At 43.6% G+C, this 72089-nt stretch overlaps 1 long non-coding RNA gene across 1 annotated transcript; it reads left to right on the top strand.

The window, feature by feature from the left end:
• Window positions 1-36725: 36725 nt before the first annotated feature.
• On the top strand, window positions 36726-59472 carry LOC132250631 (uncharacterized). The gene is made up of 4 exons (XR_009462225.1): window positions 36726-36790; window positions 54357-54459; window positions 55693-55929; window positions 58343-59472. It is a non-coding gene; the product is annotated as an uncharacterized LOC132250631 (long non-coding RNA).
• The last annotated feature ends 12617 nt before the right edge of the window (window positions 59473-72089 follow it).

The raw sequence follows: 72089 nt of genomic DNA, 5'->3' as shown, positions 1-72089 counted from the left end.
GCTGCATGTCTTGTTGGCTTATTACCCATAGTCCAAAAGATGGACTGAGTGGAATAAACAGGTTCTGGAGCAATATCTCTAATACTTCCTGAATTTCTATCAGGGTGTCTGGGTCTCCCTCCTACCACTGCCAGAATTTGCATAAAAAACCTCAAATCATAGCTCCACACAACATAGTGCTTTTTATGTTAAGTATGAATTCCACCCCTGCTTTTACTCAATCCTGACCATCACCTCAGCAATCCCTGTCACATCAGAGCTAGTAAGCTACCTACAAAATATCCAAGATCACCTTAAAAGCCACCTGAAACAGACCAAGGAGTCCTACAAATGCTCTGCAGACCAGCACCACTATGAAGTATTCGCATTCAGGGTGCAGCATAAGGTGTGACTATTCCCAATATTTTAAAACCAACTGTCAGAGAGCACTTAGGTGCCCTGCTCCTTTTAAAGAAGGGAAACTGCAAGGGAAAGAGCCCAACAGTGAGTGGGGAGCCCCAGCTGCTGGTTACCAGGGCAACCAGAGTGAGCTAGTGATCCACACCTGCCAGTGGTCAGCTGACCGGAAGGGGCAGGGCCTGGCTCACATATAAACCCTGGGGCTGAGGCCAGGATGGCAGTTCCCTGCCAGCAGCTAAGGAGGAAGGAGGTCTCCCAGAGCAACCAAAGGGGAGAGGCCTGACTGCAGGTATAGCCTCTGATCCTGGTGAAGGATGGAGCACCCCTGGTGCGGCTTGAATTTATGTTATAGCCCAGGGGCTTGTGTTTTGTTTGCTGTTTAAGACCACTGGTTTGGGTGAGGTTATTAGGGGAAAGAGGAGGCCTCATAGGGGACCTACCGCAGTGTGGGGAGCCCCAGTGCCAGAGAGGGCGCAGCATTGGGGGTGCACTGAGCCTGGTGCCAGAGAGGGTGCAGCATTTTGCAGGGCTGTGGAGAGCCCAGGCGCCAGGGAGGCACAGTGCAAGACAGGGCTGCAGAGAGCCCAAGGAGGACTGGGGGGCCAAACTGTAACAAGGCCCAGACTGAACAATGTCAGTTCCATCTGTGAGGCTTGGGGCGTGGTAAAGGGGTGGTTTGAGCCATACATGGCCCATAAGGCTAGCGTGCCCTGAAACACCCATTGCAGAATGGGACCCACAAAGGGTCCAGGAGCCCATGGGGTCACAGAGTACAGCAAAACCATGTCCAAGATGACATAAAGGCAGCCTCTCTATATATTTACCATCAAAGAGGTGGCGGGCGAGAATTGAGGGTGCCCATTGGGCCAACTTGGCATGGTAAGGGGGCCTTGGGGAGATCATAGCCATCCTGCAGGACCCCGCACCATGACACCAACCCTCTGCTATACTGGACCACCAATACTGGGGTCCATGCCAAATCATGATACAGATCAACACAGTGGCTTTTTGACTGCAGTTGTCTGCATCCATGAAAACGCATCCTGTCTTCTATATTTTTCTATTAAAACTCTACCTAGAAAAGCCATTCTCAGACTGTTCTACTCCCTCATCCCTATCTGTTCAGTCCAAGGGCGAGAGGATTACATTGTTGAGGAAGTCCTTGCCAGTAAAATGTAAGAGGTAAATTCCTCTATTTTGTTGATTGGAAAGCCTATGGACTAACACACCATTCATTGGAACCAGCTGAGACTATATTCACCTCTGAATTGATTCAAGACATCTTCCACATCCAAAGGCATGGGAGGCAGGGAGGGTGATGGGGGGGAGTGATGTAATGAGGCAAAGTTCAGGCTGTCCTCCCTCATGGAGAGGCCCCACACACTATGGCTGTATAAGCTTAGATCAGACAGCAGAGAACTATCTGGGTAGTAGCGTCTTGCTGCTTGTCTGGCTTTCTTGACAATCCTAAACCTGATTCCATGCTCTGAACATCTGACTTGAACTTTCCTGCCTGTTCCTGTTTAGTTAGGTTCTCGTCTTGGACTTCCCAGGCTGCATTAACTGTTTGCCAGGACTACAGCATTGCCTGGACCATTAGCTTAATATTTTGGACATCTTTATCTTGTCTTACACCCTGGTAACTCACTTAACTAGTGTGCTTCACTCAGATGGACTGCCTATGACCTTGTCACTCCTTGACAAATACTATTACTGTCATACAATTGCTTTCCTGTATTAGTTGTTTATATATTAGAGGGAGATTTTTTTAGAAGTATTCAACAACTATAATTTCTCCCTGCTATTAAAATTTACGGGAAGAGCAAAATTAGGTTGGAATGGGGTTTTACAGAAGTTTACACAAATTCACAGAAGTTTAGGGCTGGAAGGGATCTTGTGAGATTATCGGGCCCAGAACCCTGCTCTGGGCAGGAAAGACTTCTGGGGTCAAGTAAACCCAGCAGGGTGTGCTACCAGTTTCCTTTTTGAAGATCTCCAGGGTAGGTGCCTACACCACCCCTGCTGGGAGTCTATTACAGAGTCTGGTCACATGAACTGTGAAGTTTTTCCTTATACCCAGTCTGAAACCTTGTAGGAATTTATGACTGCTCCTGGTTTTCCCATGGGGTGCTTTGGTGAATAGTTGTTTGCTTAGGCCCTGATGCTTCCCCCTGATATATTTGTAAGCTGCCACCAAATCCCCCCACCAAAATCTTCTCTTTTCTAGGCTGAACATTCCCAGATCTGTTAACCTTTCCTTATATGGCTTTCTCTTCAGGCCTCTAATCATACAAGTGGTTCTTCTCTGGACTCTCTCAAGCTTCTTCACATCCTTCTTGAAGTGTGGCACCCAGAACTGGACAGAGCACTCCAGCTGCAGTCTCACCAACGCTGAGTAGAGTGATAGAATAATTTCCTTAGTTTTGCTTGAGATGCATTGGTTGATGCACGCCAGCATATTATTTGCTCTGCTAAATGTAGCATCACACTCATTGCTCATATCCATTTTATAGTCATTTATGAGCCTCCAGGTCTCTTTTGGACATGGTACTAGATAGTGTAGCACCACTGAGCCTGTAAGTTTGTTGCCTTTTTTTTTCCTCCCCAGATGGAGCACTTTACCCTTCTCAGTGTTGGACAGCATCTGGTTCAACTGGGTTGTTGCTCAGTTCTTTATTTTTCCTGGGGCAAACTTGTCCCCACAAGGAAAAATGTCTATAACAAAACAAGAACTTAAACAACCAACCATACAATGAACAAAGGGTTAACACCTAGAGAGCGAATACAGTGTCTCCCTGCTATGTCCTCAGCACTGCCCTTTTCCTTCTCTCAGCTCCACTCCCTTGAGGAGGCAGGGTATCACTTTTAACTGCCCATGGCTGTACTCCCGCCCCTGAAACATGCACCCCGTTACACAGGCCAAAAATGAACACTTTATAAAATCCCCCTTTATATATAGCAACAGTGCCCAGAGTCCTGGATCAAAATACTTTTATATACTTCTATAACTCAAAAAAATGGAAGTTGCAAAATAATGTGTATTGATCACTTTATTAATTTATTTTCCTAAATAGTAAAAGCCAGATTGTATTTTTTTCATATTTATTTACATGGAAAATATTTTAAATTCAAGTTTCAGAAGTGTCACCGTCCTTGCTTTTTTACTGGATAGCTAGCCAATACTGTTAAACATGAACGCTATAATAAAGCATATTGGGCCAGTCTCAAAGTCACTGTGAAGCAGAATAGATTTTTAGCTTCAGTAAAATAATGCCAGATTTACACAGGTGCTGTGACTCACAAAGTTGTAAATAGCTGACTAAAACTAAAAAAAAAAAAATCTGAGGTAGGCATCTAAGTCACTTAGGCGCTCTTGCAGATTTCTACTAGGCACCTATCCATATATTTAGGTGTGTAAGAAACACTGTAAATCTGGCTTCTTGCCCTTAATTTAGAATTTACTTTTTTGAAGACTTAAGCATTTGAGCTTAACATTCACTTTTTGAAAGCATTTGAGCTAGTAAATTATACTCAAATATTTGCAGAAATGAAATACAAAAATGAAATACAAAAGGGCTGCATACACTATAAAACTGAAGATTATTTTTAAATCCAAATTAACATTGTCAGATTATGTTTCTAGTATGAATTTAGCTCAAATATATTCATTTTTAATTGTAGTTTATTACTTTTTATTCTGTATACACATAAGGAGGAAACTGATAACTTCCAACAATTCCTGATAAGGGTTTAACAAATATGCATATGTATCTTTTATAATTCTGCCATTCATAAAATTACCTCTTTTCTATTATTATAGAACACCTACACTATTTGCAGCCGATTTGTAATTAAAATACTGTTTCAAACCAGTGCTTAATCTAGACATTAAAAACAAATCAATCAAATAAAACCCTTGACTTCCTGTGTTTTTAGCAGTAAACATCATCTTTAGAGCACCATATGGCTCTCCTCTTTTCAGATTTACAAATCAATTATATTTAAATATAAATTGCTGTTTAAGTAGAAATAAAAACATGTAATTAAAAGCGGGCCATATTGTAGGAATGGCACTTCTCAATGAAAATGGCAGTACAAATTCAGAGGTGCAATAAAACAAAAGATTTTTTAATTTCTAATAAGATGTGGTACTGTGCTGAAATATAGTTTTTGATTTTTTTTTTTCTCTCCAGTAAGAACAAGTACAATTGCATATATTTCTGATCAAGATGAAATATAACTGCAATTACTGGTTAAACACAACTTTCAGTTTTAATACCAAAGACAAATGAGGGGAAAAATAAACCTTGAAAAAAATATTTAAATAAGATGTAAACATTCATCAGAAGGGAAAAGTAGATACATTCTTGCTGATACTCTTAATAATTTTCAGCCAAGGTGCCATGGCATCCTGGGGTGACATGGGATGCTTTTAAGGGTGCCACTTAATATTAGGTTACACAGTTAGGTGTACAACCACCTATACCTGATTCACAACATAAACCCAGGCATTTGAACTAGGAATCCATAAAGTAAAAAAAAAATCTGACCTGTTGTGATCTTTCTGAGTTCTTTGCAACAGAAGAATTGCTCTATTATTTTGCCATAGTTAAGAAATGAGTGATAACTAAGAGCTGGCGTTTTCTGAGGGGTGTCTTGAGTCAAAAAAGGTTGAGCACCACTGTCTCAGTTTGTTAAAGCTGCATGACTACATAAGGTTAATGAAGTTCATGGCACTTAGCATGAATGAAATATATTTTATTTCAAGTAGTGTTAGAGTTGTAGCTGTGATGATCCAGGAACTATGTGAAAACCAGGGGTGGATCAAGTGGGGGTGCAGTGGCACAACTGCATGCCCGTTTTGGAGTGCACCATGCTGTCTCTGGGGACTTTTTTAAAGTCTCCAAAGTACATAAGAATCCCCCTCTTCCCCTCCATGCTCATATGCATGCTTTTTCCTCTTCCCTGCCCCCCTCCAAACTGCTGCTGCTTTCCCTGCTGTCCTGAGGATGGGGGAAAGCTTCAAAGCTGCTCCTGCCTCCTCCAGCTGGACTGCATAGTAGTTCAACCAGCTGCTGAGATTTCTCTTCTAATCACTTCTTTTGTAGATTATTTGGGTCCTTCTTTGATTTGCCTATTACTGTGGTATTTGGTATTTGAGCACCTTCCAGAACTTCAGCAAGCATTACATTTCGCACCTATTTCCATCATAACATGACTGTAAATTTTTAATACAATCTAAGATGAGGTAGCTTTTGCCTTGAAAAGTGGGCTCTTTGAGGATCAAGTGTTTCCCTTGACTCAAAAAATGCTTAGTCTTTGAGTTTGTTTCTGATTTTAAATAACATCCTGAATATTTATATTATAACCAGGAACTATGATCATACAACTATAGATATGAGCTAATGAACTGCTAGGATAATTTCCATTTTATTAATTGATAAATGCTTGGTATTTTATCAGCACCTGGCTGATGGTAAATAACTGATCTTAAAAAAAAACAAACCAAAAAACGTCAGACAAGCCGATACTGTTCCAAACTTCACCAGATTTTGGAGTGTTCATGGAGTATCATGCAAAGTTTTTTTTTTTTTTATGTTTGTGCTATGTTCATTTATGTCACTTTTATCTCTGTATGGATTATGTTACACCATCTATATATGTCTTGAAGTTTTTGCATATATTTCGACAGGAAATAAGGAATACCTACTTCAGGAAAAAGTGGGTAAGTGAAACTAAGAGGCTGATCTCTGAAGATACTAGGAGATTTGAAAGTGATTTAAGGCACGGAAACAGATTTTTTTAAAGATGATCTTTAAGAACAAAAGGGCAAGCAGCATTTCAGAGGACCTTCGGTTCACTATACGCAACATTTATTAGTTTCTAAAGGGGAAGTTGTTTCTGTGACAACTAGATGCATCTCAGCTATGAAGTAGTGTCTACAAACTATTTTTTTTTCTTTTTACCAATCAAATCAGTAATGATAATGGAATTGAATAAAACTATTTCAGTCACTGGGTTCTGATGTCTAATAGTTGGTATGTATTCAACTACTTGTTCTTAGTTTGTACCTGCTGCATCCAGGATTCCCAAGATGTCACCTTTCCATGTACTATTCATATCCAAAAGTGATTAGTTTTTGAGAACAGCAAACATTGAATAAATTCAGTCTGGAATACTGATAGGCATATGGCCAGATAATCCTTTTCATTCCTTTGCAATTATTAATGTTCAATGTTTTTATCCAAAAATTCATAACCATTGTTCAAATTGTTGCTCCAGGTGCAAAAAACTCCAATACCTCCTTTTGAACAAATGACTTCTATTTTATGTAGAAAGCTAATTAAATATTTTGGGACAAATCCTCAATGGATGAAAATTGGCATAGTGGAACGTACTTCAGTGGAGCTAGGATAATAAAAACATTGTCTGAGAATCTAGTCCAAATAATCATCCACTTCTAATATTCATTCTTTCTTAGTGTAACGTTAGGAAAATGTTTTACTCATTTCTTTTATTTGAGTTCTCTTTTTAGCACAAAAACATCCAATATGGTCAGCTGGCCTTGGGGCATACTTCAGTCTGGACAAAATATTTATGAATGAATAAACTCCTATTGTATAGCTGAAAGAAATTTCCTCTTGTTTAGTATGATCGTGCCACATCATCTCTGATTTCTTTGTCAGGTGTCAAATATAGGCCTTACTGGAGTATGTATGAATATGAACATTGATCAGTCCATATCACAGCATGAGTCAAATTGTGCTAACTGTAGGCCTCGGGGAACACAGAACTAGGCATATCATATATGGCTGTCATGGAAATGCTGCGAAGGTAGCTTGTTCAGTGCCTTACATGGCCAATAGGTAGCAAATTGACAAGGCTAGCTCAGGACACCCAAACAAATATCAGAGTGACCTGGCAAAAAAGTTTCTTTATCTGGTGGGAAGGTCATACTAATTGGTGAGAAGTAGGATGTGGATGATGTCACCTAAAGATATTCTAGTAATTTATAAGAACTAGGATAAGTATACTGTAAACATGAATCTGGTTTTTTTTGTTTGTTTGTTGTATAAAAAGAGGCCTGGGAAACCTTAATGCTTTATATTTGGCTCAAGGGGTGCATTTATTGCCTATTATGCCTGTACCATACCTGGAAATAACCCAGGAAGCACCATGTATTGGCTGATCACAGATGCTAGTGTCTACACTGGGTTTGTAGGCAAGAAATCTGGCTGAGCGTTGTCACCTAAGAACTGAAACCTCCTCATAACAATGAAGTCATTAGGGGCACTGCATCACAGATTGTATCCTGACAGTCTATCCATTCAAACTTAAGGAGCTTGAAATCACTGGTAACATGTCACGCTCTAAAAACACCAGCAAAGTCGGATAACAACATTGCAGAATCCACCCGGATGGGAGTCCTACAGCAGCCCTTGTAAAATTTACGAAATACTTAGTAGAGATGGGCTCAGATTACCAAAAGAAATTGGAGAACACATTTTTGTAGTCTTGTTAACCTTTGTGAAAACTTGATGGAGATGCTATTTCCAAATTTCTACTCTTCTGGGGAAAAAAAGGGCATCATAGAAATAGTCAATATGCATCACTTGAATTTTCTGTGGAATATCTGCCCATTTGTAATAAAGAGCTGCTTAAATGAAGCTTCAGAGTTAGTGGCTGGCTTTAAAATAATGCCATAAATAAAAGTGCTGAACTTTGGCACAGACAACCTGGTTCTTCTTTGGCTTGAATTTTAAAGCTAAACAGTTCCATTACTTCATTTGAAATTACTCTTCATTTCTACTGGTGTAAGTGGGAAGTAAATCAGGCCCAGGATGTCTAAAATTAAATAGACCAACTTAACTAGTGGGAAAAAAACCTTTTTTGCAAGCTTTCGGGTTTAAGAAACCTTTGTCAGGCTGAGGAAGCATCTGCAGTTGGTGTGTGCTCTTCCTGGATCGAAGAAATAGTAAGGTAGCCAGAGGCTGGTATGCATGCAAGACAAGCAGTCAGTGAAGATGTAAATTGAGGAGTCAGTGGGTGAGAGACAGGCATGGGGGGGGGGAAAGGGGGAGAGAATAAAAGGGGGATCAATTTACATCTTCACTTACTGCCCATCTTGCATGCATACCAGCCTGGCCCCTGGCTTCTTATTTTTCATTCCATCCAGGAAGGGCACACTCCAACTGCAGAGACTTCCTCAGCCTGACAAAGGGTTTTTAAGCCTTAAAGCTGGCTAATTCCCCCCCCCCCCCCCAACTACTTAAGTTGGTCTTATAAAAGATATCAGATTCACCCAAAGAACCTTGTCTGCATATGTCCTTGGATGAAAACGGCTACAATCTACACTCCTGTAAAATTTAAGTATACTTTAATACAAAAGTAAAGATGCCAATATACATGTTATGGAGCAAGAAATAGACGTGTAGAAATGGTAGCAGACTGTGAATGACTGGGGTGTAGTTTATCAAGGATACTACCAGCTTCTAAGCACTTTGTGAAGAAATGGGTGAATTTACAACGTATTTCAATTTCCTAAAGATATATTACACTTGCACAGGTAATAATATTAGCAACCAGTAGCTGTAATTTTGCAATCTGGCTAAGTAATTGGTAGTATCTCTTAAACAGATTTTTTTTCCCCCCAACACTCCAAAGCACTCTGCAAACTATTGGCAAAATCTCTGCTAGAAGACATGGCTTGTATGCCCCTCACTCTTGCCTCAACAGCCTCCAGAGCCAGACTGATCCTCCAGGCTCAGGCTCTGCGTTTATATACCTCTCTGGGCCTGCCCCTGTCTGTCAGGTGCCTCCTTGAGCTGTCCCAGGTGTTTCCTGATTCAGTTTGCTGGTTTAGCCAGGGTGACTTACTGTTTCTGGTCTCTTCTGTGCTCCTACCTTATCTCCCATGCAAGGCTCTAGCCCATGGTGCTACTGGAGCACAGCTAGATTCCTGGTAAGTGCTCCCATCAGGTAACTCCTTGAGTACCTGTTCTCTGGCAGCTCATAATAAGCAGCTTTCTCTTCCAAACACTCTCTCTGCTGCTCCTTCATCCTTAAGGTAACAGGAGTCTTTGGCTCTGCATTACATCAACATGCACATGTTTGAGGATTAACAAAGTGCAGAGAAAAGACTTATGTTGCATAGGGTTATGCTGAATAAAACAAACTGGAACTATTCATAAGCTTAAAGTCAAGTTTGTGTTTAAGCTGTTTTCTGGGTCAGGTTAAGGGTGCTTGACCTTTTACAAAGTCAAAACTTATTATAAGGAAAAATAGTGAAGTTACATGTTGGTGATGGAAGATGAAGGTCAATTTTGTGGGCCAGAAGGCAGGCCTGGAGCAAGAAGAGTTAAAAGATTTGAATTTCCATGGAAGGCATGAAAACATTCAGGTTTGTATGAATGATGGCAGAAAGCACATTTTAGGCCCATAGTCAAGGTTTGTGTCAACATGATTTTATTTCCTGATTAAATGAAATTCAGTTTGGAAAGCTTTTTAATGAAGGTTATGTAAGGAAAATGAAAAGTTACCCATGTGATCTAGGTGACCAATCACAGAGCTGACCTATTAAAATTGTAAATGAACACTGCTGGAGAATATAAAACTCAAAGCTCACAAGGACTCTTGTTTTCATTCTAACAACTCAGAATTAGAAAAATCAAACAGACTTCTTATATATAATTCAAAATACAAGAAACAAATAAATCTGCCAACTTGTTGATTAACTAAATTGTTCATTGTCAATTATTATAGCACCTTGTATAGAAAACCTCAGATCCTGATCCTCCAGAGAGCTATATGCATAGATTATTTTACATACTAAATGAAAAATCCTAATTCCACTGAAGTCAGCAGGAATATTGTCTGTATTTTGATTGATTGACATGGTAAGCTATGTTTATTTGGACGTCTTTTCTCAAGATCAGAGATTATATTTGTAGGAGATTTTAAGGGGATATATATATTTTAGAGATCAAGTTCAATTCGATGTAGCTGGTAAAATGTGAGTTAATAGCCTAACATATAACTTATTTTTTTTTAAATACTTTTTAATAGTCCTCACATTTTAATAATATTATAACCTTATACAATTAGGTGTTGTATACCTCTTGATTTATATTAGTCACAATATCTTCCATACTTATTAAATATCAGTTCATTTCACGTGTTTTACTCGTATATTCAGCTTGCTTCACCTGTGAATTAACAACTGTCTTTCTTCAGAAGAATAAGCAGTTGGAAAAATCAATTGCACAGGTGCAAAATGGCCTCTTCAAATTTAGTATGAATTTTTTTCATGATCAGAAGAAATTAACAAAATGGAGGTTTACAATTATGGAATGGGTTCTAATGGCTGGAGGCACAGTTATGGGATTGTGTATTAGATCCTATTGTGCTTTATCTCCAGTGCAAGGGGAGTTTGAGATCAGGACCCCAAACTCCTCCTTCACTGAATCCCATGGTTGCAAGCCCTACACTTCATGAGGATTGCAGTGGTGGCAGTGTTCTTCCGGCTGCGAGCCCCACAGGAGAAGACATTACTCCTGCTGCAAGCCATGAAGCCAAGGATGCTCATGTGGGCAGGGGAGAGTGTTCTCTCTACTGCAAGCCCCAAAGATGACAATGCTGCTACCACTGTGAGCCTTGTGAGCTGCAGGGCTGGCAGCAGGTGGTGCAGCCCTGTGCCTAGGAGCCCCTCAGGTGATGGGGCTCCCAGCCACAAGGGAGCACTTGGCCACACATTCAATTAATGGTGTGATTAGAATAAGCTACAAAGTTATTACACATTTTTATGGAATACCTTTGTACCTTATTGCTTGTTTTATCACACCATTAATTGGTTGAACAGGTAGCTGGGTGACAACATAAGACTTGATTACCTGGTTAATCACACCTTAAGTATAGCATGTAGAGGGGACCTAATAAGTTGCGATAGAGGTTCAGAACCCATTCTAGACTTCAGGAAATGCAAAGGGGAATTTGCACCTTGTAGTTGTTAACCCACAGAACAAATGGCAGGCAAAATATTTCCCAAGCAGCTATTTATTATGGTTCCACAATTTATTTTTAATCCTATATTTACTCTGTTAATGTTCTTTCACCAGTAAGAGAGAATATTACATTTGTTTATTTTCCAAAAAAGATGGAAATTCAGGGAAAAAATGGCCCCAAATAATGGATACTTGAGTCTTGTTTTGGGGGAAGTGGATTTTGAAATGGAGAGAGATGATGTGAATGTTTAATCTAACTGTTCGTGAAACTACTTTGTAGGCTATGTGTCTTTATATATGTATTTAAATTTTGATATGTTCTTGTGTTTAAATTGTAATTTTTGACCTTTTCTTACTGTTTACCATTGGTATTCAAAGATAAATATGGAAGATAGAGCAGGATTAGTCTGTCAGATCCAGTGATAATTTCTGAGGGAATGAAGCCTAAACTGTAACTTGTCATTCATTAGTAAATGGGTAGCATGAAGCTGTGCTGACCTACCCAGGAGCAGCCCTGGGAAGACAATGTGATGCGGAGAGCTGTGCAATTTTAATTGGAGTTGATTGAAACTTGAAATTTCCACTTCATGGGAATGCTGACATTTTGAATCTTGTCGTCTTTTTGAATTGGCCAAGTTATAGTGAATAAGATGTATTCAACAAATTTCAAGTGTTTTTTGGGGACTTCTAATTTTTATGGAACCTCTTTTCATGACATTTTGCAAACAGCATTATTGCTCTCAATATCTTTATGAATCAAATTGAACAGTTGCACTTTTTCAGGAGGTTAATATTTAATGCCACTTCTGAAGTGGAGGCCAATGCAGATGATGCAAAGCAGGCCCTAAAGTGCCCTTTCTTTGCAGTGAAATGTACCGATTAGACTTTTGTATCACACCAGAATGCTCTTTAAATGTGGTGGAAGGAATACTCCAGCAGTGAAAATTTAACTAATTTGGTGCCAAATTCACAATGCAAATAACGGTACTGCTTTAAAAATGCTACCATTTCCTTTCAACGTTTTTGTCTCAGGTATTTTTTTAATTTGAGTGAAATAAATAGTATGGATTGAAATTTACTGTAAAGATATGTTTTGTCTGAAACAGACTTTTTTGTGAAAACATATAAAAACTTTTAAAATTAAAGAAAAATGATCATTTTAAACAACTTAAAATACCATTTATTTCAGAAGAATACTTAATACCTTTTTGTTCTTGTTTTGGGTTGGTATTTTTTATTTTGGGTTTGAATTGTTCATGATAGATGCATGAACAGTCCAATTAATTAAACACTTAATTAAAAATTCTGATTTTGCAAATGTCACTTTTAATCTTAATACATTGGGTAGGAAATTACAAAATTAAAATCACAATTACAAAAATGGAATGAACAGAACTTTTCAATTTGTTAAAAAATTCCCCTTTTCCCCCTTGTATCTTATTTTGACCAACTCAAGAAGTCATACACGTGGACAATGAGGCTCCTGACACCCATTACATTTAAGACATGATTAACAGATTAATCATGCCTTAAATAGTAACACAGCCACACATTTAAGTCAATTTAAGGCATGATACTGTAGTAAATGAGCCACAAAGCTATTCCACATATCATGTGTAACAACTGTGCGGCTCATTTGTATCATGCCTTAAGGGTGTAGTTACACATTGCAACTAGGAAGTGTAAAAGTTGGGCGGCATTAAAGTTAAATCATTGTCTGAGTAGTCACACATTAAGGGTTAATACCCTCTCTGGTCTGCACTGTTCAGACTTACTCAGGTGTGGTTAAGAGTTGCCAAGTCTGCCCCTCCTTGCTAGCTCTCCAGAAACCACCCCATCTCTCCCCCAATTCCTTGGGTTCACCCCCTATCCTCATCTCCTCCCTGACCCCTGGGTCTCACCCCCATTCTCCAATGGGGCTGTTCCCTGGGTCTCAGCTTCCCGTTCTTCTACAGCTGCTGGTGCTGTCCCCAGGGTGAGGGAAGCTCCTGTGCTGCTCCAGGGGCTGCACACAAGCTATGCTTAGATCAAGGGTGTCAGTGGTGGCAACAGTTGAGTGAGGGACTTCTCCTCCCTGCCTGCAGCTACACTGATGAAGAGCCAGGGGTTGTACTCGGTGATAGGAGGTGGGTTTCCCTCTCCTTGCCTGCTCGTGGATGCTCTGCAGCTGGTGCTGCCCCAAATGTGCTACAGAGTGGGCTCCAGCTCCCCCATGTACCTGGATCCAGCCTGAACAACCATACTGAGCCCCCTTACTGCCTGCTCACCCACCAGCCCTGCTTGGTGGCTTCTCAGCATCTCCCCATCCATCCACTCTTTCCTTAACTCCTCAACCCCTCTTCCACCTCCCCCTCTCCCTTCCCCTAGCCCCATTTCCTTTCATCCTCCCCACTTACCTGGTGCTGCTCAGAGCTTCCTCCTGTCAGTCCAGAGCCTAAGCATCAAGGGGTGCCTGTAGACGTGCCCGGAGGCTGCTCTGAAGCGCTATAATTACGGTGTGTCAGATCAGACTTGATTAATCAAATCTGCTGGACTGCGCTAATTGACACACTTCAGCCAGCCTCCACTCTCATATATCAGCATTCCCACACTTCAAAATGGCAGTAGGGGTGATTTAACAAGCTTTAGTTAAACAAAGCTTAAGTTAACAAGCCTTAGTTAAAGTGCTGTCACCACCATTTTGAAATTCAGGGACACTGATACACGAGACACTGCCCGTGCTTTAATTAGAGCAGCTCTTAGAGCTCTTAGAGCTGCTCTAATTCAAGTCCTGCCCCCACCCCGATCACACCTGAATATGCCCAAGAAGGACAGCTAGTCCATCTGGGAGTAGTGCTTCCTGGGATGCTGGAGGATGACAAGTTGCTGGTATTAATCTCATGGAGCGGACTGAAATTACTGCAAAGTGGGCTACTTAATACCACCTGGAGTTAATCCTCACCTGAAGAGGATTAACTCTGAGATGCTCAAAGGGTACTTAGTTTTGTCTTTTCCTACCTTTAACATGTGGACACTGTCCTTTAAGAGCATTTAACAGGTTGGAAAGGTAACGGGTAACTACATCCTCAATTGAACGTGTTGCAAGTTGGGACTGGCCCATAACAGAACCTGACACTCAGCTGAATGTTAGGATCCAGTGGGGGCAGCCCCTGGGTCTGGCACACAGCTATCCCCTACCCAACCAGGCTGGGGACAGAACAAGTCCCTGGGCCCCAGACCCCCACCCAACTCCTGGAGGTAGAGAGGGGTTGTGGTGAGCCTGACAATGGGTAGTCTCTACAGTCTTGGGTTCACTGCACTGTAGCCCTTTAAAAAAGCATGTCTTTTTCTGGTTCCATGGTTTTCTGACACCTATGGCACCTGGACATTCCCAGATTAAGGAGTCTCTCCCCAGTCCCAAGGTCCCAATGCACCAGGGATGTCACAAAACTGTGTGCAACTGAGCTGCACACACAGCTTTTAAAAGTCCCAGGACAATAGGGCTGCAGGTTCAGGGAGAGTCTCCCTAATCCTGGGGACCCTGTGTTCTGGGACCTGTAAAATCTTGTGTGCCACTCACCTGGGCAGTGCACATGGTTTTATAGGTTACAATGCCTGGGGATGAGTAAAACTTCATGTGCTGCCTAGCTGGGTGATGGGATTTTATAGATCCTGGAACAGAGGACTCTCTTCAGCTGCAGCAGCCTGATCCTGGGGTTCCTTGCCTGGGGATGAGTCTGTTTGTGCCCTGCAGGTGGGGCAAAGAACTGGACAGGTGCCCATTCCAGATCTTGGGTAGGTCCCTGGCTCCAGCTGACAGAGTTGATTGTGGACACCTTGGTTTCAAATCGCTGGTGGAAGGGGAGGCTGGGATTCTGATCCTGATTCCAAAATTGTGTATCCTGCCATGCACATGTGGCATGGCAGGAAGTGCAGTTGCTGAGATTGCAGATTAGATCCCATCATGCCTTAAAATGAACAATTGTCAGGAATCTGAGATTTACCAGAGATTAGCAGAACCACAATGTGGCTTTATTAACTTGCCACTGAACTGACTGATGGTGGATAACATCATACTATTCCATTACACCTTGTACAATACTGTCTAGCTCTAGGGCCTGGACCTGGGTTCTAGGTTCTGCTGTAATACAATAATAAACATTAATGTTTCACAGCTAGGGTGACCATATGTCTCAGTTTATCCAGGACAGTCCCAGATTTCAAAGGCTGGTCCTGGCTGGCTGTTGAGGATTATAATGGGCATCCTAGAAACAGAGTGGCACAGGGTGCAATCTGGCTGGAAGTCAGAGTGGCATGGAATGCCTTGCAGGTGGGCAGGCAGGCACTGGGGCAATATCTAGCAGTGTCCCACAAGTCCTTTATGATTTCCTTATGGTCTGCCTATGACCACCATAAACTCTCAATTCAATGTATGAAAATAAAGGAATATTAAAAGACTATTAACTATTTATCATGTACCCAGAGAAACAACTTTATCTTTGCTAAAGACAGATTTTCAGAAAGGCTTGTACTATGGTGCTTGCTGTAAGTTTTGGGAGTATATGGCAAAGTGCCGAAATGTAATATTGCCCATGTCTGTGGAGGAGATCACCAACCAAAAACCTGGTAGCCAAACTTTTGAATTCTAATGCTTGGAGCTGTCCCCCTGTTAGTATATGTTGGCTGTGCTCTTATATCAAATGGATGATTTGGTAAGTTTGTGGAGTCTCTGTGATTCTTTTGGCTTGGCATTCCCTGCCCCTGATTGTATCCATTCTCTTTTGGATCATCTGTACTTTTATCTCAAAATCAGTTGAGACATTCTGTTTCGTAATGTCCAGGAAGCACAGTCTGAACCCTCTTGAGCCATACAGGGGCTCCTATCTGTGTTCACCTTAGACTTAACTGCTTTTTCTTCTGTGGTTGGTGTAACTGCTTCATATGCATTCTTACATATGGCTCATCTGTACAAATTACAGTTTTTAAAAGTCTTATGGTGCCTTGAAATGCCCAAAAGTGCTTAGTCATTGCTTCTCTGGAAAGTAAAATGGTCCCTTCCTCTGAGTTATTAGCACAATGATCAAATTCCTTTAGCAATTCTCTTGGAGATTGAATCCCAATTTTCATGAGGATATTGAATCATATAAATCCCAATGTCACAGACTGTTTGAGAGGCAAATGCCACAAGTTTTGTCATGTCTCTAAATGGTGATAACTCCTATAAGTCAGAAGGAATATAGAAACTACGCAATAAAACAAACCTTGCTATCTTTGTGGTTACTAGTCATTGTTTTTTAGTTTTAAAAACTACTTGGCCAGCTGGTGGCAAAATGTTATGGGGCAAATGCCATATGATTTACATTTTACCAGCTGGGATCAAGATCATTTACTGATTCACCATAGGTCATCACTCTCATTCCAGTCCCCCTTTGGATTTAACCTAATGAGAACTCATATCTTTTTATTATAGTAAAGGCTAATTCCTGGATAGAATTAAGGTTTAGAACAGATGTTACCAACTCAGAGATCCACCTTAAGACTGAAACATTCTGCATTTCTCTTTATTGCCCCAATTCCGCATTTATGCATTTTGTGGCCAGATTAGGTGTGTAAGTGGTTTTAGGCATCTATGTGTGCCTATTCTACTCTGCTTAACTCCCATAAAAGCATTTAACACAAAATGGGGATATGTCCTCTTCCTCCTCGCACCTTTTTAGGACTCATAAGGGTAATATGATGATGTGTTACAAAATTAGATGTCAGGGCCCTGAACAAAGTAGACTAAAATCATACTGAACTGCATAAATCCACATAGATGCCTAAATGTGGAATAGAATCAGGTTTGTGGTTGACTGCTTTGCTGAATTAAGTTTTTAGCTGCTTTGCCACTGAAGAAAATCTGTGTGCACTGTATAAAATGACCAATGCTATTTTAAAAAATGACCAAGCCTTCCCAAAGCAAGTATTTGAAGTTAAATTATTAATGAAACTTATAATGAAAATTTCCTTGAAGTATATGTGTTTAGGAGTATAAGACAAGAAAGGACTACCTATATCGCTGACCCCTATATCCTTCTGTTGCACATAACTTTGTAATTTAATTCTCTTCATTAGCTGATCAAACTTCATCTAAAATTTAAGGTGACCTAAGGAAAGTTATTTTATATACAAAAGCTTGTCTGTGTCCTGTTGGCACTGGATTTATGACCCAAATACCTTGTTCTGGGCAGACCCAAACCCTCAGACCCCTTGGTTTTTCAGGGCTCCTACAGACCCCTTTGGGCTATGAGCTCCTGGACCCCTTTGGTCTCCAGCTATGTCCCCTGGACTTTGACCCATCTCTGGGTCCTGGCCCTGCTCCTGGGTTAGTGAGACCTTAGCACCTGGCCCTGCTAACACTTACCTCTCCTGGGCTGCAGACCTCTGGCTATCTAGCCTCACTGATACTCGGCCCCTCTTGGGCTGCCAGACCTCTGATCAAGTTTCTCTCTCTCTCGGTTCCATTTTTAACTTCTGAAGCCATGTAGTCCCACTCTCTCCTGGCCCATTCTGGGACACAAGTCACTGACTCTGCCTTTAACACCTTGCAGCCTGTGGGTCCCTGGCTTTTCATGTTGTTACAAACTTGGATGGGCCTTACTCTTTGGCTTCCAACTCTCAGTCCCTTTTTGGAGTCTGTGGGTCTGTTCTTTGAAGTTCTTCCATAGGTCTTTCACTCTCAACTTCTTTTTCCAGCAGATATTTGAAGCCCTCACACTCTTTTCTGGATCTTAACATTTACTTTATGGGTCTCCCTTAACTTTCAGCCTCTTTTTCCCCTTGACAGACCTTTTATAACTTCTGGTGGCAATGCTTTAACCATATCCTCTTTGGGCTGCAGGTTTTACAATCCATCCATTTTTTATCAGTGGCTCCTTTTGGCCTTGCTTTCTGCAAACCAATCCATCAAAGCTCTGTCTCTCTGACAGCAAAGCTACTGTTCTTGCAGCTGGTTTTTACATCACACACAATCTTTCCAGAAACCTTCAGTCCTAAAAAGAACTTTAAAAAATGTGTCTGCAAAAAAACAGGCACCTCTGATAAGACCCATTCTTTTCCTGTGGCTCAGGCTATCTCCTCCTCAGAATAATTTCTCAGAATGCCCCCCCCCCTTTGTTTACACAGCTGTACTCTGATTTTTTGTAAACAGCTTCTTGCCTTAACAAGCTGTTAACACTTTCCCTTCTAGAATCAGCATCACTATTCTAAGGGGGTGAGGAGCAAAGACATTTCTCACCCCTATTACCAATGCACAAATCCTCTGCTCCTGCCTCTTTGCAATTCACACAAACAAGTTAGAACAATGAACCCAAGTGAATGAACAGGTGTCTAATAACTTTCATGCGTAGACCCTGAGATGGTGCAGAGTCACTTGGAAGAACTGGATGCCTTTAAGTCGGCAGGCCCGGATGAGCTCCATCCGAGGGTGCTGAAGGCACTGGCCGACATCATTGCACAGCCACTGGCGGGAATATTTGAATGCTCGTGGCGCACGGGCCAAGTCCCAGAGGACTGGAAAAGGGCCAGTGTGGTCCCCATTTTCAAGAAGGGGAGGAAGGAGGACCTGGGCAACTATAGGCCAGTCAGTCTCTCCTCCATCTTTGGCAAAGTCTTTGAAAAAATTATCAAGGCTCACATATGCGATAGCCTGGCAGGACAAATTATGCTGAGGGGAAACCAGCACGGGTTCGTGGCAGGCAGATTGTGCCTGACCAATCTAGTCTCTTTTTATGACCAGGTCATGAAACCCCTGGACACAGGAGGAGGGGTGGATGTCGTATACTTAGACTTCAGGAAGGCCTTCGATATGGTATCCCACCCCATACTGGTGAACAAGTTAAGAGGCTGTGACTTGGATGACTACACAGTCCGGTGGGTGGCAAATTGGCTAGAGGGTCGCACCCAGAGAGTCGTGGTGGATGGGTCGGCTTCGACCTGGAAGGGTGTGGGCAGTGGGGTCCCGCAGGGCTCGGTCCTTGGACCGATACTCTTTAATGTCTTCATCAGCGACTTGGACGAGGGAGTGAAATGTACTCTGTCCAAGTTTGCAGATGACACAAAGCTATGGGGAGAAGTGGACACACCGGAGGGCAGGGAACAGCTGCAGGCAGACCTGGATAGGTTGGACAAGTGGGCAAAAAACAACAGAATGCAGTTCAACAAGGAGAAATGCAAAGTGCTGCACCTAGGGAGGAAAAATGTCCAGCACACCTACAGCCTAGGGAATGACCTGCTGGATGGCACGGAAGTGGAAAGGGATCTTGGAGTCCTAGCGGACTCCAAGATGAACATGAGTCGGCAGTGTGACGAAGCCATCAGAAAAGCCAATGGCACTTTATTATGCATCAGCAGATGCATGACGAATAGGTCCAAGGAAGTGATACTTCCCCTCTATCGGGTTCTGGTCAGACCGCAGTTGGAGTACTGCGTGCAATTGTGGGCGCCGCAATTCAAGAGGGATGCGGATAACCTGGAGAAGGTCCAGAGAAGGGCCACTTGTATAGTTAAGGGCCTGCAGACCAAGCCCTACGAGGAGAGACTAGAGAAACTGGACCTTTTCAGCCTCTGCAAGAGAAGGTTGAGAGGCGACCTCGTGGCTGCCTATAAGTTCATCACGGGGACACAGAAGGGAATTGGTGAGTATTTATTCACGAAGGCACCCCTGGGGGTTACAAGAAATAATGGCCACAAGCTAGCAGAGAGCAGATTTAGATTGGACATTAGGAAGAACTTCTTCACAGTTCGAGTGGCCAAGGTCTGGAACGGGCTCCCAAGGGAGGTGGTGCTCTCCCCTACCCTGGGGGTCTTCAAGAGGAGGTTAGATAACCATCTAGCTGGGGTCATCTAGACTCAGCACTCTTTCCTGCCTATGCAGGGGGTCGGACTCGATGATCTATTGAGGTCCCTTCCGGCCCTAACATCTATGAATCTATGAAACTTTGCTTATCTTTCATGTGTCCCTTCCTATCTTTCTAGGATGATCAGCTGTCTCCAAAAATCAATTTTATGTGGCACTATGTATTTTCAGGGGCACACAGGATCACAAGGTGCGATAAGAGGTTCTCTTACTTAACACAAACGGACCACAGCCTGTACCCTTGTCCAAACCACAGACCTCAGACACACTCAGATCCTGTTGAAGTTGTGACCCTGTCTTCCTTCAAGTTGCTGCTCCTGCCTTCAATATACCTGTACCTGGTTGGCCTGGACTGCTCTGCCTGATCGGGACAAACAACTGTCCCCTTGGTCAGCAGTGCAACAAACAAACACCTGTGCAAAAGACTCTGACACAAACATGGTTACTTAACTTACAACCCTAGTTGGAACTACAATATGGTTTCACCTCAAACAGGTGTCCACCTGTAGTTCCACAGCCTTGCCCTACTACAAGTCTTGGCTGACCCCTCTACAGAGGTTCACTTTGTATCAACAAATCCCCGATCAGTCAGGTTACTGCCCTTAAGTCCCAGTCCCAGAATAAGAGAAATCAGTGAGGGTACAAGATATTTTGCTTTTTTCTTTTCTTCTTCTTTGAAGAGCTAGTCAAAATTCTAGTTTTTGCCCTGACTCCAAACAGGGACTAATCAAAACATTTCACATGAATAGAAGAAGAAATCACACCAGAGCTGAGCTTCTTTTTTTTTGGGGGGGGGGGGGGGGACCATCCTGCCAGCATGGGTGCATTCAGACAAGCATACACGTGTCTCTTGCCCTGTATCAAACCCCTTTAAGACAGGGCAAGAGGCACATGCAGGAATGAAAAAATGTTCCCCGCGCTGCAAACTTGTAGCGCAGGGATAAAAATGAGACCCCTGGATATTTAGGGGTCTAAAAAAACCGTAGTTTAGAAAAGCGGGGCAGGGTCCTCCACAGAGGCAACCAGAGGCTGGGTCCTCCATGGAGATGCTCAGACTGCCAGAGCATCTCTGTGGTTGGCCCCTCGCCCTGGTGCTGAAATGCGCAGTCTGCCAGACTGCGTGTTTAGCACCAGGGCTCCAGTGGCATAAGTAAGTGGTCAGGGAGGCTGGAGGAGGGGGGAGGAGACCTTGCGGGGAGGGGTCCCCTGTCGGCCCTGCCATGCCCAGGCCTATGCCCTGCCAGCCCTCCCCTGACACCCCAATCACTTTCCTGGCTGACCCACCCCCCTACCCCATAGTTTAAAACAAAACAAACAACCTCCCAGCACTTCCCAGCAGTTTAGCTGGTGTCTGTTTCACTGGGGCCCTGCCCGCACAGCATGGGGCAGGAGGACAGCTCCAGTAGCCTCAGCCTGGACCCTCCTGCCCCCTGCTGCCCTGTGCTGCCCAGGGGGCTCTGCCAGGAGGCCCTGGAGCCCCCCGCCCCCAGCTTCTAGGGTAAGTAGAGGCTTTTTTTTCTGTTTTCTTTTTTTTCCCTTTTAAAGTGATGGTGCCTGGGGTTGGGGGGCAGCCATAGAGGGCCTGGGGGTGTAAGTGGGGGGTGGGGTAAGGCAGGGCAGCCATTGGAGGGGCTGGGGGAGCAGGGGCTGGGGCTGTGTGGGGCATGTGTGGGGGATTGCAGGATGGGGCCAGGTGGGGCAGCAATGGGGGGGCTGGGGTGGGGCATGTGGGCCTTGCCGGGGGATGGTCCCTGTGGGGGGGGGCTGTAGCCCCTGTGAGGGGGCAGCAAAATATGTATTTATGAATTCATGAAACATGTATTTAGAGTTTACTTAATTATTATGATAAGAGACATGCTTTAACACTAGATATATCAATAAAGCATTGCCCAACTGACTTGTCTCTGTCTCGGAGTCTCTCTCTCTCTCTCTCTCTCTCTCTCTCTCTCTCTCTTTATAGAGGTCTTTTGCTTTACTTGTGGAGGAATATGGATTTTGGGGTATTTTAGAGAGTGACTTTGGGATTTTTTTTATCAGGGATTTTTCAGTTTTTCAATAGGGAACACCAGAATTCCTGATAGGGAGGCCAGTGGCAGGACCCTGCTTGCTCAGGGCTGGCAATTTGGACCCGACCTATCTGGCTGTGGCTGAGCTCCTGGCCAAATGGGGCCAGGAGGACATGCTTTGACAGTTCAAAGCAGGCCACCACACCTGGAACATCTTCTGGGCGATAGCTGCCCAGATAGCTGGTCAGGGGGCACATCTGGGCAGTAGTGCTGCACAGAGGCCAACTCTGCAGCCATAGCCCATTGGCAGCTGGCCCAGAGAGGCAGATGCCTCTATTGGCTGTGCAGTCCCGATCTGAGTCTGGCAGGTGCGCAGCAGGTCACAGCCAGGCAGCAGCCCCCACTGCCAGACTGCTGCAGTGGGTAGAAGGTGCAGGGAACTCAGGGCTGCTTCAGCAGTCCAGCTGGCACAAAGGGTAGTGTCCCCAGGTACCAATTGGCCTGGCCCCAGAAGCTCCTGAGAGCGAGTAGCCCTGAGCTACTTGCCAGGGTGGATTTTTATACTGCTGGGGACTGTACAGGTGCTGGCCCTGGGCTCTAGCTCCCCCTGGCTGCAGATCTGGGAGGAGCCAGGCAGGGTTATTTTACCCCAAGTGGCACAATTTGCTACACAACAAAGTCCATGTCCAAGCACGTGCACTGAGGCAAAAAGCCTCGGCTCAAATTTGCACCGCTTCTATTAGAGCTGCTACAAGCCCGCATGCTTGCACGTGTGGACACGCCCCATGAGAGCAAATGCACCTTATTAAAGGATATTACTGCCTCAGTTCCACCAAATTCTATACCTATCCACTGAGAGTTTAACAGCCCTAATATAAAACATAATTTTTTCTCAGCTAATTGTATTTTGTTATGATTTGTACAATTAATACAGAAAGTGTGCTCTGCAGGATTTTCTGAGAAAATGAAGAACAAATGAATATAAAACTTCTTAAAAGCAAGATTGTAAGAAAATAATGTTCAGTATGAGTATTTTTTTAACATATGTGCACTACTTTATTGACTAATAAACTATGATCAGGGGAGGCAGAAAACTTCTTTCATGAAATAATTTCTATTTTGCTTTTATTGTTTCTAAACAAATGTTTTTTTGTACATCAAAAATAACAAGGCAAATGCTTACTTTCTTTTCTTAAACCTTTGAGAAAATTATGAACAAACTGATACAATTTTTAGCAGGATTGCGGGAGTAGAACACACGCGCATCCATTCTCTTGTCTTTTTATGAATGTTTATTAGTTTATTAACTAATAAACTATGATCAGGGACAGAGAACTTTCTTCACATAATAGGTACTATTTTTCTTTTATTTCCAAGTACATCAAAAATAACAAGATGAGAACTTATTTTCTCATGATCAAGCTGCTTACAAAAGAAATGGTAGGTATAAGGCCACAAGTCATAAAGTTAACGTAGCATTAGATTTGTGAAGATATTAAAAAAAAAAAAAATTACCAACGTATAAGAGCCTTCTTACAGGATATTCACAGCTTCTTTTGCTGATAGCCAGACATTCAGAGAACTAAAAACTGAAGTAATTTAAAATCTTTAGATAATTCTTTGCTGGCAGTGATCCTGAAATACGATTTATAACTTACTACTCAGGGGTATTTGCTCTCAGGAGCTTCTCAGGAGCACATGCAAGCGCATGTGCCTGCATGTGTGGACGCTCCCATTGTGGCCACCAGTTCCAAGCAAACATTGTTTATTTCTCATATAATATTCATCTTCGTTACTGTGCTGTGCAGCGGGTCAGACTAAATGATCTCCTCAGGTCCCTTCCAACTCTACCAATTATGAAACTCTGAAACTGTTTTTGCAATTTTTCAGTTGGTCTAATAAAAGGTATCATTTTGGGACCAAGAGTTCTAGATTTTGTATTTCTTGACATCACCTAGGGTATTTGTAGTGAACATTTTGGGCTTAGCCTATCAAGATAGAAGCCCTCTGTACAGAAAGAGTCAAAATTCTCTTAACTCCGATGATACATGGCTAAGTACAGACATCCAAAAAGCTGAAAGTGGAAGCACTGTAAGTATTGCACTTTACTCCAAACACTCTAGATTAGGTCAGGAGTGAACAGAATAGATGTTTGCTGTTTGTCATGTATGTCCTAGGGTCGGGGGGAGGGGAGGGCTCAGAGCCTGCCTCTACTGGCTGAGGCCAGCAGGCTGGGAGCACTCCCACACATCTCCCAGGAAGCTGCCAGAGAATGCCCAGCAAACAGGTGGGCATCTGGCCACCCCTGATTGGCCAGTGCAGCCCCTCTCCCAGTCCATTTAACGTTAATACAAAATCAGTCCTTGACAACTGTCTCCCACTCAGTTCCATCCTCATAACCAATTATTCACTGGCCCATGCATCTTTTAAGCCTCCTTCTTTTATCATATATTAATCAGGACTTTTGACAAACTATCTAGCTCCCCCTCCCCTCCATCCCCTCTCCTATCCCCCTCCTCAATAATGCAGTTGAAATCTTCCACCAGAATTTTCTGCCTACCTCTGCCTACGTACACCTCTAATTTCTTAAACAGGGTGATCCTTCCTTCTCTTTCAGCTGGCATGTGTATATATATAAAATCTCTAACACTTTCTTTTCAAGCTCTATTACTATCCATTGCAGTCTCCCTTCCACAATCACTGGCACTTGCTACACTCCCACTTCATCATCCTTGAGCAAAATCATGACCCCAGCTGCTTTGTTTACATCTCACCCCACCCACCATGATGAATCCCAACCCCATCTCTTTGCAAAACACTTTTAACCCCTCTCCCATGGGATTCCATACTCCTATAAACATATTATGTCCACTTTGACCCCACTCAATATTGGCATAATCTTATCCCGCCTCTTCCTTGATAACACACTTCTGACATATATTGATGCAAGAGAGAAAATCATACATGTCCATTTAAAATACACATCACTACCACTTTTTCAAGTCTCCTGTGCTGGGGCTTGATACAGTTGGCTCTAATTTTCCCTTCATTGCATCCCCATAGTCTTTGACAACTGTTTTATTGATTTAATATTCAAGAAAGGTTCCCCTTCCCCTCTCCATTAGTCTCAGAAGTTAGCTCCAATGAGTTTTTCACCAACCTATCTTTCTCTCCCGCAACTTTTATCTACCTTCTTTATTTCTTTAAACAATTTTCTCTATAAATTCATATCTATTCATTGTCCAACTTATCTGTTCTTCTTCCCTAGTTAATTCTGCTTTTATTCTCAGGTGTAGATTACCTGCCACTCCAGCACTTGCTTCCTCCGATCTTCTTTCTCTTTGTGGGCCTGGCTTGTTGCTCCTGCTGGTCATCTTCTCTTTAATTACTGTTTCTTCTCCTGACCTCCACTTTCTCTTCTCCTATTTTTTTATGCTGACTACACTCTTCCCTCATTGCTCACTTCAGTCAAGCCTCCTCTAAAACCACCACTCCCACCACACCTTTTTTCCTACCTTCTTTCATCCCCTCTTCCCAACTTTCATTCACCCTCCATCAGACTCTTGATCTGTGCTTCTGCCCTCCAATTTTCTTCTCATATCTTGGTCTGTTTTCCCTTCTGTAACTGCCACTCTCCTCTCCAAAATCACTGCTGCTGCTGTTCCAGGCTCTGAAAACTCCTCCTGCTTCTTCTCCTTCATCCTGGTTCTCCATCACTACTGTACCCCCAGCTGCTGGCATTGATCAAGACAGTACAGTGTAGTGCCCAGCCACTACACTTGATCTTATCCAAGGAGCAGCTGAGAAGCTATGCTGCTAATGGGAACCTACCACAAGGATCGGGCAGTGCTGCCTATCTGAATAATATATATGGTAGTGCCCAGTATGCACAGTCTCCCTCAGTGCTGACTGTTTTTCAACAGTCAGTGAGCTACTACATTGGATACAGTTCAACTTTTTTCCCCCTCAGAGCTAAGCTGTACCTTTCTTTCCTCTTTCCAATGATTCCTGTTTCTTCACCAATCTTGTATGCTTCCTCCTGTTTCTTCACCAGGCCAGCAACCATCACCAAATGGGGCTCCAAACAATTCACCCAGAACCCCCCTGTCACCCTATCTCTCAGCCTGTTGCACATAATTAGTGTAGCCCCACTCTCCATTAGTAGGAATCTCTGTAAATTGCACCAGTAGTGTCCTCTGCATCAGCTTCTTTAATGTTTTTCATTTCACCACTTGCTCCCCCGCTCCCCAATTAGTGGAGGGGCCCTGTTGGCCGAGCCCCTTCTGGGCATGTGCTGTGCTCGGAGTTTAGGCACACTGAGCTTAAAGTGCTGTTTCTTATTTTCACATCTGTAAGCAGCCCATGTGCTTTCTTGAGAAGCTTTTGAGAAGAGGAGGAAGATTTGTAATGATGGTACATGGTAATCACCTCTAGCAAAAGAAAAGCTTAGAAATGCTTATATACAATGTTGTAATTCTGTATACAAACTGAATGATGAGTATGGAGGATGACTGGTTGAAAATTGTTTTTATAAACTTTTTAAATGGAAAATTTGGAAATAAAAACTGAAATTTTAAAAATAGTTTTCTATTTGTTTACAGCTGAATTAGTTTTTAATTTTTGGCCCTTGTAAATGGAAAAATGGATTTTTTTTGACCAAAGCAAAATTTTGGCAAGAAAAATCTAACCTACACTGATATAAAGTCTCTAAAAGTGGGAGTTAAGGAGGTGATGCTTCAGGCTTTCACTTCTGTTTTATGCATCAGCATAATTTGAGTGTCATTATTCAGTGCGTGTGTGTGAGGACATGCTGGGGAGCATGATAACTTTGTCACTGGAGCTGTGGGCTAGGGCTGGGGTTGAGGCACTGGCCGGGCTTGGGACATTTCATGGGCTCTGTCTGCCCTGCTCTGACTCATGGATCTGACCCCATTCTGCAGCTGCATCCTGGCCATGTGCCCTAGGCTGGGCCGGGTCAACTGCATTGCAGCCCCCACATGGAGAGCCCAGACTGGCCTGTCCATACCCTGCCAAAATAATTATGGTTACTCTATTAATAACATTTAAGTCACCATTATTCAGTTTAAGTAACACATAAAGTGTGAGTCAATGGCTAAGGGAATTCTAGATATTAAATCAATCACTAAAAAAAAGATTTGTCGTTACAATTATTTACCAGCAAGATATGTCTATCAGGCACCTTCTACATGTTACATTTATGCCACAATTAATGTGTTACTCAGTATAAAAATGGCAAAGGCTCTACATGAGTACCAAATTTAATGTACCATAGAATAACAAACTAGTCACGAATATGTTCTATATTTAAAGTAGAACAATAAAATATACAATATTTTTATAGCTGTTTTATATTTCAACTTTAATTGAACATGTAGCAGGTTGGGACCAATTGACAATCTGTTGGTTGTTAGCTTCAATGAGGGAGCACATTGGAGTCTCAAACTGGCCCCAGTAGTGTCAAGAGCTAGGGTCAAGAATTAGCTGATTATTGGCCCTGGCTCTGGTCCACATGGGGCTTGTTTGAGACCCTGATATGCTTCCTGGCTGGATCCAACAATCATCTGATTGTTGGCCCTGGACCTGTGAACATCCAGATTTCAACTTGATGGTGCAGGGGGAGCCTGGGATCATTATCTTGGGCTCCCCTTGCTCTGACAAGTATAAAGGACACAATTGGGAATCCAATCCCTGATCCCAAAATGTTGCCTCCTTCCATGAACATATGGCATAGCTAGAGGTGTGATCAGTGAGACTGGGGATCAGCTCCTGTTGTGTCTTTAAGTGAACATGTGCCAGGGGCCTCAGGCATTCAGTTTCTCCACTCCATTAAGTGCTTAATGCTGACATGGCATAAGAACAGAATTAAAAAAACAAAAACAAATAAAGTGGTCAGATGAGAATTACATATCACTTGCAGAAGGAAATTCTTCGGTGTTGGCTTCCTTATTCTCTCTGGCTTTATCCTTAATATTTGACCCACAATTAGAATTTTTGGAGGGAAAAATGTCTTTTAAGAAATAAATGCTGTTTTAGCTTTAACCAAACAGCCATAACAGTGAAACAGACTTCTTATACTACAGATCATTTGCTGAAGTTATTCCTTATAAAGCAACCAAACTCAATAACTAAAGATGAGCCAAAGTTACCCAAGGTAGTCCTAGCTTGCCCATTTGTGCAGGACGAGGTATAATGTCTGTGTATAAAACATCCGCATACAGAAATATCTTACATACCTTACACATATTCCACCATGCTGTGGCACTTAGAGAAAGGTCTATTTGCTTGATGTTAATAATATCATGTTTTTTCTATCTGAAATCAGCTTAGGAACCTGGTTAAGTAGATCAAGGGAGGGTTCAAGTTGTCACAACTTGTCAGGTGACCACTGCATATATTCTCCTACCCTCCAATAAATTTAAACTGAAGGGTTCAAAAGATGATGCTCCTTTAAGAAGCTAAGCACTAAGCTTGGTTCTATTACTGTCTCATAGAATAAAGAATCAACAGCCCCTATCCTCTCCTATGGGGTAAAAATATCAGGATCCCAAGAACAAGCCGAGGTGCTCTGGGCAGCCCTCTGCCTTGTAAAAATAATTGAGGAAGGCATTTGACCTGCCCTTTATGAATTATTGCTATAGCTCTCAGATGAGTTAAGATAATTAAGTTGTGCTCTAATTAAACTATATTCCTTGCATCTCATCCTTTGTCCCACATGTCCAGAAGCATAACTTAACCTCAACTACACTTCATTTAAAACAGTGTCTGGGGGAGGGCTCAAAATGATGTGTCAGCATTGTGTTAAAATAAGCTTATTTGTGGATTAGCCAGCTGTAGAAGCAACTGGGATCTAATACAAAACACTACTTAGCATTTAGAGAAATATCTTGGCTCCTCAGTTAAAACATTTTTGACAAAAAGTACTAGTACTAGTGTTAAAACACATACCAGACCTGCCCTATGAATGGCAATGGCAATGGTAGAGCTTGGTAATTTATGAATCTAGGAGAACAAAATGTTTTGACCATTATTACTGGTATATCTAAGTTTCTACATTTGATTCTACAGCTATAGGGTGTATCTATACAAGGCGTTTACTGAGGAGTTGCCTAATTAGCTCCTCAGTAAAGTCTTAGTGTCTACACGTGTGGCCCTATTAGGCTGCAGTAAACTAGTAAATGCTGCCGTAGGATAGTACTTGTCAGCTCCAGTTGTGACAGCTGAAAATTTTGTCTAAGGTGCTTGCTGAACACTGTGAAGATTAGACCAGGAGTTTCTTATCATTTGTTTATGTATTATAAACTGTTTGTTGCCGCTAAGAGCCTAATTAAAGTTAAAGAATAATGAGGCCTTGTATGTAGTGAGGCCTAGTAAATTTAGCAAAGCCTTGTAGAAGTAGTAAGTTAAGCCTTGTCGCATAGTTAAAATTAACCTTATCAGAAGAATGCAAAGGCTTATATTGCTATTGGTCAGTCCTAAGGAAAGTTTGTAGTGGGGGAATCTGTATGGCTATAAGTTATCAACATAGCTCAGAAGTTATAAATTGGCTAGCACATCTGGAAATCATTTAGAAGGGAGATGCAGCTCTGTGAAAGAAGCTACTGATTTGGAGTTAGCTGCTGACCTGGTTTTGGTGGGCCCATGGATCTTGAGGAGCCCAAGGACTGAATACCAGGGTCCTTCCCAGTACCTCTTGGACAGCGCTGATTGGGGATGCCTGACTTCACTGAGCTTTGCAGATGAGAAACTTGTCATATAACAGGCATCAGAGGAGACTGCAGATAAGTTGCCAACGTGAATGATTATTGTCTGTTGTTGTAGCCTTATTATTTATGTGTAGTTGTGTGTTTGTTAAGTCAATAAACCTTTCTTACCTTTCTACCCCTGACCACACTCTCAATCCCGAACCCTCCGCTGGCAGCTAGGACACCAGTTCTGTCCTGTGGTGGTGTTATTTGGTGCACCAAACATGTGTAGATGCTGATGGGGCTGGCTGGGGCATGAGGATGCTTTAGTGTAGGGGCTGCCTGCTGGTAAATGAAGCACCCTCATGCCCCAGCCAGTCCCTGCAGACCATTTTGAGCTGGGTTGGAGCTGACTTCCACTATTTCCTAACAGTTAGGGCTCCTCCAACCCGCCTAAACATACTGCAGTCCCAGGCACACACATAAACACGGCGCCTGGGAGCAATAACCTCCAGTGCGAAGTGCTCTGGAGTTTATTTAGACAAATTAATAGCATGTGTAGGTGCACCCATACAAATGAAAAAGGTATACAAATACTGGGGGAGGGTATTTCACTTATGTATTGTGTTATAACCAACTACTCAGTACTTTCAGTGGAACACAAGAGAGCTCAGCAAGTTAGTACATGGACTTTCAGCTCTAAATACATGAGGTAGAGCATAATTTAATACATTTTTATATCATAATTATTACATAGTGTACATATTATCAGAAGCAAAATATATCTGCAACTTAACTAAAAATTAAAGATGCTGACAAACACTGAAAGGAAGTATACAAATGGTTCCTATCTGTAATGGCAAAAGCTGACCCAAAAAGTAAAAACATGATGTCTTTGGTCAGTAACAATGCTATTAGTTTTCCAACAGACCTATTTATTGTTGTGAATTTTTTTATTTGGAAAATAGTATATATTAGCACAAGCATAAAACATACATCTCATCCCATTGATGGGATGTTTTTAAACAGAATTGCCTAGTTCTTTAGCAGAGTGACAGCACACCTACAAAATAAAAGAAGTTTTTGAAGCCTGTCCAAAATATTCCGATAAATTGAAAATGATGAGGTGTGGAGGTCTGTATCCATATAATTAATATGATAAATAGATTACCTAAAAATAAAGTCTTTTTGTATATTTATTTCCTGTTCATCTTAATGGCTTCATAGTCACAAAGGAAATATTTTTTCAGTTGAAGACACTATAGAGTCAACACTATCTGAAGAGGGCTTATTACTGACAATCCTTTAGGAAAAGACAAGGTTTTTAATGAAATATGCATAAAAAGCATTTTGAATATGTGACCTACATAATCATACCTGTCCTAAGAGACTAGGTATGAAAATGCTTCTATTCAGAATAATTAAGCTCTCCCCTTGCCTTATTTCTCATTAATTCAATATTCTTTTACAAAATAAAGCTCCCACAACAGCTTTAGTAATCAGCCTTTCAGAGTTGAGTTATTTTTATGCTAGTATTGTTCCATAAGACAAGGCTTCTTGATCAATTGCCAGGTAACTGTTTCAGTCTTTTCTCAGCACCCTGTTAATCCAGCATATTAACTTATTTTTAATTGAGTAACTTCATTATTCAGTAAATCCCTTTTGTAAGACTTTCTCAAACATTGCCAATTATTTTATACACAGCAACAATTTAAATGTAATCATGTTCCCTGCTCCCCTCTCCCGGCCCTCACTTTCCCCTCCCTCCCTTTTTAAGAGAGAGACATTTTGAAGTTTTGATTCAAGAAGAGGCAAAAAAGGAAATGTCCTGAAGTAGTGAAACCAGCCCAGCATTCGTGTCCAGTGAAACTGGTTAATTGAAAGGCTTACACTAATGAGGACTCTCACTGCTATGAAAATATTACTCTGTAAAACTTAGGTAGCAGTATTGATACCTAAAAGAAGGTTCAAATGCTGATTGAAGTGCAGGCACTGTTCTGAATTTATGAAGTGCAGAACAGTACTTCTAAAGTGAAACTTTTCTTGAAGCACATCAGAAAGATATCATCATAACATGGGAGAGACAATATGTTAATAAGCCTTTAAACTGGCTCTTTTTCAATTGCATGCATTGATAACTGAAATAACATATATAATGGACTGCCTCTAGTGATTATAAATAATGACTATAATGAATGTTTTTACCATGGGGACAGTTACGAGAGTACTGGAGACAGTGCCAAAGCAGAGGCTTAGCAGTCATTTCCTGACAAAAAATGTGTTGCTCTAAATGCTGTTCCAGTTCCTACAAATTCTTTACAATTCACACAGACATTAAGTTCAGAGAACGCAGGTTGGGGAATCTTATATTTAAAATTCTACATGGGTTAAAATCCACCTAGAACTTGTTTTCTGTTATATGAGAACATAAAGGGCTCTGTTCTCAGTTGGTATAAATCAGGAGAGCTCCATTGTTAAAGAAATGTTTTACTTGGAGGGGTATTTTCTTATGAAAAATTAAAAACTTTCCTTCCACAGAAAAAGCAAAAGCTCTTATCCTTAAATCCTTCTTCTTTCTTAAGAAAGAATTGCCTCTGCTCTCATTCAGGATTCCTGGAAAAGCCAGCGTTTCAAGAGTGAACACTGATAACCTCTCTTTTTTACTATTACTCTTTAAGAAAAACCAAAGCACATTCATTCACATGTGTCTCAGTGAGACTGTTTGTTTCTTTGGGCTACCAACATTGCATTGAGTCATCATTAATTTTTAACCAAAACAGTTGCACTAACAAGAGAAAATGATTGAATCTCAATTACCCCAAAAGCCTACTAATTTATGAGGTCATTTAAATATAGCAGAGTGGTGAACTATGAAACTGAGGGATGAGTAGACTGTCCAGATAGCAAGACAGAATTGCTGCCCAGAAAAACAGGACACTGGGACTATCAGTGGATTTTGTAAAGGAGACTGTGGGAGCAGCGATAGATACTGGAGAGGTGGCTGCACTCCCACTCCCAGTTCCTCTCTAGCTCCCGGGCAGACAGACCACCATAGGAGCAGCAGGAATAGATGTAATCTTGGGCTCACAAAAGGTTATGCATTTTTGATTTAGTTAATCTATAGGGTTCATCTCTATCTGCCTTTCTCAATGCCATTGTCAGTTTTTATCTTGACGATTAAGCCCTATATAATATAGGCATGTACATTACACCAAAATAATAATTAAGCCCCTCGTAACCACATGTTTGTGTGACCATGCACTATTTTTTCCCAGGAACACCTGCCTCATTCAGTGCATATCTATTTTATATGTTGTTTTATCCCCATTTTTCAATGTTGACTGGGTGATAGAATGTAGCTGGTAAAATGTAGAGAGCTTACTTGGGGTTGTTGGATGGCAGGTGGGTTATAATGTGCTATAAATCCAATGTCTATATTTAGTCCATGATTACAGCTTCCTTGAAGGTCTGGGGTTTATGCTTCCTCACCCAATTCTGCGTCTCAGTCTCCAATGTAGGCATACATCCAGAGCTATTCAAGTTCACCCCTCAGTTTGAGGTAAGAAATGACCTGTTGTATTGCATAGATCTGGAGAGAATGGAGGGGGAGATAAGGTTGTGAAACTCCTGGTGCTGAGGCATTACCAGAGGATCTTAATAAGGGTAGCCCATGAACTGCCTATGGGAGGACATCTGGGGTGGGAAAAAAACAGGGGCCTGACTGATGGGATTCTATTGGTTGGGCATACACTGGGAGGTGGACTTTTCTGGGTCATGTCCAGAATGTCAGATGGCCACCCCTGAGAAGCCCCTGGTAGCTCCTTTAATTTCATTGCCCTTAGTAGAATGCCCCATTAAGAGAGTGGCAATGGACATTATGGGGCCACTTAAAAAAAGTGCCGTCAATACTCATTGTGCTTGTGATAATAGATTATGCAACCTGTATCCCAAAGCTGTACCCATGTGAACTGTCACTGTACAAAAGGTGGCAGAGGAGCTATTGAAAGTCTTCATCTGGGTAAGACTCCTAAGAGATACCTTGACAGATCAGGAACTAATTTTATGTCAAGTGTGATGAAGGGAATGTGTGAAAGCCTTAACATTAAACAATTGTATACATCAGTATACCACCCACAAACTGATGGCCTAGTAAAGAGGTTCAACTTCACCTTAAAGAGCATGCTGAAGAAATTCCTATCCAGTGAGATCTGCAAGTGGAATCAATTGGTACCTCCCCTATTATTAACAATGTGGGATGCACCTCAGTCCTTGTTGGAGTTTTTGCCATTTGAGTTGCTGTATGGGCAGCAACCTCAGGGGCTATTGGACCTAGTGAAAGACAGAAGGGAAGAGCAGGCAGTGTTGGCTAAAAAGCCAGTGCAATACAAAGGACAACTGAGAGAGAGAGACTGAAAACAATCCAGAGGGTTGCCCAGGATAACCTCCAGAGAGCACAAGAACATCAAAAGTGATGTAGGACCAGAAAGCTTGTGAGTGGAGGTTTAAAGTCAGAGCTCAAATGCTGATTTTACTCCCCGGTAATGAGAGAAAACTGCTTGCATGATGGCAGGGACAATTTGAAATAAATTGTCAAGTAGGGCCAGTCAATTATGAAATCATACAGCTAGACAAGAAAAAGCACATGCAAGTATAGCATGTCAACCTGCTGAGACATTGGAAAGACCAGGAAGGGCTCTGTGTAGCCCTGCATCCAGATGAACTTGAACTGGGACCTCCAAAGGCAGAAAACTACAGCTTTCAGGTGGAATTAGGAGCTAGAGTGACTGATACATGGAGAGCTCAAGTTAGGTGAGCCATGAGGGAATATCAGGATGTATTCCAAGAAGACCCCAGGGTAGCAAAAGGAATAAACCACTGCATAGAGACTCCATCAAGGAAAGTAGTAGGAGACACTTGGAGGTGTATACATCAGAGGTTGCTTGGTCCTGTAAAGGTGGAAATTAACCAAATGCTAAGAAAGGGGGTCATAACAGAATCCAGGAGCCAGTGGCAAAGCCCAATTGTGGTTGCCAACAGGCACATCTGACTACGTATTGACTTCCGCAAAGTGAACACCGTAGCCTAGTTTGATGCATGCTCAATGCCTAGCCACCCACCACCTAGCAGCAAGCTCCCCCATGGGCCTGGGAGGAGGTCCTGCACTGCCTCCAGAAGTTAGGATCCCCTGTTTCAGGCCCAGCGCCAGGTTTCCTGCCACCTAACCCACACCCCCCCCCCCCCGCCAGGGCCCAGGCATGCTGTTTACCCTAGCTCCATGTGGGTGTGCAACCAGAGCTGCCTGCAGAGGGGCCAAGACTGCACACTGGCCCTGCTGGCCCTGAACGGCAGCTGCCAGAGGGGGAGCCGCCCACACTGGGGGACCACTGGCTGTCATAGATCATGAGCAAGCCACCTGTCCACTGGGTTTGCCACGGTGTACACATCCACAGGGGTACAGCCAGAAGCTAGGGTGAACTGACTGAAAAATCTTTAGTGAGTTTCAAAACATGTGGAGATTTTGAACAGAAGTTGCTCCCCTGCTGCATTAATTTAATGTAATGAGTGAGTTCAGAAAGTCAAAGGTTTAATGTAAACCTTTTTAACCTTTCATTAAGGCCACTGAAAAAGAAAAGGAACAAAGATCAGAAAAAAATACATGTAAAGCACCAAAAAAATAAAGTATTAAGTCAAACTTTCATTTTAATAATATATTTTATTTTCCTTCCGGTTAGGTATGGAGAGTTTTCATAAAGAACAAAACCCCCCCAAAAATAAAAGAATAAAAAAACCAACCCCCCTCCCCCCCAAAAAAAACCAAACCAAACCAAACCAAACCCTTGACATTCCTTTAGATGGCATTTGAGAAAGTATTAAAGTACATTTTTTTGGAGGGGGGAGTAAAAATTAATTGACTATTAAAAAATATTTTTCTTGAAGACAAAACTAGACAAATACAAGCTAGATGGGCAGACCAAAAACATCCAAGGTGAAAAATGACATTTCTATTTCTAGTGATAATTCTTGTAACTCTGCAGCTGAAGACGGACAGATACAGAACATAATAATCTCAGCCACTCTAAGATCTTCCAAACTTGTTCCAAGACCAGCCTCTTTAAAATACACCTGTTGTTGCCTCTCTGGTTATGGGCTTAAAGCAGTATCACAAAAGAAAGCATCTTGTCCAGCTAATCCAGAAAAAATGGAAAAAGAGAAGGTGAGAAAGTGAAGAAACATCATTAAGGGAGAAAAGGAAATATGATGAGATGTTTGGGACAAAAGGAAACTTCCTGCTGGCTTTGTCATCACCTAAAGGTGATGGTTTGGAGAGCTGCTCTCTCACATTTTTTGTTTACAAAGGAGGCCTAATTTCAAGAGTATACCAGTTTTGATTAATTGGTTTCTAGCCTCACAATCCTCTCCTTTGCCAGATAGTATTTTAACATAGTCCTTGGATAGTAGCAGTTAAATATATATTTTATTTATTATTTGTATTGATTTCTTAAATGCAACACAAACATCAGAAAATCATTGTTGCAGGGCACGAAGGTGCCTTCTCCTTTAAGGGTTAAAATTGCCTAGGGAGAGAGCCCTAGCAGTCAGGCAGGAACCCCACAGGTTCAGGTTACTGTAGCAGCAGGCCTAAGGAGAAAATTAGCCTGCACCTGCAGCCGGTCAGCTGACCAGAATAGGCAGGGCCCTAGGCCCATATAAACCCCAGGGCTGGGACTAGAGAGTCAGTTCTCTGCTAGTAGCTGAAGGGGAAGGAGCTTCCAGGGAGGAATTGCCTAGAGATACTGCAGTTGCCTGGTATGCTGTATTTAGGGCTAATGGGGATCCAGGAGCTCACCAGGTACCCTTGACTACTAGGCACTTAGTGCCAGGAAAGAATTTGACTCTTTTAAAAGGGCAGAGCACACCCTGAACTTTCAGTGTTATGTTATAGCTCAGCGGCTTATATTTTGGTTGCTGCCTTATAACACTGGAGGATTGGGCTGAGGCTATTGGGGAAGGAGGAGGTCTCATCAGGGGTTCACTACAGTATGGGGACCCCAGTTCCAGTGTGGGTGCAGGATTTGTGGGGAACAGACCCCAGTGCCAGTGTGGGTGCAGTGACAATGGGAGTGTGTGGACCCCAGTGCCAGGGGGCGCTGAGAGAGAGAGAGAGACAGACAGACAGGGCTGCAGAGAGCCCAGTGATGACTGAAGGCCAAGCTAATTTAAGGCCTTGGAGGGATAATGAGTGAATGCCATCTGTGAGGCTTGGGGCATGGTAAAGGGACAGTTTGGAGCCATGCATCTAGCCCATAAGGCTGAGGGTGTCTCAAGAGGCATCCATTTTGGAGTGGGACCCAAAAGGGGTCTGAGAACCCACAGGATTCAGTGGGGTCCATCAGGACCATGCCCAACAAACTTGAGAGCAGCCTCCCTATTCATAATAATCACTAACAAGATGTGGCAGGTGGAGAGAGGGTGCCCATTGGGCAGGATTGGCACGGTCAAGGAGCCCTAGGGGTATCATGGCCATCCTTGGGGATCCCATTCCGTGACAATCATATATCTACATGTATAGATATATAACTCCACTATATATTTTAACCTGAAGTACATACATGTCTGTCTCAAACAATAAGTAATAAAGGGTAGAAGAAGAAAAAGGAGGAGGCAAGGATAGAAGAAAATGAGATATGTAGAAGGAATAGTAATTAATCAAAAATTTAAGAACTCTTTCCAAATTACACCAAACTCTTTAAACCAATCAAGTTTCATAAATATGATTCAATTCCTCTGTGAATTTTTGTAAAGAATCGTGTGTAACAAATTGAATTTAATTTTGGTAAGCTTGTGTGAAAGGTCTCTATTAGGGCTGTGCAAAGCTTTGGTTCCTGATTTGATTCAGTGGAGATTTGGCCAGATTCAATGGCTGAATCTCTGAATCCTAACTGAATTGGAGGACCCTTTAATCTCTCTAAATCGAATTGGAACCCTCCGAATCAATTTGGTGATTCAGACATAGATACAGCTTTAAACGTTTTTTCTACATACCTCTAGGTAGTGGGTGGCTCGTGAATACTGGTATGGTAGGGCTCATAGAATGCCCCATGGGAGCATGGGGGGGGGGGGTCCCCAGCGCGCTCCCCAGCGGACCTGGAAGTGGACTAGAAGTACTTCTAGTCCACTTCTGGATTCGCTGCCAAGCATGTGTGGGACCTCCCACACTCCTGTGGGATGCTCCATCTGCCCCAGCATTGCAGAATTCAAAAGCTGCTCTGGTACCTCAAGGTATGTAGAAAAAACATTTAAAGCTGTGTCTATGTCCAAATCGCTGATTCTCTGAATCAGCACTGAATCTTTAGATTTGAATTTGGCCAAATCAAATCAGGGCCACTAATCCAAATCAACGAATTGAATCAGTGTCCCGAATTTGAGCTGAATCTGAATTGAATAGGGCCTGCTTTGCACACCCCTAGTCTCTATTCCATAGACATAATCTGTTAAAGGAGGATGTGCCCATTTGATTTTGTGTATGCTTCCATGGTTTAAACATGTGAAAACTCTAGTTTCACTGAAGTCAATTGCAAATTCATAGTGTTGTGTTATAACTATTTAACACTTAGGATTCTGTGCTTAACTTGGTTTTTCCTTTTTCTTTCTTTGTTTCTGTGAGATCTTTATCTCTGAAAGCAGTTTTAGGTCAGATTAACGAAATGGAGTGAATCATTTTATTTTCTTCCCTTATAAAGATTTTTATATTTCTCCTTCCTTTTCTGCCTCCCTTAAATAGAGATGTAAGAAGTATAGACTAGGTGAAAAAGGCATGTTTCTTTTTGTACCGGAGAACATAAACATTATATTTGACATTTTTCCTTTGCATAATGTATTATAAATGTTGGAATCACTACAGTGTGTCGTTTTCTTTTAGTACTTAGGATGTGAAACTAGGCTAGAAGCTGAAGGCACCTAATTTAATGAATATATATTAGAGGTGGTAGCTGTTTAGATTAATGTATTTTAGACTTTATAACTTTAATTTGTATCATTTAAATGTTCTGCTATTGGGTTTTGTTATACTTTTTTCTGCTAGTCTGAAGAATTATTTAGGAAAGTTTTGTTTCCCCTGCAGGTACTTATAGATTGTGACCAAATAACTCTTTAAGCATCTCTTTGCGTTTTTGTTTTTGGTTTTTTTTTTTTGATAAGCCTGTGAAGTATTTCAACACTTCAATAATTCTCTTTGTTCTTCTGTGAACGATCTTCAGTTTATCAACATCTTTTATACATTGTAGGCACTAGAATAAGACACAATATTCCAGAAGTAATTGAACTAGCAACAAGTACATAAACTATTCCCAAATGAAAGTTCCTCGTTTTGGGCCTTATATTCAGATGGTTATTTACCATAAACCTGGTGTATTTTGCAGTCACTGTTTTAAACAGTAGGTTATTCTCCTCCTATTCTCTGACATGGGGCCTTGTGATTGGCTGTGTGAAAATACTAATTGTTTGCTTGTGTCCAGCTAACTGGTAATCTAGCTTGTTCTTTTTGTTAAATCGCCCACTTCCAATCTTTGACTTGCCTGCAAACTTTATCATACATGACTTTTTATTTTTAATCTTTTTTTTAATAACCTTAAATAAAAGATCATAAGGCCAATACTTAATTCCTACACAATGCCACTAGAAATGCGGTGATTTAATGATATTACCCCTCTTTCCATCAAACATTTTGGGACCCATCAAGTAACCAATTTTTAATTCATTTAATGTGCGTAATATTTATATTGTTCTAGTACCTTAATAAAAATGTCACATGGCACTGTTACACATCTGACACAAATCAAAGTGTATAAAAACAAATGATTATCAATCAAATTTTATAATCTCCTTTCATATATTATTAGTTTGTATTCTGGAATATACACTTCATAAAATAAAGTAGAGGAACTATGTAATTTATACGTGACATTACTCCTCTTTTTCAAAAGGAGTTTCTGTTTAAAGGATTTTAATAAAAGTATGAGTAACTTGAAAATTAGACTTTTGCTTGAAAGACATGACATCTCTGGAGTGCATGACTTCATAAACTGGGATATTATGTTATCCTGAGAAGAGTGAATCAATAGCTATTTGTAATTCCTCAATTTTAAAGGAAGTGCAATATCTTAGGAGGTCTATCAAGGTATCATAGCTAAATAAGAGCTGTGAAGAATGTCTTGGGTGTAAAGTTGAAAAAATAAGGATTTGAATGAGCAAGGGATGTATATCAATTCCAAATTATATACAAATACATTATTCCAGACACTTGTCCTTTCTCAACTTCTATGCCTTGAAGTATTCCTAGAACCTAATGATATTAGACAGGAAAAGGCATTTATCCAGAATGTTGAGGAAAATGCTCAGTGAGCATGTATTCATTAATATTTGACAATTATTATTAGATGAAAAGAAGAAATACTCTTCAACCACAAGATGTCTTTTGGTAGTAGGAAGAAGTCTACTGCAGTCTGCTTTTTGCCGTTGACATTTCCCATTATTTCTGTTGTGGTTCATCTCTGTAGACAGAGCTGAACAAATATAGCAGGTGTTGGAAATTTGAATAGAAAAAAAACCCCCTAGTGTAGGAAAGGTCATGACGAGTCTGTTTGGAAGAAATAGTACTCAATCTCATCATAAACAACACTACTTTAATAGTTGTCTAATCCCCTACAATCTAATTCAAGGCTAATGAGGTGAATGCTGACATTACAGGAACTTACTTTTTGTGTAGTGTAATAAAAAGGGCAATTGAATAAGGTTTCTACTGCCCTTTTGTGAGCATGAATTACAGCTCACAAGTCAAGGATTTATATGGCCATAAAGATAGGAAATAAGTTGCAGTTTTATTCTGTTATACCCCAGGAGTTTAGTCATCAGCAAGCAAATGGCCAAGAGTTAAAAATTTCTAGATTATATCATCATCAAATACTGTTTTTACAATCCTGTGATATAAGAGGAGCTATCAAGAAAGTCATCCATACTTTTTGAAAATTGATTATGGGTCAACAAATTGTATGGCTATTATCATTTATGTGGAGGAATGTCAGTAATTTAAGCAACTCTGTGTGTAACTGGTGGGACTGGGACTGATAACTTTGCTATAACTACTGTAATGTGGGCCATGTCCTCTTCTTCTTAAGTCTCTTTTCTTATTTATTTGATCTGTATGCTATACTCTTCAAAAAAGCTCAGGGCAGCTTACAGCAATAAAATCATAAAAATGGATAAAATAGTAAAACCATCATAAAACAGTTCCCCAAAGAATATCCAAATTTAACACCCCCCTGCTAAAAGCTGGTCCAAATCAAAAGGTCCTACACTGCTTCTGAAAAATGACCCAGCTTGGACTCTGGTGGGCCTGGATGTCCTTTGGACAAGCAAACTTGGTGCACAGATAGTACTAGTCGGAGGTTGAGGAAAAAGGGAGGAAGCAGTCCCTTGGATGTGTAGGAACCAGGACATTTATATCATGTCACCTACTCTACCTCATCCTTCACTAACCAGGCCTGCCAACATATATCTAAGATATCATACTACTGCTGCCCTGGCAAGGGGTCAGGCCAACTCTCAGGATCTCAATATTGTGCTGTTAGACAGGAGGCTGTGACACAACTGCACATATACAAAATACACACAAATCAATTAGTTGCATACACACACACACTACCAGCTGAGGCACATACACATCCAAACCAGCCTAGGACCATGCATACTTATCACCAATTCAAGCACATACACTATACACCCCAAAAGTTAGACACAGATCACTAATTAGTTTATCATGCACGCAATGCCATATATATACACTCACACTCACTGTCACACTAGCAACTCAGATACACACATGTTCAGAATAACCAGTCTAGGCTCATGCACACCTATCACCAGTTTAAGCCCATACACACTACACACACCAAATTTAGACAGAATTAGCTACCAGTTACCATCACCTGCACATCCAATACACATATGTGGATTACTAATCCATATACCCCCCCGCCCACACACAATGATATCTATATATGTGTATTTACTAATTCACACACAAACCACCCACCTACACATACACACAGGTGAGTTCCTAAGTTGGGTGTTGTGATGCATATGTATGTATGTGCTTGGTGTACTTGGGATACCTGGGGAAAGGTTAAGGTAAGAAAGTAGAAGTGTAGGGAGTTAAAGTTACCAGGACTGGGATTAGATCCGGTAGACTATAGGGGCCTGGGCTGAAGAACTGAGGCTTGGGGGTGACTTTAGGTTAATTGATCTTAAACAATTAAAAGACAATGCCCAAAGCCTGCAGAACAGGGAAGCATGCCGGCACAGAGTTTGGGACTGGAGCCAGAGCTACGGGGGAGCAGAAAAGGTAGTTGGGGACAGGGAAAATGGGACTAAGGGAAAGTGTGGGTGTTAAAGAGAGGCTCTGGGTGTGGGGAGCTAGAGGATGGCTCCAGGGCAGCTAGAGAAGTTGCTGGGAGTGGCAGTAGGTGATGGAAGCTGGAGAATATTGCAAGACAGCTAATAGGAGCTGGGAAGCTGCAGGAGGGGAGGTGGGGGGAAGATTACAGAAGGTGCAGGGGAAGCCTGAAAACAGAGAGACGGACAGCAGAAAATCGCAGGAAAAGCAGCAGACAGCAAGGACAGCAGGAAAGCAAGGAGAGGCTGAGAGGTAGCAGAAAAGGGGAGATGGAATTGGGAGGAGATCGGAAAACTAGCAGAGAGGGTGGGAACTGGAGCTGAGAGAGAGAGAATGAGGCTGGAATTTAAGATGGGGAAGGGACTGGGATTCAGTAAAACATGGCCCAACTCCGGGGTTGCAAATGATAGTGGTTTTATTGCACAGGGGAGACGGTGTCACAATGCCAAATTGGTTCCCTTGCACCCACCCACTCACACAATGGCAGCAGGGGTTAGAGAGGCTTTGTGCAGAGGCTGAAGTCCACTTAAGTCTAGGAGGAGAAAGAAAGAGAGAGAAAGAGAGTCCAAATTGTAGGAGGAGGTTCCCTGTTTGTGGCATGGTGCTGGTCCAGATGGAAATGGTGTTCCCACTGAGTGTGTCTTCACTGCCACTTTTTATAGGGGCAGAACTTGTGTGACCCTGGTGATAGGAGGCATGCCCAGGCATGGTCAGCCCCTGGAGTACTGAACATGTGTGCTTCATGCAGGGATGTGCAGTTTCAGGTGTCTAATGGTGAGAGTTGCTAGTTTTGCAGGGTCCTTTGTCTTTCAAATGCTGGTCTTGTCTCTGTTTCTGGGTGAGGTTCATGGTTCCTGTGTGAATCAATGCGAGGTGATGACCCAGTCATTACAGGCAATTCAGTAGAGGCCTGCTACCATTGTATTTCAAACATTCCCAATCATTCTTATTCATTGGGGAACCAATTTACATGGGAGGGGTATGTGACTCATACAGTTGCAACATGGGATGCCCAGGCAGAGGACAGAAGATGGAGGCTTGACATTCAAAAAAAAAAAAAAAAAAAAAAAAAGAAACTTGACATGACTTTGGTTCACTTTCAAACACAGGCCTAAACCGTACAATATCCATATGAAAAAATAAAAATCAATACGAAAATGATGATAATACAATATACAAGAGTAAAAATCAATACAAACCTAATAATAATACAATATAAAATGATGGATTTCCAAAACCAAAAACTTGCTACCAAAATAAAAATGTTTAAAGCTTATCCTAAGTCTGAGCTCACTTAGACTTATTTATAGGGAATAGAGAGGGAGAGAAAGTCAGAAATGGTTGGGGAAGGGGAGGGAATGAATTTTAAAATAAATGCAAAAAAAAAAAAAGAAGAAAACTGGGGGTTCTGCTACACTACTACACTTTTTGCCCCAAATAAATTGTTTCTTTGGGAGGTTAATTACAGGTGAGGGAGCAAGATGGTAAAACATTAGTTAAACGTATGCCTGTGAAAAGCACACAAACTGAATGAAGACAGGCAAGGGTTACAGTCTGCTTTGAATATGTAACATTTTATGACTAATTTTCTGATCCATAACACACACTTTGGTTTTATGAAATGTCCAATATGTATAAATACTTCTCTGTTTTGTTATGTTATATTAGTTTTAAACCTTATGCCAATGACTCTCAGCTAAGGTGCCATGTCACCCTGGAGTGCTGTGAGATCTTTAAAAGGGTGATGCAAGGTATGAGGAAATAAGCACCCTCAGGCTTATCCCTACCTGGACTCTCTGCAAGTAAATAAGTACCATAATATATAAGTTAGTTTTTTGAAATTGGGTGCCACTAAATTGAGAAGTTATGGTGGGGTTCCTCAAGTTAAAAAAGGTTGAGAATCACTTCAATATAAAACTCTCTCTTATAATAATCATTCCACCCCAGCATATGAGATGTAAGAAAACTTGTTAGTCTACACAGAAAGCAGGGCAGGGTGGTACCTTAAAGACTACCTTGTTTAGAAAGGCATAAGCTTTTGTGGGCTACAGCCTACTTCAATAGATGCCATGAACTCCTATTAACTGCTGAATGTATGGCATCTGATAAAGAAGGCTGTAGATGAAAGCCTGGGAAGTCTGCTGCTTCCCAGAAGCCCATATCCGAGACATTGCGGAGAGGATCCCTAAACTCATCCAGCCCACTGACCACTACCCTATGCTTCTTATCCATGTGGGCACCAATGACCTGGATCGGAACCCTCCCAGCCGGGTCATGAGGTGCTACAGGGATTTGGGAGTGGGGCCTAAGGAGTTGGGGACGCAGGTGGTGTTTTCCTCGATCCTTCTGGTTTTGGGCTGTGGGCTGAGGAGGGAGAGGAGGATTGAGGTAGCTAACCAAAGACTGCGGTGCTGGTGTCATTGGGAAGGCTTTGGCTTTCATGACCACAGTCCACTCTTTGGTGAGAGAGGCAGTGAGAAGGGACGGCTTCCACCTCTCTCCACTGGGGAGGAGACTCTTCTCAGCCAGACTAGCTGACCTGCTCCACTGGGCTTTAAACTAAGCCCGCTGGGGGATGGGAGGGGACTACCAACGCTGCTGGTCTGCTGAGCAACCCTTGCAAAGCCAGCAGGCCAAGGCACTTAAGGGAGTTTACCCCTGCCCCAGCCCTAGAGCAAGTTGCAGGCAAGGCAAGGGGCCCCAAGGGGACACTTGCATGCCTGTAGACCAATGCCAGGAGCTTGGCGAATAAACAGGAGGAACTTGTCCTCCTGCTTAATGCAAACAATTATGATGTCATAGGGATAACAGACCTGATGGGACTCTACCCATCACTGGACCACGGCTATAGACAGCTATACCCTGTACAGGAGGGATGAAGTGGACAAAAGGGGCGGAGGTGTAGCTCTCTATGTCAAGGAGAGCTACACATCCCTACAAGCTGACATAGGCACCCAGGGTGGACGACTAGAGACCCTCTGGGTTAAAATCGGTGGGGAACATGGCACAGGGGTTACAATGCTGGGAGTCTACTACTGACCTTCCTCCCAGAATCAAGAGATTGACTAGGAGTTCACCAGGGAATTGGCTGAGACCGTGTGCTCCCTGTCCATGGTTGTCATGGGAGACTTGAAGTACCTGGACATCTTGTGAGAAGAAGGCTTGGCCAAATCTGAATGGTCGCAAAGCTTCCTCACGTGTGTGGATGAGCTCTATGTGGCTCAAGAAGTCTACAGGCCAACAAGAGGCAAAGTGCTGCTCGACCTGGTACTGGCAACTGGGGACAACCTAATCAGTGACCTAACGATCGAAGGGAAGCTGGGTGACAGCGACCATGAGCTGATCACCTTCACCATCTGCTGAAAACTGTCAAGTCAGTCAGCAGTACAGAGGTTCTCGACTTCAGAAGTGCTGACTTTGACAAGCTCAGGAGACTTGTCAGTGAGGCCCTAAGGGACCATGACCCCAAGGGGAGGGGAGTCCAGGAAGAGTGGTTGCTCCTCAAGGGAACAATCCTAGATGCACAAGCTAAGGCTATTGCATCTTGGGGAGCGGGGAAGGCAGAAAGAGGGCACAGCAGCCCCCTTGGCTCAACAAGGAACTAGCAGTCCTCCTCTGTCTAAAAAGACAGACCTACAAAGGATGTATTATGGGATACACCTCCAAGGAGGAATATATTGCACTGGTTAGGACCTGCAGGGAGCAAACCAGGAAAGCCAAGGCTGCAATGGAACTCCAACTGGCTACAAGTATCAAGGACAATAAAAAGTCCTTGTTTAGATGTGGGGAGCCGGAGGAAAAGCAAGGGCAACATTGGACCCCTGCTAAACCTGAAGGGAGAACTGATGACTGACACCCAGGAAAAAGCCAATTTACTAAATGGGTACTTTGCGTCAGTCTTCCACAAGTCCCATGGGATGCCCCTGCCCATTATGGGACAGGGACGCCTAAGTGAGGGTGGTTCCTTGCCTTCCATCAATGCTAACCTCGTGAAGGAACACCTTGAGAGGCTGGACACCTTCAAGTGCGCTGGCCCTGACAATTTACACCCCAGAGTACTCAAGGAGCTGGCCTGCATCATAGCTCAGCCCCTGGCATGGATCTTTGAGAGCTCCTGGCGCTCTGGAGAAGTGCCCAATGATTGGAAGAAGGCTAATGTGGTGCCTATCTTCAAGAAAGGGAGGAAAGCAGATCTGGCAAACTACAGGCCCATAAGCCTGACTTCTATCCCGGGGGTCTTTAGAAAAGATTATCAAAGAGGCCATTCTTAATGGAATGGCAGACGGCAACACCCTGAGGTATAGCCAGCACAGATTTGTTGCAGGTAGGTCGTGCTTGACCAATCTCATTTCCTTTTATGACCAGGTGACCTATCACCTGGACAAGGGGAAAGAGATTGATGTCATATCTTGACTTTTAAAAAAGCCTTCTATCTGGTATCCCATGATCACCTTTTGGCAAAACTGGCCAACTGTGGCTTCGGGCCCACCATGATTTGCTGGCTGGGGATTTGGCTCTGTGGTCAGACCCAGAGGGTGGTGGTTGATGGAAGTCGATCGTCACGGTGCCCTGTGACCAGCGGGGTCCCTCAAGGCTCTGTCCTTGGACCTATTTTGTTCAGCCTCTTCATTAATGATGTGAACATTGGAGTCAGAAGCGGATTGGCCAAGTTCACTGATGATACCAAACTTTGGGGTAAAGCATCCACAGCTGAGGACATGGGGGTAATCCAGTCTGACCTTGACAAACTCAGGAAATGGGTGGATGAGAACCTGATGGTGTTTAATATTGAAAAATGCAAGGTTCTCCACTGTGAGAGGAAAAGCCTGCAGCATGTCTATAGGCTCGGCAGTGCTACGTTGACTAGCACTACGGACGAGAGGGACTTGGTGGTCATGCTTGACCACAAGATGAACATGAGCCTTCAATGTGATGCCACAGCTAGTAAAGTGAGCAAAACTCTGGCTTGCATCCATTGATGCTTCTCAAGCAAATCCCAAGACGTCGTTCTCCTGTTGTACTTGGCCTTGGTGAGGCCGCAGCTGGAGTACTGCATCCAGTTTTGGGCTCCCCAATTCAAAAAGGATGTGGAGAAGCTTGAGGGAGTCCAGAGGAGAGCCACATGTGTTCAGAGGTCAGGAAAGCAGACCTTATGATGAGAGGCTGAGAGCAATGGGACTCTTCAGCCTGGAAAAGTGCAGGCTCAGGGGTGATTTGATGGCCACCTATAAGTTTTTAAAAGGGGTGTTTACCAGGATCTGGGGGGAACGTTTGTTCACCAGAGTGCCCCAAGGGATGAGAGGGTTGAATGATTATAAACTCCTGCAAGATCATTTCAGGCTGGACGTAAGGAAGGACTTCTTTACTGTTCGAGCCTCCAAGGTCTGGAATAGCCTGCCGCTGGAGGTGGTTCAAGCACCTGCTTTGAACGCCTTCAAGAGAAACCTGGATATTTTATCTTGCTGGGATCCTATGACCCCAGCTGACTTCCTGCCCCTGGGGCAGGGGGCTGGACTCCATGATCTTCCGAGGTCCCTTCCAGCCCTAATGTCTATGAAGCCTATAAAAGTGTATATCTTTCTGAACAAGTTATTCTTTATGGTGCCACCCTGGTCTGCCTTCTGCCTGACTTCAGATGAACATGGCTAACACTAGCTTCAGACTAACATTTCCTCACTCGTCTTAGACACATTTTTCAGATGAAAATTGGTCCTCTGTAGAGGTGCTACATATTTCTTAAATACCATGTAAGCCCTTTGAATAGGCCTGGAAGTCATGAACAGAAATATTAACAGCACTGAAAGGGAAGTACCACAGTATTAAGAAGGGAGAGCCATATCCAAAGTCCTCTAATATCCAAGGGATATTTCCCCTTTCTTCCAACCTTTGTTTTCTGAATGGACTTTCTGCACTGAAGTCTCTCTCTCCTATTGAACACGTTATTTATTTATTTATTTTAAGTCTTATTTCAGGTCTCTCTTGCATAGTATCATGTGATGCCACATTTCTCCAGTTTGCATTTTGGAACAGAGCTTGAAGAAATGTAGGCAGAAAGTGTGCCTATGTGTACATCATGCCTGATGTCCTCCTGAGCTAGTTCTTTTTCTTTTACCCACCCTGAGCCATTCAAAGCTGTTTTCCTGAGACTCTGGCAACAATGCATCTGCTTATGTCACATGCTGTCTTTTAACAGTTTGGAATAATTTTCTAAATTGGTGAAAGGCAACTCAAAGTCTAAAACTCATACTTTAGAGGGAAGTGATGTACATATAGAGATAAAGTTGGTAAAAACTATGTGACCTATACAAGTGCCCTCTGCCAGGCACTGGATAGCAGTTAACAAGAGGTGAGTTCAATTTAGAAGTTTTACACAATTTTTCACCTTTGGCTTGTTCTCAGCCAGAAACCTGGGAAAATAAATGATACCTGAGCATCCCAATGTGAACAAACTTTCCCAGTTTCATGCAATATTATAACAGGATTTATTATGGGGGGCAAAATGGGACAAGATCTCAGGGGAAACCTAAACTGTCAATAGCCCACTACAAGCAACTGCTAACAGGCTGCCACAGTCAATATGGTCAAGATTTCTCCTAGTTCAATGCAGGGTGCATTTGGTAGCTAATGGGATCAATTTACCTGCAAATTCCAAATTTTCCATCACTTCACCATCATTGGGGGATCCTGCTCCACCACCGCAATTGCTACCATTCCTTGGTGCCACTGTGGGACACTGTTTCATTACTGCCACTTCTTGCAACCAATGGAGTGGCATTGCACTGCTGCTGTGGCTCCTCACCATCACTGAGGGGATGTGGCTCCACCACTGCTACTGTCCCTGCTCTTTGCCATGATTGAAGAATGCTGCTTTTGTTCTTCACTGCTACTGCAATGCTTCAACCCAGCTCTGATGTTTCAGACAAACTCAAGGATTCCAGTGCATTTTAGATTTTAAAAGTTTTATAATAGGCCTCGCCCTGGCCCATTATAGGTACTCCAGAGATTTTTTTCAATTTTTTTAGAAACAAACAGGTAACAGACTTCAACCCAAACCTATTTTAGGGATTTATATATCACTAGTATCTCTGTTAGGCTTGATAGCAAATTGTAAATCCATCTTAGGGAAAGGTCTTTGAAAGAGTTTCCTTAAAACTTCCTTTTCGTACACCTGAGCTGAAGGTCTGTCTACCTTAGATCTCCACACAAGTCATTGTGAGTGCAACCTTTACCTAATTTTCTTCTTACAGCATTAATACCCTTATAAACTTTAAAGTTTTGGAGGGGAAAGTCAGTGAACACAAAACCCAACTCACCTGACCCCTTACATTCAAACTGCTAAAATGTAGTTAAAATGAATTAATGTAGGTAAAACAAGTACAAAGAATTCCCAGTACATTGACCATGCATAGGAACATAGATATGCAGATGAGGGATTCAGTTCCTAACTACCTGATCATGCATAACCATGGAGACATGCGGATAAGCTTCACAGAGACTTTGTTACAGACCACATACATAAAGAAGTGTACACAAGCAATTCAAACTGCCTCAATGTGCCTTATAGTAATTATAGGGAAGATTAAAAATGCTACATTCCATGACAAAAAATGATAAAGATTTTAATTAAAATACTTAAAGCTTATACTCTGGATACACACAGAGCATTATGCCAATAAGCTTATTAAAAAATGCAGTTTTCATTTAAAAAAAAAAAACTCACTGAGTACTAAGCACATACTTTAGATTTTTACTTGGGTTATTTGCTGTTTGTTTGTTTGACTTTTTTTGATTTGGTCCTCGCCTGGCTAGAGCTGTATCAAGTGTGCAGTGTAAAGGAATTAGTAATGACTGAATGTTACCTTAACTCAGATTAAATCAGTGCCAATGAAATGTTAATGTAAGTCAATGTCAACACCACTAGCAAAGTCAGTGCTGACACATCACACTAGATATTTCTTTGTGTTCAAGAGTGACCTGAAGATCTCACAAATTTCTCAGTGACTTTGCCTGCACTTGCTGACTGCATGAAATGTAATCACTCAGGCAACATTCATGCCATGCTTTATGTATTGGTAGCAAGTAGTACCCTTTGTTATTACAGGCATGTGAAGAGCTATCTGAGCTGGAGTGTTATTTTAGTTAAATATATCACTTACACCATTTGCAACATATACAGAAATTTTCCCATATTATAACTATCTTTCAGGAGCCAAGTAAATGACTTGACATTTTTAAAATACATAGCTAAATTCACTGTCATGAAGAGGCTGCTTTGCTTTGCTTTTCATAAACAAATGCAACTCCTATTATCACAAAATGGTTACAAAACTTTCCTTTGTAAAATTAAGCCACTTTTGCTTCAGTTCAAAAACTTTGATTTGAGTAGACCCATAACTAAGCCTTTTGTCATCTTAAATCTATTATAAAAAATACATTCCAGTTTTGATTATTGTGTATATTTGCATTTTAAAATACCCAACTTCTAGCCACCCTGGATAAGGAATGCTAAAATCTACAGCAAAAGTTCTGTAGGGATATTCCATGACTTGATATATGATTATGAAAATGGTCTAGACATTTTGGTACTATGTCTACCGAAATACCCTGTAGGTTAATTCTTTCATCATCCCAAATCTATTGATTTAGTTTTGAGCCTGTGTGCTTCTTCTTAGAATCATAGAGAAGTAGGGCTGGAAGGGACCTTGAGAGGTCATCTAGGTGAACTTCCTGCCACACTGTTCTAACAGTGATGCACTATAACTAAGTAATTTAATTTACAGTCTATGACACCATTTTAAAATCTTCCATTTAGTTCAGTATCTCATTAATCTATCAGCCTAATCTCACTAACTAAAGATGAATATTTTATGCAAAACCTGAATGCTTTTTTTTTATGTATGATTTAATTTCTCAGATGAGATGTTATATTGTCCATTGCTGTTTGTCTACGGAATGAAGGACATTGTCATTCTCATAGGCAACCTAAGGAAGTATGGGTTGGATTAATGGATTGTAAGGTGTATCAAAAACTGGCTGGATCATCTAGTCCTGGGGCTGGTTTTGTTCAATATGTTCATCAATGATCTGGAAGATGGGATAAAGTTGAGTTTGATGGGGTGACATCATCTAGTTTGCAAATGACACCAAGCTAGGAGGAATACACTGGAGGGTAGGGCTAGGGTTCAGAGATATCTAGATAAATTGGAGGATTGGACCGAAAGAGATGTCCTTATTGAGTTTTACAATAAGTGCAAAGTAAGGGCAAGTGCAAAGTCCTGCATTTAGGATGAAACAACCATGCACTGGCATAGGCTAGGGATTGACTGGCTAAGCAGCAGCTCTGCAGAAAAGGACCTGGGGTGCCCAATGAATGATAGACAGCTATAGGGGAGTGCAGATGGTGAGGTGTATCATCACATATAAAACACACATTTTCTCCAGTTAAAGATAAACTAGAAGCTTTACTGATATGTTAGGGGCCTAGGAATGTATTATTCAGTTAAGTTATTTGTTTTTGCTTCAGTCTTAATTGGAATGAGTTAAAAAACAATCTACATGGCTATGAAATAAAAGCTTCATCACCAGGAGCAGCTAACAGACAGCAGAATGGAAGAACAAAGGATAGTTTGATTGGTGGAACATCCGATCATTAAAAGAAGAGAGGGTCATTAATACATTTGGAGTGGAGAGTTTAGAAAAGATCAGGTAGATTATAATGAGCCATGAAGTCAATTGACTGCCTCAGCACTGCCTGACTAGAAATGCTGCTGCCACTTCTAGGTGGTTGATTTTAAAGTTTGGGTGGAGCAGGAATCAAATGGAGACTGATTATAGTCACTATTCAAACTTTATCTTAGACAAGGCATAGTTTAAGATCTAATATTCTTTTAAATCAATAGAAAGGCTTCCATTGATTTTTATTGGATTTTGGACTCATCCCTATATATAAAAAAAAAAAAAAAATATTAAAAACATGGCTGTAATAAACATTTATACATAAAGGGCCCCACACTTTTTTTCTGGAAAGTAATTTCTGATATTTTTTGTTAAACAAAAAATTGCTTCTTGCTATTGACAAGTCTAAGCGATCAGAAATGTGCCATTAGCTAAAATACAGCAAAGTAAACTAATTTCATAAGTAATTAATGCAGGGGTTTAGGTTGTAGTCGTGTTGGTCTAAGGATATAGGCAGACAAGGTTCCTTGGGTGAATTTGATATCTTTTATTAGACCAACCCAAATGGTTGGAGAATAGTTATTAAGCAAGCTTTCGGGTTCAAAAACCCTTCGTCAGGCTAAGGATGCTGCAGCAGTTGCTGCGTGCTCTTCCTGGATGGAATGAAAAGTAAAGAAGCCAGGGGCTGGGCTGGGCTGGGGAGTCAGTTGCCAGGCAGATTGTAATGTATCAAAAATCCAATGTCTGTGTTTAGTCCCTGATCTCTAGTATCCAGGAGGTTGATGAGATGGAGCTCATAGGCTGGTCTCTGGGAAGTGTTGTGTAAATTTCCCTTGAGGATCAGGACTGAGAGATTGGAGAGAGAGTGGCCCTCCTGTGAGAAATGTGCCCCCACCGGTAATTGGGTGTTTCTGTCTTTGATGGATTTCCAGTGTGCGTTCATTCTGGTGCGCAGTTGTTGTCTGGTCTCTCCTACATATCTTCCATCAGGGCACTTGGTGCATTGGATGAGGTATATTACATTCCTGGAGGTGCAGCTGTAAGATCCTGGGATGCTGATGGCTCTGTTGTGGGGTGTAGTAATAGTGGAGGTGGTGGAGATGTGGGGGCAGGTTTTGCATTTCTTGTCATGTCACGGTCTGGATCCTTTTGGTGTGTTCTGGGCTTGAGGAAGTTTGCTTCTGGTTATGAGGTTGGCGAGGTTTGGTGCTTGTCTGAAGGCTAGGATGGGTGGCTCTGGGAAGATTTTTTTTTTAAGAATAGGGTCTTTTTCTAATATGGGTTGCAATTTTTTGAGGATTTTCTGTACAGGTTCAAGGGATGGGTGATACGTCATAACCAGCGGTGTGCAATTTGTGGGTGTTTTTCTTCTGTACTGCAGCAGTTCTTCACGTGGTATCCAGGTGGCTCTTTCAAACGTGCGATTTACCTCTCTGGAGGAGTGTCCTTGCTGGGTGAAAGCCTTTTTAAGATTGGTGAGGTGGCAATCCCGGGTGTTCTCTTCAGTACAGATGCGGTGGTATCTGAGGGCTTGGCTGTATATCACAGCTTTTTTGGTGTGTTTCGGGTGATTGCTGGTTTTGTGCAGATATGTGTGTTGGTCTGTGGGTTTCTTGTATACTGTGGTCTGTATTTTTACCCTTCTGGATACTGATCATTGTGTGAGAGGTAGAAACTTCCTATAACTATAATAACTATTCTCCAACCATTTGGGTTGGTCTAATAAAAGATATCAAATTCACCCAAGGAACCTTGTCTGCCTATAAGTAATTAATATATTTTTCGGGGCCCAAAGAGAACTTAAAGGACTTAGCTCATTGTATATAGTAGTATCCATCTGTATGATGCACACAGCACACACAAAAAGCATACCACAAAAGGTTGCCAGTTATTCTTTTGAATGCATTTAAGCAAATAACACTTTTCAGTGAAATGGCATGGAAGATTAACAAATTAATTATGTATAAGCTGACCTCGTATACCCTTGGGCACTCCGTGCCATCTCATTCATGCGTCTGCCATGCTGATACAATTTGAATTGGAACCACGCTTTCCCAGGCTTGTCTGAGTTTGCATTTTGCATCTTGTCTGGCATGCAAAAGGCTACCTTTCCAAGAAAGGAAACAAGATTTTGTTTTCTGATTAACAAAAATACCTTCCCCAGTTAGCTAATCTTTTTACAGTTATGTAAAGCCTAACCAAGTTACTGAAACATTTGTTACTATGGAAAGTATAATTTGTTTGCAGATTTTTACAATTAAAAATGATAACCAGGAGCACCTTACAGATAGCAGAGAGAGTCTGCTCAGAGTTAAGAACAAGCTGACTGATTTTGATGAAGAACAATGAGGTGAGAGCTGATTAAGAACAATGAAAGTTAAAAGTGATCTTGTTGAACATCTGGGACATATTACTTCCAATGACGAATTGTCACATAGCTTTATTCTTCAGCAGTAGCAGAACTAGGGTGGGGCAAGGGGGCATGTGCCCCAGGTATCTCCTATGATGGGGTGCTGGGATCCTCCCCCATGCCCTATCCCTAGGAGTCTTTGCTTCAGCAGTGGCAGCCCTACACTGCTCCTGACTGGCCAAAGAGCCAGGTAGGGTAGTGCTGCCCAGAGCAAGCGTGTATCTGTGAGTGGGGCAGGAATGAGTGGATTAAGTAGAATGGAGCCCTCCACTTGTCCCTAGGATGCCTTGCAGTCCTATGCCCAATATACATGTATGGCAGGAGGGAACAAAGGGGGCTCTGGCTTGCAAGGATGCACACTGGGTGCATCTACACAAGATGCTTTTCTGCACAAATTTGCTCCTGGTCAGCCCCACCCTAGGGGGCCACCCTCAGGATTGCCTCAGAGCCATGGGTCTCAGATTTTCTCCAGCCCTGGGGGTGGGACATATCTTTGTCTACCCCAGCCTCACCTTAAAGCCCTGGCCTGACTCCAGCTCCTGTGCCACCTACTGCCTGCCTGTGGCCATTGGGTCTTGAAGTAGTGGTCCCGTGCTGGCTGCCGGAGGCCCATGGATCCCAGCGGTGGCCCCCAGAACCAGCCTCACCACCTGCCTGCTACCCACACACCATGACCTTGTACTGCGGGCACCTGTGGAGGTCTGGAAGCACCTGGACTCTCAGCCGGAGCTCCCAAGGGCCATCTAAGGAGCAATAATGGCATCCTTCCCAACACCACACAGTGTCCCGGGGCTCCAATTGGTCCCAGGGAAAGACAACAGATTTATTTGCACTGTTGGGTGATGCTGAGGTGCAGAGCCAGGTTGCCTGAGGTAGGTGCTCCAACACTTATATCTATGAGGCCTGGGTGGGCTGCATGTAAGATCACAGGCACCAGCAGTCAGTGTGGCAATGATGCATAGAGGTCAAAGCCCTGCAGGCACAGTGCGTCCAGGTCACCAACCACAACTGCCCCTCCAGGACTGCCCACAGGACCTTGCCATTTATGTGGCAGCCAGACCACATCCTCACTCCCCAGTGGCCTAGCAGTGACAATCAGTATATGGGGGAGTGCCTCTTAGGGTACCAGGCATAGATCCTGGCATGTTCCACATCCCCTGCCTTGTCCAGCAGATCTGTGAGCCTGGGCCAGCGACTGCCATGCCAGCTCTGGGTGCGCAGCCCCACTCATGAGGACAATACAGGGATGGCATCAGTTACTGTGACAAGCTCCAGCTCCTCCCTGGAGAGGGCCATTGCCTAGCCAGCCAGACAGCGTGCCCTTGCACCCCAGGACAGTGGTGATAGCTGCATCACGTCAATGCCTGCAGGGACAGACAGGCTGCTGGGGATGCCTGCTACACCAATCTGGTAAGCCCTGTAGAGGAAGCAGGACCAGGGACAACCCCCCAGAGGCCTCCTCCACAGCATGCAGGGGTGGGGAAGGCAGTGCAGAACTTTATTGACCAGCCAGTACCCTCCCAACTAGGCAGCCAGAGGCCTGTCACATGCAGATAAATTTGCTGATGGCAGTGCTGATTTCCTCAGCCAGGGGGGTCAGGTACTCATACCATAGGTAGAGGAACCCTTCCAGGTGGTGGTGCACATTGCAGGGAAGCACGGGCTTGCCAGGGGTGTTGTTGAAGGTCAGGGTCCCATTCCAGGTTCTCAGATGCACCTAGGGCACCATGGTGATCACCAGGGATCTGGTTTTCTCTGATAAAAAAATCGCAAATTCTCTGATAAAAAAACCACAAATTCTCTAAGAAACCTCCCAAAATCTGGCATTAAAATTAAAGGCCCCCCACAGCCCCCAAGCCCTGCTCAGGCCTTTCACTCCCCACCCCCCACAGCCTCCACAACCTTGCTGGTGCCACTTGGCCCCCACCCACAGCCCTTGCTCCCCCAGCCCTGCCAGAGGGGGCCCCCAGCCGCTAGGGCTATGGACTTGGGTCCACAGCCCCCTGCCCTCACTCCTCCCTGCTGTGGGCTTGGGCAGGGCTCCTTGCCATTGCATACACTCCTGGGAGTCAGGGGGGACCCATGCCTCCCAGATCTGTATGCAGGGCAGGTGCAGGCTGGTAGCTCACGCTCCCAGCCTGCTTCCCTCCCCTGGGGTCTCTGTAGCCCAGCAGGCATGACCCAAAATGTCAGGGAAGAGCAGGACTGTGCAGGGATCTCCTTGCTGCTGTGAGCTCTGCACTGCCCTGCTGACACGCCTCCTGTGTGTGCCACTGCTTTGAGGCATGCAATCCTCTACTGCCCTCATTGCCCCTGCACGCAGGAGGCACATTGCCACGACAGTATGGAGTGAGCAGTGGTGATCAGCTTCTCCGTGCAGCTCCCTTCTTCCCTCCTGCCCTGCTGCCCTCCCCCAGGGCCTCCTCAGCCCAGAGGGTGCGACCCGACACAGCAAGGAAAAGCGGAGCCATGTGAAGAAGCTGCTTGCCACTGCAAGCTCTGCACTGTCTTGGCAATGCACCCCCTGCATATGGGGCTGCAGTGAGGACAACAGCACAGGGTTGCACCCCTCAAAGCAGTGGCATGCACAGGAAGTACATCACCTGGGCAGCACAGAGCTCCCAGTAGGGAGGAGATCCCCACGTGGCCCCTCTGTTCCTTGCCATACTGGGTCATTCCCACTGGGCTGCAGGGGCCCCAGGGGAGGGAAGCTCAAGTCCACAGTCTGCACCTGTCCCATGTAAAGATCTGGTGGGTGCGGGTTCCCTTTGCTCCCCTGGGAGTGTTCGTGGTGGCGAGGAGCCATCCCTTCTGAGCCACCTGCCACCCCATCCTGCTCCCCACTGGGGCCCTGCAACCACGCACCGTGGCCCCAGACCCCAAGCACCACCCAGCTGTGCAGCAGCCACAGCCCTGCCCAGCTCCCTCGGTCCCTCCCTCCAGGGGCCTCAATCCCTCTCTTCCCCATCATTTACCTGTTGGAGCTGCTTTGCAGGCTGCCCGGGGTCATGTGCATGTACATGAATGTAGCACCCCCTGTCTTCCCACCTTCCCCCACACTCTCTCCCAGCTTCCTGCAGGCTGGAACTCTACCAGCCTGCAGGGAGCTCATTGCAAAATCTGTGGGTTTCTCTGGTAAAATGGGAAATCCGTGTTTGCATCTGGTAAAAACTAAAAACTGCAGTTTACTCCATTTTTCTGTGGGAAATGGAAAACCTGGATCCCTGGTGATCACCAGCAGCAAAGTTGGGCACCCCTCGTTATGCTTAAACAGCTTGCTGTAGTGTTCCTGGAGGAGTCTCAGCAGAGGCATGCTTGTGGCACAGGCCACATGCAGTGGGGGCCTTGTCTTGGGCCACCTATCCAGAGAGGCCCACTGGGGAGAGGGTGGGGGCATCACCAGCTCTGTGTCCCAGCAGGGTGGGAAGTACTCACCTCCTGAGCCTGGATGGAATAGGCCTGATGCCATGGGAGCAAACTACCTTGCCTCCAGGAGGATAAGTCAGGGAGTGGCTTGGGAGCAGCTCTTGCAGCTGCTGCCAGGAGCCAGTGCTGGCCAGGCCTGGGTAGAGGTATCAGGATGGCAGGCTGCCTGTGACAAGCACCAAGCAGGCCTGCTGCCCCCATGAAGGGAGTGGGGATGGAGGGCTCGGGCAGTAGCCACCTGTGGCAGGGCCTGCCTAGCCAACTTATCATGGTCCCTGGGCACCTTTGTGCACACCTCCCAATCTGAGGCTGAGTGGCACACAGCCCCCTGGTATAGTGCATGTCATTTCAAAAATGTTGCAAACTCTCACAAAGAGCCTCTCTCTCCTGACTGCAGGTCCAGAAGCTGCACACAGGGGAGAGGCACCAGCCACCACTGGGATGTGCCTTCAGGGATGCTGCCACCCTCCATTAGTGCCCTTTGACTGTACTGCTTCTAAGAGTGGTAGAAGAAAGACTAGACCCTGCTGCTGGACCAGCTGGTTAACCAAGGCAGAGGACTGGCTAATGGACTCATGGGCCTGGTGTGCTAAGGACCTCATGCATGACTGGGATAGGGACCATGAGGACTGGGTGTTCTGGGTGCTTCTGGTCCTTGAAGAAAGGCACATTACTATCCTCAAGAGAAGGTGCTGGAGCAGGAGGCCACCATGGTGGCCTGAGCAGTGGAGGTCACAAAGGAGGACTACTGCATACTGGATACCATCTTGGCCCTGGTAGTCACTTTCATGCCACACACTGCCCTGCCTTTGGCCCTGATCCTTGCTCCATCTTCCCCCTGGGAGCCACCTACAGCAAGCCCCCCAGTGGGCTTGGATTTAGGTGCAGTGGCACCTGCAGTGGCCAGGGCCCCCTGGTCCTTCACTTGTGCTGGGTCCCCTGGCAGCCAGCCCCCCTTCCTGGGCCTTCCCTGCCACTCACCCAAGTGCCATGCAGCCCTTCAGCAGGAGCTGCCTGCAGCAGAGCCAGCACCACATGTGGACCCTACTAGCCCTGGCCCCATGATGGAGAAGCGGAAGCCAGCACTGCAGGCAGAGCAAAAGCCACCCTCACCCTCAGGTGAGTTCCCAACCCACTGGCCTTGCCAGGGCACCTGCACCCACAGTGGGGTGGCCAGAGGCCAGGGTGCTGGGTGCCTGTCCCCAGGATCTACTTCATAGGTGCCTCCCCGCACTGTCCCACACTTCAGGCAGGCACACAGATCCCAATGTAAATAATGTATGGGGAAAGAGATACTTTATTGGTGGTTGGTGGTGGGGCCTGTGTTTGGGGAGGGAGAGTGGGATGGGGTCTATGTTTGTGGAGGGAAATAAAGACTTTTGCTGAAAACTGACTGAAGCAAGCACTGTGTTGTGGGTGCATGGTGGGCCGGCCAGGTGCCCTACAGTGTGGGGTGCAGGAGGAGGTAATCTGCCATTGCTTCTCTCACATGGTGCTCTGGCCCCTACTGCTGGGTGTTTGGCTCTCCCAGGGCCGTGATGTGTATGTGTGTGGGGGGACCATCACTATTGCTACCATCACAGCTGGCATGCCTACTGCCAGGCATCCTCCACCCTCTGCACCTCCTCTGCCCATGTCTCATGGAAGAGCTCCCCCCAGGCCTCGCAGATGTTATGTAGCACACAGGCTGTGATATTTACCCACGAGATGTTGGCCTTTGTGACCTCAAGACAAGTAGTAAGGGTGCACCAGCATCCCTTCAGGTTACCAAAGACACACTCCACCTGTGCACACATCCAGCCCAGGCACCTGTTGAAATGTGCCTGGTGGGGGTCGAGCTGATTGGTGTTGGGCCACATGAGCCAGGGTATGACCAGGTAGGCAGGGTACCCAATGCGGAGGGGCAGGACCATCATCTCACCCAGATGGAGGTGCAGAACACCTGGTGCCAAGGTCCCACTCCCCACCAGGGCTGGCATGGCAGAGTTCTGGAAGACCTGAGCATTGTGGGAGCCACCAGCCCAGCCAGTATTGACATTAGTAAAGGTGCCCCAGTGGTCCACCATAGCCTGAAGCATGACAGAATGGAAGCCACACCAGCTGTAGTATGTATGAGCAGTCCCCCCTGGGCAGGTAGGTGACAGGGATGTGGGTCCCATCCAGGGCCCTGATGCACTGCAGAAAGCTCAGGGTGTGGAATTCCACCACAACCTACAGGGTGTTATTGACCAAGAGCACGGTGTGGCCCAGCACATCTTGGATGGTGTCACAGATCTCCAGGATGGCCTCCCCAGTGGTCACCTTGTCCACCCTGAAGAGATGGCTGATGTAATGCAGGTTGACTGGTGTGGTAAGCTTGAGAAGGGTTATGGCCAACTGGTCTCCATGGGGAGGGGCAGCCATATGGTGGTGGGATGCTGATCCAAGTATGGGTGCAGCTGGTTGAGTAGCTCTTGGAATGTGGCCCAGCTCATCCAGAAGGAGTCTGCCCACTGGTCATCATCCCAAGTGCACTGGACAATGTGGAGGCACCAGTCTTGGCTGGCATGGTGGGCCTGTATGTGGTGGAACTGGAGCCCCAGAAGCTCATGGATGGCATTCATGGGGAATCCATGTGGGCATCATTGATGTCCCTGCTGGGGTTCAGGTGGTGGCCCAGGGGCTGGTAGGCAACAGTCCTGCACTGGGGTGGTGGACAGGGCTGAGGCTGACCTGGACCAGGTGGTGGTCACTGCAGTGGTGAAGCTCAGCAAGTGCAGTGGAAAGGAAAGTGGCATGGCATGGGTTGTTGCTGCCAGAGACTGGGTGTGAAGCAGCCTTTGCATGCTGGGCACAGGCTCTGCAGACAATGTCATAGAGGGGTGTGCCAGTAGGCTGCAAACTGCTGTGGACCAGAAAAGCATGTGGCCAGGGAACACCATGTGGGGCTGCTTTTTAAAGAGTGCCCCTGGCACATGGGCAGCTGCAGCCACAGTCTCTATCTCCCCCTGGATGCTGCAGGGGGCAGAGAAGGGCAGGAGGAGGTCCAGAGCAGCCTACTTCCATTAGCAGCAAATCTGCTCCAAAGAGGTTGCACATGTAGGTGCCTGTCAAGGTCTGGTTTACTGGGTAGTAATTTACTGTGAAGTAAACCCAAATAGTATTAATTGCACGTGTAGACACATCAACTGTACTCTAAGGAAAACATACTTGTCAGACTAAGAGTAATACATACACCTTTTCAATGTTAAATGTTTTATTAGCATTTCAATAAAAAAGTAATTCTTGCAGGTTAGTTGAGATCACCCTACAGGATTAACCTTTCAGATTAACTAACACACTGTTATATGACCTTTTCTCTTCTGAAATCTGTGAACTGACCCTGCCAACATAATATAAAACCCCATTCATGTAGTATTAGTGAACATTTCTTTAAGTGATTGTAAGACTTAGCCAAGGGAGTCCACAAATAAATGACCTGCCATACTATATTTAAAACAGCAAACTGTACCCCTTTTTACATCTGAATCGGGGAAGAAAAATAATTTTGTAAAATTTGAGAAATGAATGTGTCTTCTTGCTTTTAATTCTGAGTCTGTAACAATGGATTTCTCATTTCTTTTTCCATTGGCATTCTAATGTTTTATTATTTTTCAGTGTCACAAAGGGTACTTCTTGACACAGATAAAAACTTTATCATCTCTTTCTTTGTAAAGCAGATATAAAACCACATGCATTGAGTCTTTCAAAGCCTGTTACATTTTTACCAGAAGAGGAAGCACATGTCCTTCCTCTTTACTTTCAATTTGGGGCCATCTCTTTGAAGGCCCCATAAAGATGGACATTCCTTAGATGAGCTGAAGTAACAGATCAAGGAAGATACTTAGACCTTTAGAGTTATTGGACATCAATAATATAAACAGACTACATTTCACAATTTTCTCTCTGCATATCTTTTTCTGTCTGCTGATTGGTTATTCTTCTCTTTCAGTTTTCTCCCAATTTTCCTACCCAGTGGGCACGTGTATATGTTTATTAATGCACAGTAGTGATGCACATTTAGTTTAGTACTTACATAATGAAGTACTAACTAAATGTGCAGTAACTACAATTACTGTGCAGTAGTGCAGGTACGTGGTTTTTTATTGATACTTACTGTGCAGTAGCCTAATACTACTATGCAGTAGCCTATTAGCACACTTTTTGCCCTATATGCTACTGCACAGTGTTATTAGGCTACTGTGCATTAAACATCTCATGTAGATGCACCCAGTAAATTCTTTGTGAAGCTTAGCTTAGAGTGCCATATATAAAGAATTAAATGTTTTTATTCCTACTTTATATACACAACAGAAAACAGATTGCTCCATGAGTAACCTTAATATCTCTGCTCTTCAGACTAGTGGTAGTTTTTAAAAATCTGAGTAGATGGAAAGCTACAGCAAATGCAGGTATCAAATTTAGTCTCAATTAGTAATGCACATGTTGGCTACATAGGACCAATTCATGGGATCATAATAAATTTTAGTTTATTGGACGGGATGTGAAGTTACCAATAAAATCATGAATGCAAATTTAGAGTTATGTTGGGTACTGGTCACCTTAGCACATATACACACACACATGCACTCACTTATTCAAACCCATGCCATTTAAACCCATGTAGTATAGTGTATATTAGATGCTGTAGTGACTGTGAGAGCACTGGTGTCAGTATATCTACCTATCCAAGGCCCTGGAGTCTGCTGTCAATGGTCAGCTTCCTTCAAGGTGATGTCTTGTCCAGAAAGAGGTCGCCTGCTTGTCCTTCTGCCTTGGTAGGTCAGGTGCTGGATGAGAGGGTGCCACTGAGGATCACACTTCACTGCTTTTTATCCCTTTCTGGCAGACTTGTGTGATCCCGCAGCATCATCTTGGCTGCCCAATCCAGAGGTTGCTGTCCCATGTGGGTTTTGAGTAGTACATGACAGCTGTTAGTCACAGGGGTCTCTCCCTGCTGGTACCTGAAGTTTCAGGAATACACCCTTGACTTATTGACTTTAATGGCTGTATTGTCATGGGTTACAAGAATAGGCAATAGAGTGGGTACATAGTTCCAGGTATCAGTTCCTTGGCTTGATTGGCTTAAAATGGCTTGTAGAGTACAGTTTTATAATGGTCAGTTCCTCGGGCTAGGCTATTGCCAATTAACAGCCACAGGTACTTGTTTTGTCATTCATACTCACATTCATTCAAGGGACCACCCAATATAGCAGATTTTATCACTTTACAATTACAGTCTCAAAGCAGGTTTTAACAATGGTCCAGGGTGTAACTTCATTGTACAGGGAGTGCATTCCTTAAGGGTTTAAAAGTATAAAATATAAAATACAAAATGCCATGGTAAAGATGAGATAGGTGAAATATAGAAATGCACTGTGAGAAATACATAAAAATGCAATATGAGGTAGTGAAGCCTACAGGAAGCCATTACAGCTTTCTGACTTGCTCTGAGCCTTGCCACACCCATGCAATGAGTGTGCTAGGTCTCTGCCAATACGTAGAAGGAAAAAGAAATACAGAAAATGGTGGGGGGAGGGAGAGGGGGTCCAGGAAAGAAGGGACTTCTGTTATACTGATGTCCAGAAGGGAAATGTACAAAGGGGGCTTTCTGCTACACATGTGCAGATTTGACTTGGAACTAACTTTAGTGCTAGGTCTGCCTAGCTGCTAGTGGGGCAGCCTGAGGCCAGCCTTAGGGCTTCTGGCTGGGCACCTCTTCTGCCCCAGTCTGGACTGCTCTGTGGCAGTCCCTACCTCCAGGCTATAAAAGCCAGCATTTATTTTGTTCTTTGGGGCACATACACCAGAACCTTTGAGGACTGTAGGCCCTGTGTGCCCCCTGGACAGGACCCAGGCTGTCTTTGCTAGTCTAGGCCCATAGCCAGAGCTCCTGCTTGGACACAGGTGAGTGTTGCAAAGGGCTGCAGCCTGTTGCTCCCCCAGCCCAGACCTGTTCTCTTCCCAGGGCTGCTGCCTGGCTGTCTCTGGCATCAGGGCCAGCACCTGTTCCATGCTGCTGCTTACCCCCAGCATGGTTTCCTGTGTTTTCAGGTCCTGTGGCACATTTGCCTCTGCCACATGGGAGTCCCTCTGCCATGAGCAGTGCTGGCTGTTGTGTGGAGCCAGCTATGCTGCGACAGCTGTGCAGGGGCCCAGAGCACCAGCTCAGGATGCACACCATGTCCTCGCCATCCTCTGTGTCAAGGTTTGGCTCTGCCTACATGCATAGGCCCAAGTTTCAAGGAGATAGGATTTAGGGGTTTCTGGGAAACTGTACTTTAAGTGGCTGACAAGCAAGACTCATAACATGTGTGACTGTGTGTATGTTAAGGCACAGTGGGGTGAAAACTGCAGGCATGGTAGCCCCTGCTGAGGCCATGAAACCTGCCACCTTTTAAGGAGAGAGGTGCAGAGGTTTCTGGGAAACTGAACCTCAAGCTGCTGACAAGCAAAACTCATGACATGGATGACACTGTGTGTGTGTTAAGGCACACCCTCACTGGCACTAGGGCCTCTATATGACATGGTAGTGTGCTTGAATGAGGCCTCCTCCTCTCCTACAACCTCATCCAGTCCATCACTTTAAATGACAACAGGTAATAATAACTTAGTGAGCACTAGAACAGTAGCGCCAGCCAAAGCGTAACAGAGCCTTTCTTTCCTCTCCTGCAGCAGCTTCTTCTCCAGCACTTGCCAGAGACCTCTTTCTGCCAGCCCCAGCCCTGGGGCTCAGATGTGCCTAGGGTCCTGCGTCCTTCTGGTCAGGTGCTAGGGGTGTTGGTCTAAGGACATGGCACTGGCAGACAAGGTCCTTTGAGTCAATCTAATCTGGTATCTTTTAGCAGACCAACTGAATAGTTACAGAAATATATCTTAGCAAGTGGACTCCAAGATGAACATGAGTCGTCAGTGTGACGAAGCCATCAGAAAAGCCAATGGCACTTTATCGTGCATCAGCAGATGCATGACGAACAGATCCAAGGAGGTGATACTTCCCCTCTATCGGGCGCTGGTCAGACTGCAGTTGGAGTACTGCGTGCAATTCTGGGCACTGCACTTCAAGAGTGATGTGGATAACCTGGAGAGGGTCCAGAGAAGGGCCACTCATATGGTTAACGGCTTGCAGACCAAGCCCTACGAGGAGAGACTAGAGAACCTGGACCTTTTCAGCCTCCGCAAGAGAAGGCTGAGAGGCAACCTTGTGGCTGCCTATAAGTTCATCACGGTGGCACAGAAGGGAATTGGTGAGGTTTTATTCACCAAAGCACCCCCGGGGGTTACAAGAAATAATGGCCACAAGCTAGCACAGAGCAGATTTAGATTGGACATTAAGAAGAACTTTGTTCACAGTTAGAGTGGCCAAGGTCTGTAATGGGCTCCCAAGGGAGGTGGTGCTCTCCCCTACCCTGGGGGTCTTCAAGAGGAGGTTGGATAAGCATCTAGCTGCGGTCATCTAGACCCAGCACTCTTTCCTGCCTATGCAGGGGGTTGGACTCGGTGATCTATTGAGGTCCCTTCCGACCCTAACACCTATGAATCTATCTATAAGTTTTTGGGTTGAAAAACCCTTCATCAGGCTGAGAGAGCACCTGCAGTTGGTGTGCATTCTGTTTCTTGATGGAAGGAATAGTAAATAAGCCAGAGGCTGGCATGCAATGCAGGCAAGAATGCCAGTCAGTGAAAACAGAAATGGAGGTGTCAGGGGGTGAGGGACAGGATGGGGTGGTGGGGAGACAGGGGATGTAGCAGTGCAGGCAAAAGTGGAGAGGTACCTGGCAAGTCAGATGTCTGGCAAGTTGTAGTGTGTCAGAATTCCAATGTCTATATTGAGTCCATGACATTCTGTACCTAGGAGGTTGAGGACGTGCAGTTCACAGGCTGGTCTCTAAAATGTTGTAAACTCTCACAAAAGGCTTATGTCTCTTGCCCCTGCAGGGCCAACATCTGGACATGGGGGACAGCCCACCAGCCCCAGTGCAGATGCTGCCTCAGGGTCACTGCCACCCACCACTAGAGTGCTCCGCATGCCTTAGGCTCATCAATTATATTAGTCTCCTTAAACCTATTGTCCTCCAGTAAGCTTATAACTATTATATGTTACTTGGCTTAATTTTAATTGTAGCATCTTCTGAAGCTCTATGAAGTGTAATGTAGAAAGTTATGCTAAAATAAAAAAAATAAAAAATTGGCAGTCCCCACCCCTCCAGCTCCCTACCTCAAAAGTCAAACATGCCAATGGACATGTCTGCACATGAATTTATATGTGCCTAAACTTAATGTGCTTTAGCCTAGGGTGCATTAAGGAAATTTAGGAACACATCTATACATGGACACCTTAAAGCACCTTAATGTGGCTTGCTGGGCAGTCTGCCCTGGCCAGCACCTTGGACAGCCCCCAGGAGCCTGTGGCAGTATAGCCAGGCAGTGCAGCTCAGATCCAGCCAAGGGGGTGAGACCCTTCAGTCCCCCAGATGTAGTTGGCCTGGCTCTGGCCATGGCCTTATCCCTGTTCCTGACCCTGGCTCTAACCCCCTCCCTGTGTTCCTGCTTCCCCATCATCAGATGACAGCGAGCCAAGCCAAGCCTGTGGGCCCCTGCATTGCCACTGGGTGCCACCAAGCCAAAGACGTGGTGGGTGCTGTTTTGCAAGCATAGATGCAAGAGAAGAGATTCTGGCAGCAGTGGTCCATGTTGGTATGTGGTAAGTCAGCAGAGAGGGAAGGAGGCATGAGGGCTCCTGTCAAAGTACAGGGGAAAGCCCCTCCCCACCCCCCATGACTCCCTGCAGGGGAAGGGGACAGTGCAGTGCAGGGAGGGCCTTTGCTAGTGTCCCCCCACACCTCATATCTCCCTTGGGGTGGGTTTGCTGGCTGGGCAATACAGCCCTACAGGGGTAGAACACCTTGCTGCCTGCCCAAGATTCAGACACCCTAAAAAGCCCACACTGGGGCTCCCACCCAAGAAAGCAGGGGGGCTGGGACTGCATCTTCCCTAAGCTTCTGGCATGGCTTTCCCTGCTCTACCCACCTCTGTCCCAGGCAAGCACCTGTCCTCCATGCTGGACACTGTGGGTGGAAGAGGTGACATCAGTTCCTGGGGACTCTTCATGGCTCAGCCTAGGCAGTCTGGGTGTAATTCAACTGGGGGCTTGACTCTCTTCTTGGCCTACCTGATCCATGACTGAGCCCTCAGTCACATTGCACCCAGCCTGCCTGCTATGCCAGGAGGGAGCCCCAGTGTGGGCTTCTAAGGGCACTTGAATCCTGGGCGGTCAGTGAGGCATCCTGCCCCTATAGGGCTTCATTGCCTGGCTAGCAAACCCACCCCAAGGGAGAGGCACAGGGAAGCTGCTAGCAAAGGCCCTGCTTGCATTGTATTGCCCACTATCCTGCAAGGGGTTGCAGGGGGGCCTTTCCCTTGTGCTTCGAGAGGAGCTCTCGTGCCTCCTACCCCCTCTGCTAACTTTCCGCACATCAACAGGGACCACTGCTGCTGGAACTGTGACTCCTGTATCTGCATTTGCACAACAGCACCTGCCTCTTCTTCATCTTGGTGGTGCCTGGTGGCAGCATGGGGCCCCACGGGCTCAACTCTGGCCTGCTCATTCACATGGTGTTAAGGCGCCTTACAGCATCTACATGTGGGTTAAGGCATCTTAACTAATTGCACCTAAATTTGATACTTGCTTGATGCAGGTATTAAGTTTAGGTATGGTTACCCTAAAATCACCGTTTCTAAGGCACATTAAGGGCATACACATGTAAACCAATGCCCTTATTGTGCCTTAAACAGCAATGTAACTGTGAGCTAATTCACAGTAGCTACAGAATGGTAAATCTACTACTTATATTTACAGGTAGTGGAAAACCATGCAGTAGACTAATCTACTGTGCAGTAGCTCTTGTTTACATAGTGATGCTATACTGGGCAGTAGATTAGTCTACTGCACAGTAAAGTGTCTCATGTAGACACATCCTCCTAGATTCATTTGTTTCCAGGAAGGGGTGAGATTAAAGCTAGATGACATTGACATCATGACAACCTTGAGAGGCCCATGGGTGACTGGTACCACCTGAGTCAGGGGGAGGGGCACATGCCCCCACAGTGGCAGGGGGGTGGTCCCCCCACGGCTGATCTAGCCAACTGGAAAATGCCTGGTGCCCCCATTCCCCGGCTGGTGCTCGTAGGGGGGGCACCGGTGCTCCTGACTGCCCCCGCTACCCATCGCTTAAGTGGGGAGCACTGCCTGTTAGGGGGTGCATCAGCACTCTCAAGGTGCACATGGACCCCCGTGCACCCCGTGCATCTCCACTGGAGATGCCTCATACACATTTTCTCCAGGACACATTAGACTCATTTTCTTCTGCTTCAAACCAACATTTCTTTGATTAATTATTTTAGTGTTGGTATTTTTAGGAAAAAAAATATTTGTACATTTTTATTATTTTTCCATTTAGTTGTTTGGTTCACTTTTATTCAGCTAATCAATCAATTATACTATGCTGTTCTTCAGCCAGAATATTTCATAGTGAATTTTGTGGTATTACCCTTAAAGTACGGGCTCCACTAAATAACTTTGCTCATATCATTTTAAAAATATTTACTTTATACTGAAAAAGGAACAAAAGTTCTAAATATTATCCAGCATAAGTTAAATGATATTCAAAGAATTCCCCAGACCTCTACCCTTCTTCTTTGCTACTTCTTCCACTTGAGTACATTTTGTATCTATCATATTATTCTTGACTTGCAGTTCCCAGGGTGGTCTGTTATTCATTATAAAACCTACTGAATCAGGTTAGTAATGCCAGATAAATTATTTCACAGGAAAGGACAGTGAAGTTTATCACCCTTCAGAAAAAAATCATTAAACTTTTTTTTTATTAAATTTGTCCCTCAACAGTGTTGTTTTTTCCTGTTTTCTATCCTCTTTTCTGGCTACAGCTCATATAAAAAGCTAAACTATTGTATATCAAAGACTTTTCATGGGGTTTCTCTAATATTTCTTCAATCTCTTTGGACTGTAAATTCCTTAAAACTACAGAGATCCTACTCCCAGTCTCCCCTTTTATGTGGTTCAGAACACCTGGTAACCAATTGCTAGTTAAAACTAATTTGTTTTCAATCACTGTTTACAATTTGCAGACGTTAAGAAATTTGAGCTCATCCAGTTGCCATGATCTCATATAATCCTGACAGGAGACAGAGAAGAACTCCCCTCTTCATGCACCCATTCTTCTCCTGAGAATTAATCCTTTACCTGACAAATTTTCAGACTGTATCTGATTCAGAGTTGGAGTACCTCTAAAAATCATTATTCCTTTCAATCAGTATCAGATCAAATGCTCTTCTTTCCATTTTTTAATCCAAGTGGGCAGCTGATTCCATTTTAAATCCAAGAAGGGAAACTGGAATAGGAATGCTATTGTCTTGGTGATACTCCTTTGTGTCTACCTGATAAGATACTTGTCTCCAACAAGAGTTGTTGGGTTTTTTTTTTTAGGAGGTTGGGGGGGCGTGATTAAATACTATTTTAAACTATATTATAATATTTATATAATTTTAAAATAACTTATTTAAAATGTCTTTAAAATCATCCTGTGTATTATTCCACAGACTTCTGTTGAGGGTGGGTGCTTTATAGCCCACATAAAACAGCTTGCAGGACCAAGGCCTTAATTCTTAAAGGATAAAATCAAAGGGAAGTGAGAGGTTTAAAAATTTCAAAGTAACACATGACTTCTGGGTGATTATTTATGGGTGCTAGATCTGTGATGTTTGTTGCTATTTTTTAAACACAGTTGTTTCCCAGTCTTTGTGTTGTGCTCTGTCTGGCTGTCTGGGTGCATTATATTTTGTTTGTTTTAGTATGTTGTGTCACTGCAACCAGCCATGCATTTTAAAATCATTCTTGTAAATGAGATTCTTTAATTGCAAACATTCAAATGATATGAAGCAAGGAGGGCTAGTTATAGTAAACTATGCTGGATTCTGTTACATTTTATAAGGCATTTTATTTGATGTAAATGGTGAGCTTATTTAGGCTACACACTGGTCTGAATCTGGGATCCCAAAAGAAAAGGTAATTTTATTGTTATAACTAAAATGAGCTCAAGATTTTTAACAGAAATTTTATGGAATTAGGCTAGAATTAGAAAATATATGGCACCATGGTGATAGCTATAATAATATAAATGGTGCCACCCTTGAAAATGAATGCCAAAAGGCTAGAGGATGGGCATCAACCACTGGGTGGTACTGCAGTACCTGCAAACCAATGACATCCTTCCTAAAAGCTGCGTTAGTCAATCCTATGTGGCCTCACCACAACTATAACCCTGGCTCATTTAATCACTTGGTGTTCTGGGCAACATGGACAGGCAAATGGGAGTTTCCAACCTCACCAAAAAGAAAGTTTCTAGACTAGTCAAATAGCTGGAAAATGGATCTATATTTTATGTAAATGAATAAAGTAAAAATCTCTAGCTAGGCAGAGCAATCATATTCAAAAAGTTCAAGAGACTTCCAGGAACTAGCTATTTTTGGATGCATGGAAATACAAAAGTCTGAATAGTAACCCAGGTTTGTGCATGTTCTGTAAGTCATTCAGAGCACAAAATGGCACAGCGAGTAACTTTCACATTACTGCCCTAACATCTGTCTGATAAAAAGTGTTAAGAATGACATTAGTCATTTTATATAGCAGAAATAAAATCACTAAAATAAAAAGATGTCACAGGAGTAGTGTCCCCCTTGCTTTGGAAATAAACCTCTCAGTTCTCCCTTTGTATTTATATATTAGCCTGGAAACCATTCTCCTGTGACAATTTATAATTCTTATGACATTATCTGCTAAATTATATAGAATAAAATGCTTGTCTTTTTGTGTTTCTATACATATTCATGGGGAAAATTCTGTTCTCAAGTAATGGAATTTCAATGGTCTTGAACATGTTGAAAAAAAAATGTAAGATAGGTCCTGGCAAGCCTTTTAATAAGGTTTTACAGGAAGCCTTGTAAAATAAATTATGGTAAAGTCACCATATCCTTTGTATACTTGGATGCTCTGGCCATTGTACTCCTAAGAGTATTTCAGATGTACATTGCAATGTCTACAAATTGTTCATAAGTTATGGTAAAAGAAACAGCCAGAAAAACAAAGAAAAATAACTGATACAGATATTGATTTTATTCTAAATGCTAAATGATTCTTTTTTGTTTTAGTATTATTAAAAAAAAATCAGCTCAGTAGCCAATAAAACATAAATGCAAAGTACAGTGGATAATTTGCTAAGTCATTTTTTCTCCTCTTGTTTCATTTTGTAATGGTGTCTACGTCTTCCAGGAGACAAAAGTAGTCATGTCAGAGAATCTGTTCACTAACTTGTTTCATGCAATAAGTTATCATTCATGTGTTGCAAGAACAGGATGGACTAGCTTCTGTTAGCAAAGCTGTATGTGATATGGAATGCACAGTGCTGAAAATATACTGCAATATTCTTTTATTGAAGAACAGTAGTGTAGTAAATCTCTATCAAAACTTAAGTGTTGCATTTTACTGTGCACTGACATTAATAACTTGAGAACAACAATAATAACAATTGTAATCTTACCTCTGTATGCAAAAGAAAAGTATATAATTACAATTCCATACTGCAGTGGAATGAAAATGACTGACTATAGGTGGGTTGGATACTTCCCATTATCAGAGCCTGTTTTACTTGCATTGCTGAAGTGTGCTATATACTCTAAGGAATCAGAACTCATGGCAGAGGTGATATCTTTTATTAGACCAAAAAAAAAAAATATATATGCTATAAGCTTTATATATTTGCAATATATATATATATGCAAGCTTTTGGGCGCACATCCTTCCTCAGGCATAGGAGAATGCAAAGAGTGTAAAATTTCTCTTAGGTGGAAATGAAAATTCATATTTCACAGGAGAGCTGAAGGTGATGTAAGATTTTCTGGTTGGGAATAGTTCATTTTATGCAAATTAGGCTATTCCAGCCAAGAGATTTTATATCACTTTCGGCTCTTCTGTAAAATATGAACTTTCATTTCTATGTAGAAGAAGTTTTACAGTCTTTGCATTCTCCTGTGCCTGAGGAAGTGTGAGT

This window comes from Alligator mississippiensis, chromosome 5 (assembly GCF_030867095.1).
Source record: "Alligator mississippiensis isolate rAllMis1 chromosome 5, rAllMis1, whole genome shotgun sequence".
Taxonomy (NCBI): Eukaryota; Metazoa; Chordata; order Crocodylia; family Alligatoridae; genus Alligator; species Alligator mississippiensis.
This window is presented reverse-complemented; position numbering and strand designations above follow the sequence as displayed.